Source organism: Solanum verrucosum, unplaced genomic scaffold (assembly GCF_900185275.1).
Source record: "Solanum verrucosum unplaced genomic scaffold, falcon-dt-bn FXZP01000182.1, whole genome shotgun sequence".
NCBI classification, from domain to species: domain Eukaryota; kingdom Viridiplantae; phylum Streptophyta; class Magnoliopsida; order Solanales; family Solanaceae; genus Solanum; species Solanum verrucosum.
The window spans coordinates 1,465,772-1,537,860 of NW_026020378.1; the positions used below are offsets into that span (position 1 = coordinate 1,465,772).

At 35.4% G+C, this 72,089-nt stretch overlaps 3 protein-coding genes across 12 annotated transcripts in view; 1 reads left to right on the forward strand and 2 right to left on the reverse strand.

Moving 5' to 3' along the window:
* Nucleotides 1–3,583, reverse strand: part of LOC125838501 (uncharacterized) — an 11,990-nt gene extending 8,407 nt beyond the window's left edge. For 9 of the 10 annotated variants that reach the window (XM_049517548.1, XM_049517543.1, XM_049517549.1 and 6 more), the window contains exon 1: nucleotides 3,460–3,583. In XM_049517548.1, the coding sequence (XP_049373505.1) occupies nucleotides 3,460–3,512 (53 nt within the window). In that variant the 5' untranslated portion in view covers nucleotides 3,513–3,583. Of the gene's footprint in view, nucleotides 1–3,455 lie in introns of all 10 variants that reach the window. The other variant, XM_049517542.1, reaches the window with a different exon arrangement.
* Nucleotides 3,584–6,269: 2,686 nt separating this feature from the next.
* LOC125838865 (lysine-specific demethylase JMJ25-like) lies at nucleotides 6,270–32,691 on the reverse strand. The gene is made up of 12 exons (XM_049517891.1): nucleotides 32,573–32,691; nucleotides 32,147–32,246; nucleotides 31,909–32,050; nucleotides 31,481–31,544; nucleotides 30,571–31,306; nucleotides 28,703–29,032; nucleotides 28,063–28,240; nucleotides 15,331–15,452; nucleotides 14,453–14,525; nucleotides 14,259–14,344; nucleotides 8,000–8,119; nucleotides 6,270–6,323 (listed from the first exon to the last, which is right to left on the reverse strand). Exons 6-12 carry the CDS (start codon nucleotides 29,003–29,005, stop codon nucleotides 6,270–6,272), a joined length of 936 nt encoding a protein of 311 aa, XP_049373848.1. The 5' UTR covers nucleotides 29,006–29,032; nucleotides 30,571–31,306; nucleotides 31,481–31,544; nucleotides 31,909–32,050; nucleotides 32,147–32,246; nucleotides 32,573–32,691.
* A 32,169-nt stretch (nucleotides 32,692–64,860) lies between these two features.
* On the forward strand, nucleotides 64,861–66,668 carry LOC125838718 (uncharacterized). The gene is made up of 4 exons (XM_049517760.1): nucleotides 64,861–64,926; nucleotides 65,063–65,438; nucleotides 66,113–66,190; nucleotides 66,409–66,668. The coding sequence occupies exons 2-4, from the start codon at nucleotides 65,082–65,084 to the stop codon at nucleotides 66,457–66,459; spliced, it is 486 nt and encodes a 161-aa protein (XP_049373717.1). The 5' UTR covers nucleotides 64,861–64,926; nucleotides 65,063–65,081; the 3' UTR covers nucleotides 66,460–66,668.
* Nucleotides 66,669–72,089: the final 5,421 nt, after the last annotated feature.

The window sequence follows — 72,089 nt, forward strand, 5'->3', positions numbered from 1 at the left end:
CATTTTGTTGAGGAGTATGTGCGCAAGAAGACAAGTGCAATATGCCCTGAGATGACATAAAAGAAGAGAGAGAAATAGAGAAGTATTCTCGGGCATTATCACTGATTAACTTCTTAATGGAAATACCAAATTGATTGTGAATTTCAGCACAAAATTTCTGAAAGATAGAGAATAACTCAGATCTATTCTTCATTAAAAATAACCATGTGTATCGAGAATAGTCATCAATAAAAGTAACAACATAATGAAAGCCTAAGGAAGAACTGACACGACTTGGACACAATATATCAGAATGAACAATTTCAAACATAGAGGTAGCCCTATTATTGGTGCGCTTTGGGAAAGAGGCACAAGTATGTTTCCCAAGCTGACACGACTCACATTCTAACAAAGATAAACTAGATAAACAGGGGACCATCTTCTGCAATTTCAAGAGACTTGGATGACCCAATTGACTATGGAGCGATTCAGAAGAACCAGCGGAAGTGAAAGCAACATGTGGTGTTGGAATAGATAGCAGGTACAATCCTTGTGACTCATGTCCTTTTCCAATCATTTGTCTCGTACTCCGATCCTGCACAATAACAGAATCATCAAGGAAGGTTACAACACATTTCAGGTTTTTTGTCAATTTGCTAATGGAAATAAGATTATACGAGCATTCAGGTGCAAAAAGGACTGATTTTAAAGGTATAGAAGGTAGAGGGTGAGCTACACCTATCCCTTTTACAATAGTCTTTGATCCATTAGCCAAAGTAACAGTAGAGAAGGTAGAAGGGGTAGTAAGAGAGTATTTTTGTTACCAAATATGGTCAGAAGCACCAGAATCAAGAATCCATTGTCCCTGAGATGAAGAATGTGCGACATAAGCAAAGGAGTTACCAGATTGTGTTGTGCAAGCAGCCGATGAGGTTGATAATTGTTGCCTTGATAATTGGTACTGAAGGTAGTCATTATAGTCTGCTCCAGTTTAAGTGACTGATTGAGATGATCCATCCTTGGCGTTAGGTATAGGTAGAATACCATCTCCATTATGAGTCATATTTGTTGTGTGTCGAGGACGATCATTATTGTGTGGAGGCTTACCATGAAAAAGCCGACATTCTTCTCTTATATGCCCTCCCTTATTACAATGAGTACAATGTTAGAGGAGAAGTCAAATTTCCTCTCGTATATGTCCTCCCTTATTACAATGAGTGCAATGTTTATTGTTCCTCCATTTTCCTTTCCTGTATCCACCTTGGAAATTGTTAGTTTGGACAGCCATGATAGATGCATCATAAGAATTTACCTCTGGTGGTGCAGATGTGATGCATAGTAATCTTGCAAATACTTCTTCCAAGGTAGGAATAGATGGGCTAGAAAGGATTTGGTCATGAATTGAGGTTAGGTCTGCTCGCAACCCAATCAAAGCCAAGACCATAAAGAAACTGTCTCTTTGAGTCTCCTGCTCATTTAATTTGTCAGTAAAAGGCATAAGAGAATCAAATTTATCCTTTTAAGGATTCTGCCTGACCCAAATAAGTTGCCATGTCTTGTTGATTCTGTTGTAAATGAACAATATCTGACACAACTTTGAAAATGAGTTGTATATCATTTGTATACAAAGTTTTGGCTTTGTTCCACACTTTGCAACAAGTTTTACAAGATTGAAACAAATTTCACAACTTAGGATCAAGTGAATTCCACAGAAGACTACACAATTGTGCATCAATTTTAACCCAGCAGGTCTATCAGTTGCTCCAATATTACTACTGTTTTAGACCAAGTGATCTTCAAATCCTTGACCTATAAACCACAATTCTACAGAGGCTGCCCAGGAGGTGTAATTACCACTACCATCTAACTTTACCGTAGTAAATTACCAGTGATGGTGTAGAAGAAACAATTGACTTAACAATCTGATTTGGAGTAATCTGATTATCAGTTTGGTTATGAGGCATTTTTATTTGTCACAAAGAGAAGTACTGATGAAGTAAGAAAGTAAGCGTCTTCAACAGATATGGAGAAACAAAGAAGTAGACAACCAAATGTAAGAAAGAAAGAAATTAGACAAACTTTAAATGACCTGAAGAAAGAGAGACGAAAGAGGGAGGTGAGAATGAAGTGAATCTGATATGATTGATTTAACAGCTATTGATCGATCCCTCCCTTTTTTTTCCAGTTTTTTTTTGTTACTGCAGAGAACATTCAGAGAGAGGGCTGGAAAAAAAAAGCCTTGTGGCTCTGATACCATGAGAAATTAGAAGAAGAAAAAGAAGAGATATGGGGAATTGAATTGTTGATCATTCCCTCAAGTTGATGGGATTAAATAGCTGTTACAGATAATGTAAATAAGGAAAGAAACTAATAAAATATTACATAATATCCTAACTACTTAATTAAAGGGATTAGGGATTATTCTCATATCTAGAGCATCTAATCGTACCATATTTAAATATTCTCATATCTATACTATCCAAATATACCATAATTAACATTTGTGATAGGTTAAGACTGGGAATTTACATGGAAAGTGTCAAATGTTTCCTTTTTGGGGTATAACAGCTTAAAAATACCAGTGGCTGTGAAGGGCACAACTGGAGAGTAAGAAATAAAAAGGAAGAGAGCTAACTGCTGGAGAACACTAATTGAGGGTTAACTAAGTTTTTAAAAATCTGGGGGGAGGGAGAGGATAAGAAGCCATCCCTCTAATTTGGAAATTTAAAAGGGTAAAACAATATATTCAGTAAAATAGTGGCCATTGAAGCAACTGTAAGGGTTATGTTGCCAAAAATGCAAGAGTCTATAGGAGTGATGCAATTTTCTCGAAGAGACAAGAATCACAGAAAATTCATGAAACAAATTTGACTACAAACTTTCTGTTAGTGCAACAGTTAAAGAGAAAACATTCAGTCACAAGTACGGAATAACAGTTATAGTTTATAGCAAGATCAACCTCTTGCCTAGAGGACTTCAAGCTAGACAATGACACCTCTACTCTAACCATGTCATTTTCAGTACCACTGTTGATCAAAGCTTAATATGTTCCTAATATAAAAAAAAGCTTAACATGCTAATCCATCTTCCAGGCAACAGAAATATTAAAAACACAATCTTCTAGAGAAGATAGTCACACGTGCGGCACACAACACCAGGACCTACTTAATAAACAAACTGCTATCAATAACACAATTTGTTTACACCAACAGATGAAAAAATGGACTGAAACAAGGAGAGGGAGTACAGAAGATAGCACAGTTTCAGGTGAGACTAATCCATCTTCCAGGCAACAGAAATACTAAAAACACAATCTTGTAGAGAAGATAGTCACACGTGCAGCGCACAACACCAGGACCTACTTAATAAACAAACTACTATCAATAACACAATTTGTTTACACCAACAGATGAATAAAATGGACTGAAACAAGGAGATGGTGTAAAGAGGATAACACAGTTTCAGGTGAGACTAACTCACTGACTTCTCATTCCCAGTTCGCAAACGGCATGCGTCATGGCATGAAAAATCATCTTTTTGACTTGTGGTACAAAGAGCAGATTATCACCTTTACCAAAACTATATTCAAGCAAAAGTAAATAGAGGATTTCATCGAAAAATGTAACTAAAAGATTTAGAAGGCATCATCGAAGCAATATCCACAAAAAAATGTAGAATAATAAGACATCTAATATAAGGGCTTCCAGTGATGAAATTATGTCAACTATTTGCACAAACACTTGATATAAAGTTATTAAATGAGCTGTTATATTGATGCAATGAGAAAGTATTATCTTATGGAAGTAGTATTCTATCCACAAGCAATACTTATGGAAGTAGTATTCTATCCACAAGCAATTATTGAGGAATGTAAAATACAGAGAGAATGGAGCAAGTTTCAATATTGTATTACTCCAAACGGAGAGCTATTTGTAGGTGTACAAATAATCTATCTAAGGAAAACAAAATCAGAAAATCCCTAGATATCTCAATCAATGATTGTGCTGTGATTATGCTATGTATTCTATATGAAAATGTGTCTATGTACATTCTATAACACTCCCCCTCATGTTGGAGCATAGATACTAATCATGCCCAACTTGTTACAAAGATATTCAACCCGAGTTCCATTTAAAGCCTTCTTGAACATATCACCCAATTGGTCTCCTGTTTTCACATATCGAGTAGAAATCATGTTCCCTGGAATCTTCTCACAAACAAAGTGATATCAACCTCAATGTGTTTCGTCCATTCATGGTACGCTGGATTTGAGGAAATGTGTAGAGCAGCCTGATTATCACACCAAAGTTTTGCTGGAGACAAAGGGTTCACAAACCGATCTAAACTAAAAATTGATGAATCCATAGTATTTCACATGCAGATTGAGCCATAGCTCTATACTCATATTCTATACTAGATCGAGATACAACAGTTTGATTCTTACTCCTCCAAGATACCAGATTTTCACCAACAAAAACACAATAGCGAGTAGTAGATCTTTTATCAATTCTTGATCCAGCCCAATCAGCATCAGCAAAACACTCAATACGAGTATGTCTGTGGTCACTATAGAAAATGCCAAGGCCAGGTGCTCCTTTCAAGTAGCACAAGATGTGTTCCAAGGCTGCCCAATGTTTGACTGTAGGTGCAGACATCAATTGGCTGATGATACTAACTACATGTGCAATATTTGGATGGGGCAATATGAGGTAGTTCAATTTCCCAACCAAGTTTCTGTATCTTTCTGGATCATCAAAAGGATCACCATCATCCTTAGTAAGATGAACATTAGGAGCCATTGGTGTGCGACATGGTTTGGCTCCCAATTTTCCAGTTTTTGCAAGTAGATCAACTACATATTTTCTTTGTGACAAGAAAATTCCTTTCTTGCTTCTTGCTACTTCAACACCCAAGAAGTATTTTAGCTGCCCCAAATCTTTGGTATGAAACTTGGCATGTAAAAACTCCTTGAGAGAAGAAATTCCTGCACAATCATCTCCAGTAATAACAATATCGTCAACATAAACAACCAAAAGAATAGTACCAATTGTTGACTGTCTATAGAGAACTGAGTGATCACACTTGCTCTTCTTTAGTCCAAATTTCTGAACTACATCGCTAAATTTTTCAAACCAAGCACGAGGACTTTGGTTTAGACCATATACATATTTTCTCATACGACAAACTTTTCCATACTCCCCTTGAGCAACAAACCCAGATGGTTGCTGCATATACACTTCTTCATTGAGATCACCATGAAGAAATGCATTTTTGATATCCAACTGATGTAAAGGCCAACGCTGAGAAACAACTAAGGAAACAAACAAGTGAACAGAGGTGAGCTTGGCTACCGGGGAGAAGGTGTCAAAATAATCTACCCCATAGGTCTGAGCATAGCCTTTAGCTACAAGTCTGGCCTTGAGTCTTGCAATAGAGCCATCTGGATTTACTTTGACCGCAAAGATCCATTTGCATTCAACTGCTTTCTTTCCTTTGGGTAAATCTACCAAATTCCAATTGTGATTTTCATGCATGTATATCCTCAAGAATTGTGTCATGCCATCTAGGATGGTTCAAGGCATCCTTCCTTGTTTTGAGGATAGAGATAGAGTCTAGAGAGGCAATCATACAACTAGATGCAGCTGATAAGTGGCATTTCAGAGATCATCATTTACATGTCATTTGCCAATTAACGGATTTGTTGTAAGATCACGATACAGACAATGATCGAGAAAGAACGAAATATAACAATTAAGATCTCCGGTAAGTTTACTTATAAATATTAAATTTAAAGCCAATTTTGGTAAACTTAACACGGACGACAAGGTAATAGAGGAGGTTGGTTTAACAATTCCAAATCCAAGACTGTTACAAGTTGATCCATCGGGTAGAGTAACTAGAGATGGTGCTTTGTGTGGTCGAAAGCTTGAAAAGATATTAGGATTACCTATCATGTAATTTGTGGCACCTGAATCAATGACCCATTTATTTGAACCGGCTAGTAACTGAACTGGATTTTTGATATTGAGAGAAGTTAGCAAACTCCTCGACCAAAACCAAAACCATTTTCTCAGATGATGAACTAGAAGTACCAAAACTTCAGACCTTCGAGTTACCAGATTATGATCAATTATTGTTCCAATTAAATACTCAATGTATCAAAAATAATTTTAGAGGTGAAACCATAAAAATTTCACGAAGTAGAAATACCCTAACAGATTTCCAGATGCTTAAGAATTAATAGAGCTCGGTTGATCCAATCAAACTAATTCTTCACTTAGAGTAAACAATCAATCAAGCCAGAGATTCGCCGAGGAAAATTCGACCAAAATTTTAGCAGTAATCTGAAACCAAAATTAGCAAATGCAATGTCAATCAATTTTACCCAAGGAAAACAAAGTTTGAGGAACCTGGAATGCTCGAAAATAACCCAACTGAAGTCTGTTGAACAAGAGACCTCAAAATCTGACCGGAAATATTGAGAGAATGCTGGAATTAAAAAATCTGATCTGATTCAGATGTTACACACGCCCCCACGTGCCTCGTATGGAGAAGCTGCCTGAAATAGTTGCCGGAGCGTGAGCCTCACACTCTTCCCTGTCAGCCCCCGGATACTGGGTTCTTATAGATCAGGTGAGGTGGTCCTCCGTAGGTTGGTTGTGAGGTTGGAATATCAAGTTCCAAGTACCTCCCAGTACCAGACGTGACCAACCAAGTCACTTACGGATAATTTTTTGAACTGGCCGACACCAGTGATTCGAAAAGAAAAAGAAAAGAAACAAAATAAAAACTCTACTCTGATACCATGTAAAATACAGAGAGCATGGAGCAAGTTTCAATATTGTATTAATCCAAAAGGAGTGCTATTGTAGGTGTACAAATAATCTAAGGAAAACAAAATCAAAAAATCCCTAAATATCTCTATCAATGGTTGTGCTGTGTATTCTATATGAAAATGTGTCTATGTACATTCTATAACAAAGAACATAAAGTACAATGTCCAATCCATGATGAAGAAATCCAAGGATTTTATTAATAGGATTCATGCTTAAGACGGAACTCATTTATCCCTCAAACTGTATGGAAAAGTATTAAAACGACGAAGCGCTCACTTCTAACAACACTGATCGTGCTTACGACAGAACTCATTTATCGCTCAAATTGAATGGCAGAGCATTAAACATTACTCGACTATTGAAAGCCACTTCATCTTTTTTTTTCATGGAAGGTATTGTCTTCTCATAATAAGAAATAATGCAAAACTCTTATTTGAACAAAGTGGGAAAATGTGATATTTGTGGTATAATAGGAAAAACACTAATACCTTAACCGAAGGATAGCAGCCTGCTTCTATGGCTATCCCGCTTTGGAAGAACCTTGACTATAGCTAACCTTAAGAGCTCAATTAAGGACAAGGTTGGGTGGGCAGTGAAAGGCTCATTTAGTAGATTTAATAGAGACATTGTTGTTGCCAGGGAAGGGAACTCGTCTGGTCTGCATTACACTCATTCCCCTTACGAGATTCAAAAATGTCCCCAAACAGTTGAAACTTATTAGAAGAAAGATATTCCTCAAGCGTAAATAATTAAACTTCCTTTGTGTTTCAAATATAGCCTTACACACAGATCCATGTCACACTTAACTACATATTTCCAGAACAATTGAAGAGCCTATAAATAATACTCCCTCTGTCCTGAGAATAATAGCGAGGTCCAGAGTAATAGAGTCAAACATCTAATTCTAGGTGTGAACTCAAAAATTAATACGGCAAAACTTTTAAAATAGAATTTACGTACTTGAAACCATATAAAAAGTAGTCCAATTCGAAACTCTTTTACATTTAAAAATAGTTAGACATTTTAGACTGTTTTGACTCTCCAAAATGATAATGGGGTCATATAGAGAGTAATCAACTTAAAAAGGAATGTGAATCTGTGCAAAGAGAAATTCTGGCAAGAACATGGTCATAAAAAACAGAAGCATATAAACAGCTCTGAGAAACATAGAACAAGAGAAGTACCTCCAGTTTGTCTTCTTTAGCAACATGATCTTGGGGAAGTTTGCGGAATTCCTCAGTCAAACGAATGCATTCACCAACATTTTCAGGTGAAACGAAGCAAAGAGCAACATTTATGCACGACTGTGGAAGTGAGAATGTTAGTTTACAGAGAAGGGAGAACATAACAATCTGGTTTCTCTTGTTATTGAACAAGTGGGAACATTAGTTTGATAAACCAGCAAAGAAATATTTATGAAAGCAAAACTACTTACTTCATTATAAAACAGATTAATTTATAGTGTTTACAAGCCAACTGAAATTAAGAAACCAACTCCTAAGGATTAGGGATAAGATTAGAAACTAATTATGGATAAGATAGAAACTAATTAACTTCTATGGAGTAAATTACTACCCTAAAATACAGAGAACTTGGACTGCTGTAGTTCTTGTGCATATTTCTAACAAAGAAACAATTTAGAATAACCAAACTAACAAGACCAATACTACTACTGTTTTATCAAAAAAGATCAATTTAATACATTTTTTTAGTTGTGACCTTACTTTACATCTTCTGATCATTAGATATCTCTGAGGTCTAACCTACACCAACTTTTACAAAATCTACAGTTACTTCTTCATCTCTAGCCACAATGCCACCACTTCTGACATCATCATCGTCTGCCTCGTGCATCAGGCCAGATGATTCACCGAACCCTACAACTATTGCAGACTTGTCTACTCTAATCAACTTATTGCACTTCAAAAACATATACAATCCACTCGTAATACTAACCTTCATAATAACTATTTAAGTTATCGTCTGTCATCACTCCATAAGGCCTTTGTATATTCTTTCTCCTTTGTTTCCATCAGTAAGATTACTTTTAAAGCACTCTCATACAACATGGTGATAGACCATAATTGATGAGATGTTTGCTTTACATGCAAGTGGTACTTGAAAGCTTGTTCCTCTTCCTTAGATTAATATATTGTTGGTTGTCGTTAGATTTATGCAGTCAAAGTTCATCCAAACGACCAAGTTGATAGACTGAAGATTCACCTTATTGCCAAGGTGTATACTTATATATTTGGGCTTGATAACAGTGATACTCTCTTTCCTCTAGCTTAAATACCATTTGTTTGTCTTTTTCTATCCATGGTTGTTGTTTGACATTGGCCTCTTATCAGTTGGACATTCAATTTAAAATGCTTATCTCAATGGTGACCTAGAGGATGAATCTCAATGGTAACCTAGAGGATGAAGTTTATATGAAGCAACCACCTAATTTTGTAGCTAGGAGGAGGGGGTGTCAAGTAGGCATCAGTCGTTCTATAGTCTGAAACAATCTCCTCGAGCTTGGTTGGGAAGTTTGCATAGTAATCCAAGAGTTTGGCATGACTCGTAGTAAAGCACATCGCTTTGTGTTTTATCAACATTTTTCTCCAAAGTTGTGTATTTATTTGGTGATTTATATTGATGATATTGTTGGCATTGGCGATGATCAGGACGGTATCACTAATTTAAAGCAACATCTTGTTTGGCATTTTCAGACTAAAGACCGCGGTAGACGAAAGCATTTCTAGTAATTGCCTATTTAGGTAGCTCAGTCCATATATGGTTTTTTAATTTCACAATGAAAGTATACCTTAGACATATTTTGAGAGATGTGAATGATGGGATGTAGACCTATTGATACTCCTACTAGATCCGAGTGCTAAACTCAAGTCAAGACAAAGGGAGGCACTTAGTGATCCTGGAAGATATTGGTGGCTGATTTGTAAGTTGAATTACCTCATTGTGATTAGACCTGATGTTGCTTTACATGTGAGTGTTGCAAGTTAGTTTACGGATTCTTGGTGTAATAGCCATTGTAACGCAGTTGTCTGAATTCTGTTATATATAAAGTCAGTTCTAGTTAAAGGACTACTCTTTGAGGATTGATGCCACGAGTAGATTGTTAGATATTTGTCATTGATCGACAAAAGCATGAGGTAATTGATACCCTGGAAGAGTAAGAAATAGAATGTGGTTGCTAGATCTAGTGCAAAAGTTGAATAACCAGCAATGGTTGTAGAACCTTATGAGCTAGTATGGAAATATGTTTTGGAAGGCATAAGGTGACAAAAGGCAACAAGGGTCTACCTCACTAAGGCAAGAGGCGAGGCACTCACCTTTTTGAAGTGAGGCGCCAATTAATACACTCTAGCTTTTTCCTTATCACTTCTTTTATAGGCACATTTTACAATGCATACATTACACTCTAGGTGACGTGAGATACTAATACATATATTACTATATTGCACCTGTACATATATCTAGGTCTTAACTCTCTACCTATCTGATACATGAGTCATGACTCTTTTTTTAAGTGAGTATCGGAGTCATGATTTGAAGCAAACCACCTCATTTACAAAGAGGATATCATTACCTTCCAAACAAAAGCATACTGGAAAATAGTAAGTTTTTGATGGAAAGAATTGGAGCCAGCATATGGCATATGCTTAGACTGGGTACCTATTGCGCAGATAACCTTGCAAATATTGAAAGCCTCACAAGACGATCCCCTTGTAGGAAAAACAGAGGTTCTTTACCTACAAAACTTAGAGCTGCACAAAGAAGACGAAGGAAATACTTTGTAGAAGTACACTCTTTATTAACTAGACTCAGGAAGATAATATCTATCCATGACTCCCACTTGACTAGAAACTAGGAAAATGCCAGAAAAATAGCAACCAAATAACAACCTAACAAAGACTCTTTCAACTCTAGTAAAAGACTTACTCAAACTCCCAGTAAATAATTTATCCTACACAGTAACTTAGTGACTTAGACTCTTTTTTGAATCAATTCTCAACACTCCCTCCCACTTGATTCAAAATCACATATGCCAAGGCATAACATAAAGTAATTGTGCTTTGCCTGAGGAAGTGATTTAGTAAGAATATCTGCCACCTGTTCTTCTGTGCTACAACTCTTCAACTCAATCAGCCCTTCTGCAACCAGATCACGGATGAAATGATGCCGAATATCTATGTGCTTTAATCTTCCATGACAAACAGGATTTTTAGCCATTGTAATTACTGATAAATTATCACAGAAAATTTTTGTTGCTCCCTTTTGTTCTTGGTGAAGATCAGCAAGTAATTTCCTAAGCCATAACACTTGACATGTTGAAGATGCTGCTTCAACATATTCAGCCTCGGAAGAAGACAACGTTGTTGTTGATTGTTTCTTTGAGATCCAAGTAATAGGTGCTGAACCAAGAGTGACAAGGTTCCCAGAAACACTCTTTTTGTCGTTCACATTCCCTACCCAATCACTATCTTGTTGCTGCGAATATCCTTTTGCGACCAATCTGACTTAATGTTTCTGCACGCTTCCGTCAGCATGGTACTTTGTCTTGAACACCCATTTTACTCCGATAACATTTTTTCCATCTGGAAGGTCTACCAAGTCCCATGTCCCATTTTTGCTTATCGCCATAAGCTCTTCTACCATTGCACACCTCCATTCCATTTTTGTTGAAGCTTCCTAAAAGCTAGTTGGGTCTACCCAAATAAAGCAAAGGTGCATGTTTCATAAATATCTGAAAGTGATCTAAACTTCCGTGGAGGAGTTTCACTGGAACCTTTTGAGTCAAGCACCATCAATGTTGGGCTGCTACACCTTGGACTTGTGACGCTGGAGTTTCCGGAAGAGTGGCTTGGTGTATTAGTAAGAGACTGACTTACTTCTTTGGTAGGAAAGGCTTGTGAACTTTTATTGTTGCTTTCCCATTTCCAGCAGGTGTTTTCATCAAATACAACGTCTCTCCTGATAATCACCTTGCCATTTGTGGGATTATACAATCTAAAAGCCTTGGATTCAGAGCAATATCCGAAAAAGATGCATTTTCAAATTTTTCATCAAGCTTTTTACGATGTTGAGAATTTATTAGAGCATATGCAATACAACCAAAAATTCTCAAATGACTTACCCACGACTTTCTACCTTTCTAGATTTCAAAAGGTGTTTGACCCATGATTGCTTTGGACAATGCCAAAGTTGGGATCTGACCACAACCCAATTCTACTGACATGTGGGAATCTGAATTTCAAGAAGTCCTACTTCAAATTCGAAAATTGGTGGATGAGAGTGGAAGGATTCAAGGAAGAGGTGAAATTATAGTGGCAATCTTTTGTAATAACTGGAACCCCAGGTTTTGTTTTGGCAGAAAAGCTGAAACTTTTAAAAGGAAAGATGAAGGAATGGAGTAAGAATAATAGAAAAAATTGTAACACACAAAAGGAGGAGATTATGGAGGAGCTGGCCAAATGGGAAGCTGTACAGGAACAAAGAGTGCTCACAGAGGAGGAGATCCAACAAAAAACAAATTTGGCCATCACTTATGAGCAAGTAGCTAAGAATGAAGAAATAAGATGGAGGCAAAGATCAAGAATCCAGTGGCTAAAGCAGAGGGATAAAAATACTAAGTTTTTTCACAGAGTAGCTACTTCTCAGAAGAGGTATAATTCCATTGAGTCTCTACTGGTGGATGGATGCAATACTAATGACCCCTCTGTCATTAAAGAGACCATCAAAAGCTTCTACCAAAATTTGTACACAGAACCAGAGGAGTGGAGGCCTGAGCTACAATTACAAGGGATCACAACCATTAGTGTGGAGGAGCAGATAGAACTAGAGGGTCCTTTTGAGGAGGAAGAGATCTTAGGCTGCTTAAATCTTTGTGCTATGAAGAAAGCACCTGGACCTGATGGTTTCCCCATGTCCTTTTAGTTGTTTTTCTGGGAGATCCTAAAAGAGAATATTATAAAGGCTAGACAAGAATTCCATGCTAGACAGATTACTTAGAAGAGCTTTAATGCTACTTTTGTAGCACTCATCCCCAAGAAAGCCAGTGCTGCTGACTTATACGCTCCAACTTGAGGGAAGTGTTAATTATGGTATAATTGGATAGTGTAGATATGAGAATATTTAGATATGGCATGATTAGATAATGTAGCTATGAGAATATTTGGAGTAATATTTTATTAGTTTCTTTCCTTATTTACACTATTTGTAATAACTATTTAATCCCATCAACTTGAAGGAATAATCAATCAATTCAATTCCCAATATCTCTGCTTCTTCGTCTAATTTCTCATGGTATCAGAGCAGGCAGAGGTCATGAGATCAAATCTCACCACCACCATATCAAAAAGAATTTTCATATGTTTGGCCCATGAAAATAAAAGAATCAAGCTTGCATGTGAGGAGGCGTGTTGAGAATACAATTAAATAATCGAAGTGTGCTCTCTCTAACAGCTTAAGTTTTTAGATGAGATGGTCACACACTCAAGAGAACACAATTCAAAACACCTACCACCAGTTTTAAACTACCCTAGGATGATCATTTAACAACAAAAGATATGCATAACTAAATATGTGGAATAAAGTGGAAAGTTGACTAGGAAGAAAAATTAGTGGTTATATGAGAAAGTTTTGAAGCATAATTTACTAATTAGCACTAAACTTTATTCATTATCTTCAATATAGCAACTTATTGATAATATCCAAGTTCCCTGATCAGAAGTCAAAGATCTATTAGTCATCATTTATGTCAGTACATTTGGAAAAAGAAAGTGTACATTTTTTTATTGCTTATTCATCCCGTCTATCTCAAAAACCAAGATCGGATAGTTTCAGAACTAAGAGAGTGTATTTTTATTCTTCCAACTTCTCAGCCGTTAGCAGTGTTGCTTCTACAACAACAGTCAAACTAAGACCCAAAAAATGAAACTGAGGGAGTATCAATTATCACTATCCAACTTTAAATCAGCCTTACTTTGGATAATTTTCAATGGCATATAAGCAGCTACAGTAACCTACATCCACTTTCAACTTAACCTTAGAATAGGCAGCTTTATTCACAAATTCGCACTTTGAAGGCACCGGGTCTTTAAGTTGTTTAGTCACTTTGGCTGCAGAATATCATATAGTTAAATGATAAATAAAATAGCAAAACATTTTGTTATCCTAAAACTTACCCAAAATATACTGGTACAAGAATTTTTATCTTTCACAACCACTATGGATTGGATAAAAATAAAAGTAGCCTTTTCTTTTGACAAGGCAAAAAATGATAAAACTATAAATTACTATAGCTTCAACTATTAGAATTTTTCCGATAGGTTAAATTAAGTTACCATAGCTTCGACTATTATCTTCAAGTTGAATTGAGGTCCTAAGTTAATTTAAAAAGGAAGAACCTAAAAAATTGACAAGGGGAGAGAGAGACACCTTCAAATTTCTAACTTGATAAGGGCAGCCTGCAGGTATGAAAATTGCATCCCCTAATTTTTGAACAAAGGTCCATGGTTCAATTCCTGCGAAATAGAAAATAATTAAAATAAAAATGTAAGAAGAAAAAAAAGAGAGTTCCACATCGAAATAGGAACGTTTCAAGCTATGAGATTCATACATGAAACACTCACCACATTCTTCCTTAAGATTATTTTTGTGATCCTTAGTCAAGTAAAATGTTTGATCATGTATAGGGTGAATAACCTACAATGCAAGGCAAAAAGGAGTTGGTAATTGGTACATGCAGAATACTTTGTGTTTTAATTAATAAGAGAAAAACAAAGAATGAAATGTCCCACAGTTATCATTCTTGTATTGAATTATAAATATCTGGAAAAGAAAAAAGGAAAATTCTCTAAACATTAGAAGAAATAGAGTGATGTTTATTTTCTTCATAAGTTCAACTCTATGTCTCTACCAAAAACATCTTCATGGTAAATTTGATAATCTACAAACAACAAGCTTCATCATGTGTATGCATTTCAAGTTCAAGCAATATTTTCTTAAATTTCTTGTTTCATCATCTACAATTTCAGAAGATTGTGTTTCGAAACAACCCCCTCCTCTGTACTTGAATAACGAGTTAAAAGACAAATTTGGGAGATTTAAAAATATGTTTTATGTCTAGGTAGGAAATATGTCTCATATTGAAAATTCTTACTCAAGAAAATTTGGCACAAAGTGTAACATTATAGGTCCTGCTCTCAGGCAAAAGTTGAGGGACTGGTGACTTGGGTCACAGGTTCAAGCCTTGCGCCATGTGAACTAAGCTTGGTATTTAAGTAGAACAGGGTAAAGGGGCGGGCACAATATCCCCCAAGTTTCAAAGGTAGCGGTAGGTCTTGCGGGCTGACCCCAGATGGATTTCTTGGTCATCTAAAAACACCTCATTAATGAAAGAAACATCCTACAACCAATTATTCTTAACCCCCAAGCCAAAACCACGAAAGAAAAAATAGGACTCAACACTCATTCCAAAGTATGAATGCTAAGCAAATTTGGTTCATACCTGTGGTATACGACAACAATTAATATGCCTGAATTCCTTGAAGTGCTTCCTAAGATATTCCTCTAACTTTGGAATATCTTGCCTTCTAAAGATATCCCACAATGCACCTCCATCTATATCATCTGTGAGAAAACAAGAGTTTGAGAGAGAATTCAGCTTTATTATTCCCACAAGTTATTGGGGTTCTGTTACAGAATCAATTTACAGTTGTGCAATATTGTATATATGGTAGTCTAGCTGATTTGTAGGGATTTGATTATCTAGTTACCATAGTTAGTTAGTACTCTTCATGTATTTATATCATTGTAATCATTGAGCAATAAACAAGTTATTCTCTCCAAACCTTATCAATAACATCGTATCAGAGTCTTGTGGGATTAGAAAGTGTAGTATGTCGAACTTCACGGCTAGTCGTCGCCAGAATTAGCCACACGTGAAGGTGCATGTGTGGACCAATCTTGATCTGGAGTCCTAATTTGGCATCGCCTTGAAATTCTCAGCCGACTTAAGGTGGTTTTCAAGATATTGGACCAAGTTTTGAAGAATAAGCATCAACAATCAGGTACAATGATTTGTCTGCTGCTTTGATTTGTTTTGAGATGCAATATTGTTTGAATTATGTTGCTGTTGTTTGAATTTACCCTCCACTGTTCAATTGGTTTCACATCTGGATCATTTGGGTATTTCATATTTTAGTTTCTAAACCATCTCCTGAACAACTGGGTGTTTTAGTCTATTTGTTTTGTATCTTGAATTTTGCTGGGCATCTCTTTGAATGGTTTATGTCTATTTGAGTTGAACCCTTTAGCTAGGAATTGACTACTTCACTATTAATACCTTTATATGTGAATGGAGCTCTTTTTGAGTTGAGTCAAACAATCCGACTTGTTGGCGTGGACAGAACTGTTGGGCTAACATTTGGTACAGAGCTTTGGCAATTTCTCTATATTCTGATTTGATATGGTGAGTTTGGCGAAATGACTGCTTCTAGTCCATTATATGATATTTGGTTTTGGTTTCGGCGAAAGAATTTGTTAAAATCTTTCAATATAAAAAATCAATGAAGGAACTCACTTTTTTTTTTTTGATAATAGTAACTGTGTATTCACACCAAAAAGCCCATCAAGTAAAGCTGATGGGGTGGGATTTACAACCCCAAAGGGCTTCATCGAGATTAAAAGACTAGATAGGAGGCTTTACAATTGTCCTTTGAACTCAACTAAACTATCTATTTCCCCCACTATATCATGTTTACACCAAAAATACAAAAAACTTATACTCTTCATCTTGATCTTCTGGAAACAGCTAGCTTTTCCTTCAAAACATCTTTCATTTCTCTCTTTCCATAAAGTCCACCAAACACATGCTGGGATACTTCTCCACCAATCTTCTTGTGATCCCCTTCTTCCAACTCCTTCCCAGCTTTTCAACATATCAAAGGAGGTCCTGGGCATTACTCAACTTATCCCAAGTAAACAGAAGAACATGTTCCACAGATTTACAGCTGTTTTGCAATGAATGAACAAGTGACTATTTATCTCTGCCTCTTGCTCACACATAAAACACCTAGAGCAAATCTGAATACCTCTTCTCTATAGTACTTCGTGTGTTAAACAGGCTCTCCTGACCACCAGCCAGCTGAAACATGAGATTTTGTGTGGTATTTTAACCTTCCAAATCAGTTTCCAAGGCCATTTTGCTGCCATTGTCTGGCTGAAGTTCAAACTCCAATAACATGATTTCACGGTAAAAGACCCTTTGCTATGTAGTTTCCAAATTGGCAAATCAGAACCTACACTTACTCCTGGGAAAGCATTTAGAGTCTGCAGCAAATCAGCTACTCTATTTATTTCCCAATCATTCATGGCCCTCCTAAAAATCAAGTTCCACCCTTGAGGACTCCATACTTGTGCCACCTTATCCATCTGTTGCAAGCTCAAGATGTATAGATCTGGAAAGGTAGTCCTCAGAACCTCTTCCCCAATCCACAATTCATTCCAGAAACTTGTCTTCTCCCCATCCCTAATTCTGTACTTCAGGTTGTTAATGAAAGAGGGCCACAGGCTTCTAATTGTTTTCCACACGGAGCATCCAAAAGTACCAGTCACCTCCTCAGTGGTCCAACTATTCTGGAGCCCGTATTTTTGTGAAATGAATCTCCTCCATAGTGCCACATCTTCACTACAGAATCTCCATAACCATTTCTTCAGTAGACTTTCATTCTGTGCACCTAGCTTCTTTATGCCCAGCCCACCCTGTTTTTTGTTAAGGATCACCTTATCCCATTTTACTAGATTGTACCCCTTCTTCTCCTTGTTGCCCTGCCATAGGAAAGCTCTTCTAGCCTTGTTGATTTTCTTCTCTATGTTACCTGGTAGAGGGAATAGACTTATCATATAGGTAGGTTGGCTGTCCATGACTGATTTTATAAGAGTCAGCCTGCCACCCAAAGATAGATACTTGCTTTTCCATCTTGCTAATTTCCTCTCACTTCTTTCCAGAACCTCACACCACACTTCTAGCTCTTTATTTTTTGCTCCAAGAGTCATTCCTAGGTATTTAGTAGGAAGGGAGGCCACTTGGCATCCTAGATTCTCAGCTAGGGTCTGCATATTAGGGACTTGGTTCACTGGATAGAGGCAGTTTTTGTGTCAGTTGACATGAAGTCCCGAAATGCCCTCAAAGATTGTTAGGATAGCTCTCAGGTGCCTTATTTGTGTAACTTCTGCATCACAAAATACAAGGGAGTCATCTGCATACAGTAGATGAGATACCTCCATAGCATTGTTCATATTTATGTTAGCACAAAAACCTCTAATCCATCCATTCTCCCTTGCTTTCCTAATCATGGAGTTTAGGCCTTCCATAGCTAGAATGAACAGAAAAGGTGACATGGGGTCGCCTTGTCGCAGACCTCTCTGTGATTGAAAGAAACCCTCTGGATTACCATTAATTATAAGTGAAAATTTCACAGTGGATATGCAGAATTTAATCCAGTTGACCCATTTGTCGCCAAATCCCATATCTCTTAATACTTTGAGGAGGAAAGCCCAATTCACATGGTCGTAGGCCTTCTCAATGTCGAGCTTGCAAAGCACTCCTGGTTTATTTTGTTTCACCCTCGAGTCTACCAACTCATTTGCCAGAAGGGTCGCATCCATTATTTGTCTGCCCTTCAAGAATGCCATCTGATGTTCGTCCACTAGAGTTCCCATAACTGTCTTCAATCTCTCAGTGATAAGCTTGGCTATGATTTTGTAGACTCCACCAATTAGACTTATTGGTCTGAAGTCTTTTAGCTCTTCTGCTCCATGCTTCTTGGGAATAAGTGCTACAAAGGTAGCATTGAAAGACTTCTCAAAAAACTCGTTCTGGTGAAAATTATGTATTGTTTGCATCAGGTCTTCTTTCAAGGTCGGCCAACATTCCTTGTAGAAGCGCATTGTAAAGCCATCTGGGCCGGGGGCTTTGTCACCATCACTCTGTTTGAAGATACCCAGTACCTCAGCTTCAGTAAATGGCCTTTGCAGCCACTCTTGATCTTCCTGGGAGATTCTGGGGCAATTTGCAATCGCAAAAGCTGGCCTCCAACCTTCCGGTTCAGTGTATAAGTTCTTATAGAACTCAATCATGTTAATTTTGATTTGTTCTGGATCTTTGATTTCCTCCCCTCTGACTAACAGTTTGTCAATAGCATTGTATCTCGTGTGCTGTTGCCATTCTCTGAAAAAAAATTGTGTTGTTGTTGCCTTGTTTTAGCCATAGAACTCTGGATTTTTGTCTCCACCTAGCTTCCTCATTTTCTGCCAGCTTTTCCAGTTCTACTAGGACAGTTGCCCTTACCATCATTTCGTCTTCATTTAAGTTCCTGGTATCTTGAGCCAAATCAATATCAGCCAATTCAGCTAATAGGTTGTTCTTCTTGGTTCCTAGTTCACCACAGACTCGCTTGCTCCATTCCTTGATTTTTGGCTTGAGCATCTTTAGCTTCATGCTAAGTATATAATCAGGGCATCCCATCACTTCAAATTCATCCCACCATTCCTGTACTTGTTCTCGGAAACCCTCTATCTCAAGCCACCAATTCTCGAACTTGAAGTAGGGTTTCTGTTTTCCCCAGTCACCACATTGTAGCAAAATAGGACAGTGATCAGACGTCACTCTAGGCATGACCATTTGTTTAATGTTCTTGAAAAACTCCTCTCATTCTACTGAATAAAGAAATCTGTCTAATCTAGCGGCACTGTGATGATTTGGCCCTCTGAACCATGTGAAGTTTCCCCCGCATAGATGAGGATCATGTAGCTCCATTTCATCTATCCACTTGGAGAAGTCGGTCATTACATTAGTGATTCTGCTACAGCCTCTCATTTCTGCCATAGTTCTGACTGTGTTAAAATCGCCACATGTCACTCAAGGTCCTTCACATAATTCTTTAACCGCTGCTACTTCTTCCCAGCACTCTAGCTTCTCACTTCTGATGTGAGGAGCATATACACCAGTGAGAAACCAATTAAAAGAATTATGCACTGCTTCGAATTTATAGGTGATTGAAAACTGCCCTGTCTCCACTACGCTACCTTTCCACACCCTGCGATCCCACATAATCAAGATCCCCCCCTTGCTTCCATCAGCTTCCAAATACCCACAACGCATCCACCTGCTGGCCCATAGATGTTTGGCAAAGCTCTCCACATCTTTATTCACCTTTGTTTCCTGGAAGCAGTAAACATCTGCTTTCCACTTGAGCATAGCACTTTTAACAAGATTTCTTGTAGAAATATTGTTAATCCCCCTTACATTCCAAGATAGTAATTTTACCTTCATTTGAAAGTCAAACTCAAGATTCTCCCTTTTGTTCTGGATCCCTCCACTTCTTGGTTCAGACAGGACTGCAGATTTTTGAGCTCGTTTTTTCCAATTCCCCTATTTCTGGGCGTAGCATTTGAACTATCAGAATTCTTGTCTTCCAGTGCTGCCTTTCTCTTATCTAATCTCATCAGTAGGGCATGTGTTTCTTCCCTAAATCCTTCGAAAGCAACCCCATATGCGGCACTCAGTTCCATGATATGGGCATTGATCCATTGTGATGCCTCACCCTCTTGATCTTGCCGAATTTCGGGCATATTGGTAGACACTGGTTCGACATCATGAATCTGTTGTATCTGCATACTGTGTCCAGCTTCAAAATTTTCCGGCGGCTTTAAGCCTTCCCCGACCTCTTGTAATTGCTTTCCCAGATTTTTATCTAATCTGTTTTGGGCCATTACCCCCTGTTGGATGTCGTATGCCTCTCTCTGTTTGGAAATTGGTGTCTCTTCAACCAAGTTTACCACTGACGACAATTCCCAGGAACTAAAAGCTTCGAGGAATTGCGTAGCCAGGGTCTTAAGATTAGTCAGGCCCTCCTTTGCCCTTTCATTAAAAGTCACGTGCCCCTCACATGCTTTCTCCTTTGTCTGAGGGATTATGAACGGCCCACATTTACAATTGAGGCCCAAGTTAATTGTTGGGTCATGACCTACAAGTCGGTCTTGGCCCATTAATTTAAACTTGGAACCCTCCTCACGTGTCTCTGTATTTGCACGTGGTTGTCCAGCTGTGGCTGACATATCACTGTCCAAAGCACGATGCAACTCATGATCCTTTGGTACAAGTATTTTGGACCGCTGGGTAATATCCACTTTCGAAGGGATTTTTTGGCTTTGTTCTTCTCCGGCGAACACCCTTACAGGACTTTCAGTCCAAATTTGCATCGTGACTTGGAGGTTTCCATCGTCTATAGTGACCTCTTTAGGTACTTTGGTGCCATCACCTTCGACCTTGATTCTTGCCCATTTTAGGTGATTTCGTAGTTGTGTTTCCTCCTCTGTTTCGACCCATTCTCCGCAGAAATCACCGATGGCTTTGAACACCCCGTGGGACCAAAACTGAAGGGGCATACCAACGATTTTGATCCATGTTGTTCTAGCTCTCTCTGTCTCCAATGATGTACATATCGTCGGATTCCACCATTGGAAAAGCACTGGAGAGTTCCTCCAACTCCAATTACCTTCAACTACTTGTTCAGCCGTGATCATGGAGGAGAACTCAAATAAGAAGTAGTCGTTTCCCATCTCGTAAATATTCAAGTCATAAGTCTGCTTCCAAAGGTCATTTGTCCACCTTCTGATATCTGCAAGGGTTGGGGCTTCACCTTTACTGTATACAAATTTTCCCACTAAACTCTTCTTTAAAACTTCACTGTATGAGTTTGCATTATCATTAATGCAGATTCTATCTCCCCTCTTGAGTATTCCCTCTTCCCTAGAACCAATATTCCCCTTGTTTGCCCATTTAATGCTCTTTAGAATTTCTGCATACGGTATATTCTTATCCACCAACCTATGTGCTCCTCGGTTCCCCACGTGTTTATAGCTGCTGATAAATCTCTCAATCTTTTCTGCAATTCCTGACCATCCTGAGTTGAGAGTCATCTCAGGGATGATAATAACTGCCCTTCTTCTGCCTTTGATGTTTATCAAGCTAATGTACCTTCCATACTTGTTGTAATTTCTGGCACAATAAATCTCTGAGAAAGCATCCTTTTTCTTCCATCTTCGCACCGTATTCCCCTTTGTTTTTGAGGCCTCCCGTAGAGTCTGAGAGATCCATTCCAATGCTTTGGCGTTGAAGGTTGTTCTTGTGACGAAGTTCCTGCTTCTTTCTGTCCAATCATACCAATCACCTACTGTTCCGGGTGTTCGTGTGACATCGTAGGATTTAAATCCGACTGCGAAGTATATAGTGTCGTCCATCTAGGGTTAATTCTAGAAAAGTTTTAGGAGGGAAAAGAGAAGGAAAGGAGAAGGTAGCTTCCGGTGATCAGAGGGATCATCGGAGAAGAAAGAAGGAAATATCAATCTAGACAATCATCTCGATATTAGTGCCTGAGAGAAAAGTTACATGCATGTTGCGATTTTGCTCCGACCATGTTAAAGGAACTCACTTCAGTTAATGCTTTTACAGAGTCATGTCTTATACATCTACAAATAAATGGGTGATAAATCCAGTTGCAACAAATCACATGACAGGTAATCTTAATGTATTTTCAAGCTTTCAATCACACAAAGCACCCTCTCTAAATTGTTAAACCAATCTCATCTATTACCTTGTCATTTGTATTAAGTCTTACCAAAGTTGGCCTTCAATTTGATTTTCGTTAGCAAAGTAACCTGAGACCTTGATTGCTACATATCTTTTGTTTCTGATCATTGTTTGTTTCGTGATTTTACAACAAATCAGATAATTGGTAAAGGATATGTATCTTGGTAAAGGATATGTATCTGATGATCTCTATATCCTTGATGAATGGGAGTCTACAGACTGCTCAAGTGTCGTGTCTCCGTTTGAAGCAAATTGTTGATTGGGACATCCCTCTCTACCTTTGTTAAAGAAGCTTTGTCTTCAATTTCAGAATATTTCTTCACTAAAATGCAAGTCATAACGATTTTCAAAACATCGTCGCAACTCAATAGGTCCAAGGGTTAATAAGTGCGCTGAGCCTGTTTTTGAGTTAGTTCATTTTGACGTTAGGGGACCATGTCTAGTCACTTCCAAAACTGGACATAGGTATTTTGTCACTTTTGTGGATAATTTCTCTCAGATGACTTGGATTTATTTTATGAAGAGTCGCTCTGAAGTGTCTACTCATTTTTGTGCCTTCTACGCTGAAGATAAAACTCAATTCAATGCTTCGGTCGTACTCTAAGAAGTGACTACGCTACAGAATATATGTCAGAGTTGTTTCAATCATATTTGAGGCAACATAGTATTCTCTACCAGTCTTCATGTGTTCATATGCCCTTTCAAAATGGAGTTGCTGAGAGGAAGAATAGACATCAACTTGAGACGGATAGGGCACTTTTATTCCATATGAAGGTTCCTAAACAATTTTGGGCAAATGCAGTCTCTACAGCTTGCTTTCTTATTAATCGCATGTCATTTATTGTGCGTGTTGGTAATACGCCTTATAATGTTCTTTTTCCTACTAAGTCACTACTTCAATGCAACCAAAGGTGTTTCAAAGCACATGTTATGTTTGAGATGTACGACCATCTATTACCAATCTAGATCCTAAGGCATTGAAATGTGTTTTTCTAGGCTATTTTAGCCTTCAAAAAGGGTATCGGTGTTATTCTACAGAACTTGGCAAATATCTTATGTCAATTAATGTGGTATTTTCAGAGACTACACCATTCTTCTATGCACCTCCTAATTCTACAAGTCCGGGGGGGCAAGATGATGGTTAGTCGATCAAGTCACTCGCGTTTTGACAAAACAATTTGATGTTGTTCCTTTCATCTCTCAATTCTCTTGTTGATCACTCCCCAATTGTTGTACCTTCACTACCTTCTCCATATGTGATAGCAAGACTGTCAATTGTTCAAGTCTACTCAAGGAAGCGAGAGATTGATGATACTTGTCATGAACCCATTCGGTCACTTGATCCTTTAGAAAATCTTGACCTCCCTATTGCTCTTTTCAAAGGTACGCGTACTTGCAAATCTACATATTTAATTATTAATTTTTTTTCCTATGATCATTTATCCTTTATGTCTAGATCTTTGATTACTTCTCTAGACTCCATCTCTGTACCCAAAACAGTGAAGGAGGCTTTGAATAATCCTGGATGGTCTAATCCAATGATTGATAAAATACATGCCTTAGAGGAAAATCACACGTGGGATTTGGTGGATTTATCGAAGGGAAAGAAGCCAGTGGGATGTAAGTGGGTCTTCACCGTTAAAGTTACTCCAGATGGTTCTGTAGCAAGGCTTAAGGCCAGGCTTATGGCTAAAGGGTATGCCCAGACATATGGGTAGATTATTCAAACACCTTCTCCCCAATTGCCAAACTCAATTTTGTTTGCTTTTTCATTTCTCTAGCTCTTTTTGAGAATTGGCCTTTGCATCAGTTAGATATCAAGAATGCATTCCTTCATGGTGATCTTCAAGAGAAAGTGTATATGGAGCAACCACCCAATTTTGTTGCTCAGGGGGAGTATGAGAAAGTTTGTCATTTGAAGAAGCTTATGTATGGTTTGAAGCAAAGTCCATGAGCTTGGCTTGGCATATTCAGTGAGGTAGTTCAAGATTTTGGGTTGAAAATGAGCAAATGTGATCACTCAATCTTCTCGGCAATAAACATTTGGCTCTATTCTCCTTGTTGTATATGTCGATGACATCATCACAGAAAGTGATTATGCGAGTGTTTCTTCCCTTAGGTCTTTCTTGCATACTAGATTTCAAATGAAGGATTCGAGCCCATTGAGATACTTTTTGGAGTAGAAGTAAATAGAAGCAAGAAGGGAATTTTCTATCTCTAAGAAGGTATATTCTTGACTTGCTTGCAGAAACTAGAAAGTTGGGAGCAAAACCTTGTAGTACTCCAATGGTTCCTAATGTACTCTTATGACAGATGATGATGATCCTTTTGATGATCTATTTAATGCTTTGTGAAACAAATAAGCGAGTTGATTACTTTTGTAACAAGCTTGGCATGATCAATATCCATGCTCCAACTTGAGGGAGAGTGTTACAGAATCAATTTACAGTTGTACAATCTTGTATATATGGTAGTCAAGCTGATTTGTAGGGATTTGATTATCTAGTTACCATAGTTAGTCAGTACTCTTCATGTATTTATATCACTGTAATCATTAAGCAATAAACAAGTTATTCTCTCCAAACCTTATCAATAACATAATAACTAAGTTTACATGTCCTAAAAAGGAAAGGAAATTATACAAATCAATACACTCATTCTAGAACCGGTAGGAACTTGGTTTGGTGAATATGTCTGCACACTAATCACTTGATCTTACGAACCTTGTAATGATGTCTCCTAAGAGCACATTTTCCCTGACAAAATGACAATCAATCTCTATGTGTATGGACCTCTCGTGAAACAATGCATTCGATGCAATGTGATGTGCAGATTCATTGTCGCACACAAGTTTATTCCCTTAGTATCTCTAAATTTCAACTCCTTGAATAGTTGTTTGATCCATATGAGTTCACATGTTGCCACCGGTATTCTGCTTCTTCACTAGATCTAGCAGCCACATTTTATTTCATACTTTTTAAAGAAACCAAATTTCCCCCAACTAGAACACAATATCCAAAAGTCGACTATCTGTCAAAGAGTGACCCTGCCCAATCAGTGAATATCCAACAATTTTCTCATGTCCTCGGTCTTCATGAAGTAGTCCATTCCCTGAAGGCTGAAGCAGATTTTGTGTAATAAAGAATGTGAATAACTGCATTTCAATGACAGTCACAAGGAGAATTCAAGAATTGACTTACAACACTAATCTGGAAAGTAATGTCAAGTCGGGTCACTACGTGATAATTCAACTTTCCTACCAGCCTTCTATATCTTCCATAATCTCTAAGAGGCTCCCCTTGACCAAGTAAGAGCTTAATATTTGAATCCATTTGAGAATCAATAGACTACAATCTGGTAATTCCCTCATCAGCATTACATGTGATAACTATGTCATCAACGTACACCACTAAATACATTCACAAATCTGGAGCAGTGTGACAATAGAGCACAAAATGATCACCTTCATTTCATATCATGCCAAACTTCTAAATAACCATGCTCGAGGAGACTGCTTTAGGCCATCAAGTGTTTTTCGTAGTCTACACACCATGTTACTAGACTCCCGTTGAGCAACAAAACCATGTTGTTGCTCTATATATACCTCATCTTCGAGATCTCCATGAAGAAAAGACATTTTTAATATCCAATTGGCAGAGAGGCCAATGACGAACAACAACCATGGATAAAACGAGACGGACAGAAGCAATCTTGGCCACTGGAGAGAAGATATCACCATAGTCAAGACCAAAATTTTTGTGTATAACCCTTGTCCACTAGGTGAGCTTTTAGGCAATCAATTTGTCCATCAAGACCAACATTCAATGTATATACCCAAAGACAACCAACTGTAGATTTATCTAGAGATAGTCCAGGAAGATGGAGTTAATGGAGTTACAGGATATGACATGGAAGGATAGACTGGTGGGATCCCAAAAGATAGGAACTAGTAAAACCTCAAAAATGCCTAATTATCAGCAGAAAAGGATGTAAAATACCATTTATAAAAGTAACATCAACAGGCATAAGGTATCGTTGAAGGACGGGTGAGAAGCATTGATATGCATTTTATACCTTCAATAACCAAGAAAAACACATTTAAGAGCACGTGGAACTAATTTGTCTTTTTCTGTTGTGAGCAAATAGACAAAGCATATGCTCCCAAAGACACATAGTGGAAGAGGTGGCTTAGCGTATGTTATTTGCAGATGACTTAGTACTGACTGATGAGACGCGCAATGGAGTTAATGTTAAGTTAGAAGTGTGGAGATAAATTTTGGAGACTAAGGATTCAGGTTGCGCAGGACCAAAACAAAGTATGCGGAGTGCAAATTCAATGATGCAATGCATGAGGTAGGCGTGGAAGTGAGGCTTGACACATGAAATATCTCTAAGAGACAAATTCAAGTATCTTGGGTTTATAATCAGGGGAGTGGGGATAGATGATATCACACATTGTATTGACAGTGTTGATGGAGTGAAGGCTTGCATCTAGATTCTTGTGTGATAAAAAGCTACCATCGAAACTCATAGGTAAGTTCTATAGAGTGGTGGTTAGACCGATATTGTTGTATGAGGCAGAGTGTTAGCCAGTCGTCCAGAAAATGCATGTTGCGTAAATGAGGATGTTGAGGTGGATGTGTGGTCATATTAGGAGCGATAAAGTTATAAATGAGGATATCCGAAGGAGGTGGGAATGGTCTTTGTGGTAGACAAGTTGAGGGAAGCGAGACTGAGATGATTTGGACATGTGAATAGGAGATGCATAGATGCACTTGTGACGAGGTGCAAGAGACTGGTTATAAAGGGTACGAGGAGAGGCAGAGGTAGGCCAAAGAAGTATTGAGGAGAGGTGATAAGACAGGATATGATGCAGCTACTGAGGACATGACCATAGAAAGAAAGGTGTAGAGGACGCGTATTAGGGTAGAAGGTTAGTAGGTAGTTTTAGTGTTGGCTTGTTTAGGGTGGTTGGTATTTATCATTGTTTATTATTCTTTTCAATAATCTATCCTAGTATGTTGTTTATTGTGTTTCAATTATCGCACTATTTTGTTGTTGTGTTTGCTCTCTTCCGGTAGACTTTGCATTGTTTCCTTGCTATTCGCTTTATTTTCTTCATTGTGTCCTTTATACCTGGATTTGTTGCACTTGAGTTGAGAGTCTTTCGGGAACATCCTCTCTACTTCCACGAAGTAGTAATAAGGTTTGCGTACATTTTACCATCCCCATACCCCACTTGTGGGATTTCACCGGGTATTTTCTTGTTGTTTTTCTTACAGAATATTCCCAGGATTCTAACATCCTCAATCATTTCACATTTTTTGCAAAAAACAGGATATCTTTGCACTCATCAATTTTAACATCATTCTTAATCCCTCCACTTGCTTCAAAAGCGCTAGTTAAATTGATTCCCCCACCATCTGTTACCACTTCCGCAACAGTGTGTCTCTCTGGTTCCACACAGGAAGCAGATGCAACAATGATTGATTACCACAATTTAGTTCACTAATATTGCTTTCTTTTTCTTGTTTGGATAAGTAGTTCATGAAGTCTTGAACTTCAATTAGATCAGGTATATCTCACCTAGTAAAGGCTGGTCCTCGTTGAACTTAGATGATGTTTTGATTTCATATTTGTGCTCCTCCTCAGTCGTTTGCAATTCCCAATTATCCTGGGCAACATGCTTTCTTTTCAATTTTTCAATCCTCGAAAGTTGTTCAGGTGTCAGGTTTATTCCTTGTGTATGTGTCAGCACATTTACCTGGAATATAGGTAGAAAATAGATAAATACATAGATGCAGCCTAACAATATAATAAGGACACACATAGTTCACCATGTAATATCCTCTGTCGAGAATACCACAGAGGAGGATATGAAAGCACTCTTCAAACTGAGAACAAACATTTCTTTTGGGGAGTGCAACAGAATTTACGACTGTCGATTCTCCAAGTCTCTAGCATATATCCAACCAAATTAGAGAACATAAAGTCACTTCAGTTCATGGGAGACATTTTCAGGATGTTCATTTTCTTTTTTGATGTGAGCAGTTTTTCCAACTTGACTTGTTTTTGCATTAGCTTGCATAAGTCTAAAGTTAAAGAGCGCTTGCAATAACCAAAAGCACGAATTGTCCATGTGTTCAAGAAAAAACTTAGTTGGGCATAATCCAGAGTCAACAGAGAAGAAAATATGCCCAAAGAAAAATAAAACAATTAAGTATACCGAATCAGACATATCAAAATGCAGCTTAGTCACAGAGTCCCCACGCCCCAGCTCCTCGGGAACTCCATAAGCAATATATGTTTTTGGTCTCGTGCCAGGCATCAAATACCCTGATGGCAGTTTGACAGCAAGATTCAGATAGCCATTTTGAGGATTTGTGTACTCCTTAAAGGGCAAGCTTCTAACAAACTCAGCACAGTGACGAGGTGACCGCTCATCGAAAAAATCAGATGAAGGCCAGTCTTTCAACTGCAAAATCTGGGGCCAGCCAGCACTATCAAACCGACCTTCCATGTATCCCATAAAAAATTGGCGGATGTTAACTTCAACCTGCAGTAATCAAAGGAAAAACAAAACGTTAAAATGGGTTAAGCTTAACAGCAAATAAATTATACTTAAGAAGGCTAAAAGGGCCAAAAGCTTTTGTGAAACACTGCACTTCACAGGCCAATTACAGGTCAAGTATACATTGCTACTTGGTCTGAAATTGCACATGTTGCTTAGTTGTCGCTAGTTGTGTACTTCATTAGCAAAAAGTATTTTTGAAGTGTATGTCCATCTCATCTAAAAACTTAAGTTGTTAAGAGAGAACACACTTATATTAACTTAATTATATTCTCAACACGCCCCTTCACATGCAGACCTGATTTTTTTCATGGGCCATGCATGAGGAACTCTTTTTTGATGATGTGTTGGTGAAATTCGATATCAGGACCTCTGTCTGCTTTTATATCATGTTGAATTGTGTGACCATCTCATCAAAAAGTTTAAGCCATTGCCCCCAAGGCCTAGCTCGAGTGGCAAAAGGTGGAGGATTTGTGACTTAGGTCGCAGGTTCTAGCCCCACACAGCGAAGCCCAGTATTTTAGTGGAGAAGGGTAAAGAGGCGGGCCCATTATCCACCGAGTTTAGAAGATTGGTCCAAAGGGTGGGTCACAAACGGATTTCTCGGTTATCAAAAAAAAAAGTTCAAGCCGTTAGAGAGAGCACACTTATATTTTCTCAATTATATTCTCAATAAATACTAACGCAACTAGATGTTTCCCTTCATACTACCTCAAATCCCATTGAGTTGATCTAGTTAATATTCACAAAGTCATCAACTTCATGCTTCATACCGCGAGCAACATGAATTATTTTTTAAGCACATTTTAAGTAAAGAATTGAGTGGTTAGTGGTGCTTCTCATGAAGTTTCAAAATGAAAATAAAGTTAATCAAGTCATGCTTACTGTACTAGCCCATAATAATGGGATAAAAGTAGTCTATCAATTTAATGGACTTGGAAAAACCTATAGTTGATGAAAGAGTAAGATGGTCATGCAGAATAAATAGAACTACCTACTCCATTAAACGCTGAACTAAATAGTAATTCATTAGTTCAAAAGATTAACAAAAAACAAAACAAATTATCCATCATAAAAAGAAGCACCAAGAGTACATATCTTGCGGTATGACGACATCAAAATGGATGTTTTAAAATCCCATCTGGCACTATAAAGTAGAACAATTAAGTTCCTTTGAGCTAAGCCATAGCGTTAAGGTTATAATCATCGCAATAAACTGTGAATCATGCATTAAGTGCTTAGATATTGATCTGAGCTATTAATTGATATGTATTTCGGTTTGCATCCAATTATACTGTCATCCAACCAGAGCTGACACAACAGTGATGGAGAGATTCCTCATAACTAAGATATTTATTGTCTAGCTAAACTTAAAGCAAGGAAAACCATGAATTGATGCCTCAGAAAGTACACTGCAACAGTAAATAGAGATAGGGATTACCAAGATGCATAAAATTACACCCTCTTTACCCCGGTATTTTCCTCCATGTATCATTGGGACAACTGGCAAGTATTAAACTTACCTCACACCAATCCAAGCAATTGATAGCGCTGACATTCAAATGAAGGGGATGGTTTGTGCTCTTTATCTGGCGACATGCTCACCACATAACCATGGGCTCCCAGCTTAACCCTGACATAGTCTCAAGCACATTACCGACAATTGAAGGCTCACCTTTCAGCCAATGACATTGGAAATGCTTCATATCCTCCTGTTGAAGATCCTTAGCTGCTGGACACTATAAATAATTGCCATCAGAATCTTCACGAAATGCTGCTTTACGCAATTTGCTTTTCTGCATATCATTTTCATCCATTGATTTCATACATAAGCATGACTCCTGAGGCATTTCATGCATGTATTCCAATTCAAGTTGTTGGAAATATCATCAGCCTCTTCCAACAACTCAGAGATAAGAGATTTTGACTTTGATGTCAGGCACTTCAGCTCTAAAACTCCCTTAACACAGCCACCAAAATTCTCTGGTGGACAAGGGATGCTACCATCTTCATTGCATTTCCATTCACCAGCAGGGTAACCAGAGTTCTCTGGGAGAAGCCCTCCATCATCCCCAGGTTCCATACCAAACGCAAACTTGGCATCTCCCACAGAATCATTGTCAACTATCTTCTTGGAAAATCTAGGCCTTCTGGAAATGGTAGTTCTGGCATCCAATCTCACATCACCATGCAAATAAGCAACCCCGTTGTCAGTGAGTTTCATGATGACTTCTTCTTCACCTCATTTATAAATACCATCTCTAAGATCTCGGCAACAAGTAAGGCAAAGAACATAGGAACAGCTGGAACAATTTCTGCGAAGATCAAAAATTGATGTTTTGCAGTTGTTGCTGCACCAAGCGTAGCTCATTTCAGTTTATTTGAACATTATCCAAAAAATTGACATGGAAAGAGGAGGTCTTTCATGCTTACCAGTGTATACGCTCACTCCTCCGGCACTTTGCCTTGGGAAGCATCAACTCTGACACGGGTACTCCTGCCCAAAATAAACAATGGAAATTCTAGTTACAATAGGAAGCAGCTGAAGATGTATTACACATTCGGTTTTTCTTGGAGGAAGTTGGTATCTCTCTACCTACTACAGGAAACTATTTTTTCTTATCTAGGAATATGTTATAACATTCTCCATTTAACATTTCAGATCCTTTTAAACTCGACCCCGACCATATATATGGCAGAGAAGAGCTATTTTACTATGTTCTCTAGCTGTGAAAATAGATATCACATAACAGAATCTTAAATGCATATTTATGGTTGCCCAAATGAAAAGAAAATGGCATATCAAATGAAAAATACATAGAACTGTTATGGTATCAAATTTTTATGCAAGATAATAGAACCTTGAATCTTAGCTTCAATCTCCATCTCCATCACTTGCTCTGTGTTGAATCTTCTCAAGAAAGGCAAAAGCTTTTGCACGATAAATTTAGAATATTGAATCTTTTCTTCTTTGCTAATCTCACAGTATAAGTTATTCAAAGCCTGCAAGAAAATTTCGATAAGAGTGTATTACATATATTGTTAACCTGCAAAATTGGACTGTAACTTAATATAAGTGGAATAACAAAAGAAACCAACCCTTATTGGCCCATCCAACCGCAAGCAAGCTTTGCAATTACAGTTTTGACGACAAGCAGGACAAGACTCTTCAAAAGCCACCTCAGGCATCCCAGGGTACCTATTATTAATCATAAAGGGAAAAAGGCACTCATGAGAATAAACAAAAAAAAACAACATGAAATGAATAATAATTGGTGTTGGAGTTGACAATATTAAGCAAAATAGATTGGATATATAAGCTTCAAGCAGTTAAAATGCTCATCATGTTTAGTATCTTATCAGTTGTCAAAATAAACAATATCTCATTAAGAGACAGACTTCTCAAATAAAGGCACAAGGAGAATAGTATTGTTTCTTGACAAGTTAATTTACAATTCAAAGATCAGAAAGTTACTCACATAAGAAAATACAACCAATAATATAGTTGGTAAAAGTTTTCAGTACCACGTGGTCATGCAAGGAACACAATATCGCTTTGTTTTACAACTGGTGCACCTAACAACCCTTCATTTGTCATTCCTCTGGCATTGATGACACATATTGGATGCAATCTCATTCCCCTGCCATATTTTAATTCAAAACAAGGATAATACTCGAGACAAATAAATTAAATGATCATTTTTTTTAATAAAATCATTCAGAATGTGAAAGATTTTTTTACCTTCCTGTTTCTGTTTCGAGGCTTTGATTCATTATCTTGCAGAGAATTGTCTTCCACTATCTCTTTTTCCTTTTCCTCCTGACCTCTACCCCCTTCCTCTGCAGATTCTCCACCATTCTCTACTCTGTAGCTTTCACTTACAGTTTTCTCTTGGTTTCCTTTCTTACTTTCAACATTTTCTCTTTTGTTCTTGCTACACTTCCGAGCTTGACCCCACTTTTTTGTACCTATATTGAGTTGTTCTTCTTCAGCCAAGACAGCAATTTCCTGCGGGTCGTCTTTCTTACTTTCAATATTTTCTCTCGTGTTCTTGTTACGCTTCTGAGCTTGACCCTTCTTTTTTAAAGCTGTATTGAGTTCTTTTTCGTTATAACAAGGAACAATTTCTTGCAGGTCATATTAAACATTTTCTTTTGTATTGTTGCGACGCTTCCGATCTTGCCCCTTCTTTTTCATACCTGTATTGAGTTCTTCTTCTTCATTATTTTTTCTTCTATGCTTCCTTCTTGAATTGTGGTCTTCTTCATCCAAGACAGCCATATATTTTGCAAATTCCTCAATATATCTGTTCGACTTCAGAGCTGATTTTTGCACTACTTTTTGGCGATCAGTCTTATAGGTTTCTCTACTCTGTTTTTCTGCAGCATTTTGCTTCACATTCTTTCTACAACGACCGCTCATTTTCACCGCCTAATCTTCTTTCGCTTTCACAATTGATTCACTACTCTTTCTGTTTTGCCAATCGACAAGTTAAGGTTTTGACGAAAAGGAGAGGGAAGAAGAAAGTTCAGAAATTGTACGAACCAAACAAGTAGGATTCATGAGTGAAGTTTCGGAGCACTGTGTTAAAGACAATTAAATTAAAGGTGTCAATTAAGTCTTGCTTTTATTTTTTGTGACACTTTCATTAAGAAAGGATCAAATTCATTTTAAAATGTAATTAAGTAAATTTGGGACCAAATTAATATTTTCAAAATTTTCTAATCTTTTATAAAATACAAAAAAACACTTTATTTTTCAACTTTTATAATTCTATCCAAACCATTTTTTTTAAAAAAGTAAAAGAAAATAGAATTTTCTCTTCTTCTTCTCCCATCGTTCTCTCTTCTCTTCTTCTTCTTTCTTAGAAAATTCGAAAATCCAACTATCAAAACAAGTATTCTCCCCCCATTATCTTATCTTCCTCCTCATCTCCGGCCGTGACTCTCTCCTCTTTGTGAACTGAAGATTGTGTTCGACTTACAATGGATAAGTCATTTTTTTGAAAGATTTTACAATTTTCGAACAATACTAAGTTTTTTTCTTGGGTTAATGAACAATAAAACGTTCTATAGATGTGAAAATTGAATAATGATGTAATGATACCTATTATTTATTGTTTTTGAAAGAAAATTAACAAACCCAAAAAGCCCTAATGTTGAGGAAATGTATATGTATTGTTAACATTCAGTGAAAATTCATTTTTTGTTCCTTTTGTTGTTCTTTTTGTGATCATTTTGTTCATATGATTTTAGAAATATAGTCTTGTTCAGTTGTCCAACATATATTTCATTTGTTGAAAGATGTGTCGTATGTTACTACATTTTAGTGATATGTTGGTATATATTCCAACAGAGTTGTCATATGTTGGAAAATATCACCAATGTGTTAGGGTAACAAAATGGTCATCTGTAGTAACATAAGATTAATCTGTGGCACATGACGATTCATCTGTGGCAACAGAATATCCATATGTGTTAACATAAGTATAAATTGCTACCCATTATTATTTTGTAACCAATTGTAAACTCTCAACTTTTTTTCATTTCCCTTGTAGATGAAACGATACAAGAAGCTTCATCCATGACAACAGTTCAATCTTTCATTGGTGTTGCTTCCTCTTCTAACATCAAATGCTCTTTTTGTCTATGCGAAGAATGTGAGCAGCAACATGATTATTTTACTAGTCGTGTTAAAGAACTCACTGATATTTTTAAGGAAATGACTTATAATATTGATGTCCATACATCCAAGAAGATTTCACAGCCTTTGATGTGTAGGAGGTTGAAAAAATCTACTTCCCAATCACTATCTATAATTAGTGAAAGAAAAAATCAATGACTACTGCTCCAGTATCACACTCAAACCCAAAAGGCAAGGAGAAGGAGAAGGAGGATGAGGAGAATGAGAAGAAGCAAGAGAGGAGAAGGAGAAAGTGAAAAAGACAGCGAAAGAGAAAGAGAAAAAAAAGGAGAAGGAGAAAGTGAAAAAGAAAGCGAAGGAGAAAGTGAAAAAGAAAGCGAAAGAGAAAGAGAAAAAGAAAGAGAAGAAAGTCAAAGTCGTCAGTTGTGATGTGAAGCAACAATATCCATTTGAAGGTTTTAACATTGACGGCGAGGGTCCAAGTGAACTAATTTCATCATTCTCGCAATAGATAAACGAGGGTCTTTACAAGCATCATGCAAAAAAGTAAAGTCGTTAAACTATTATTAGTATTTCTTCTTGTTGTCCACTAAATAATTATTTATAATGATTACACAATTGTAGAAGAGACAAGAACGATCACTACTTAGCCAATTGCTCGAATCTTGAGTTCAAACAACTTAATTTTGTAGTTGTATTTCCAAAGAACAAGGACTGGTTCTACGTAATGTCTCAACCCAATAAGTGTTGGATTGATGAGGTAAATTGATGCCCACTTTTATCTTTTCATTAAGACATGAATACATACAAATAAATTGATACATAAATACACTTGTTGATGCATCTGTGCAATATGTGGATGTCATTTTATACTATTTGCGGAAGAAGTCGAAGCAACAAAGTCATTCTAAATATTGATATACCACTACTAATTATTTTTTTCAAAACATACATTGACAATGCCAGTGATGTTCCTGAATATGAAAATAAAATCGTTGACATTATCAAAGGGTTTGGTATACCTGCTGGACTGCCTTGGCACCTCACAGATGAGGTTTATGTCCCTATAAATTGTAATGGGGAGTTTCATTGGGTCTTGGCAGTCGTTGTATTGAAGAAACGACGCATAAAGGTGTATGATTCGATGTCCTCATCTAGGACTAACAGAAAATTGTGCGCCGAGATTCAAAAGTTGTCTACAATGTTGCCAAAGTACCTTGAATCCAGCGGATTTTTTTAGCAAAAAGACCGAACCAACTCGTCAGTTCTTGAATCTTGCCAGGACAAGAACAAATCTCACCTATTCAAAGTCATACATGTTACTGTATTGCCCAACAAGAAAGCAATAGTCTGTAAATAGTATCACATTATTTTTTTAGTCTTACCACTATCGAAATGTGATGTTAATATTAGGTTTATTATATTTTCTAATTGATGATATATCATGCAGTGATTATGGAGTTTTTGTTGTTGCATACGCTGAGTTTTGATCGAAATGTGATGTTAATATTAGGTTTATTATATTTTCTAATTGATGATATATCATGCAGTGATTATGGAGTTTTTGTTGTTGCATACGCTGAGTTTTGAGTGATGGACTACAAATACCATATGATGGAATTATTTCTCAATCCCTTCGCTTGAGATATGCTTCACTCCTATGGAATTATGGGATTTTAAAGGCTCAGAGTAACATGTTAGTAACAATGAAGACCCACAGAGGCCTAGACCTAAAAAAGCAAAGTTCATAGATGAAAATGTTGTGGTTACCACCATTGATTAGATTGATGGTTATGTATACCATTGTGAATTACCTTTTTGTTGATAAGTTGTATAAAACAATTGGTGAAGAGTTCATTTTTGTTGATAATAATAATATTAACGATTATTTTATTTTTTTATTTTGTTGGAAGAAATGTCAATTATGATGGAAAGGAAGAAATGTGGTGTCTGTGGCAACATATATAACCTCTGTTGTAAAAAATACCACAGAATTATCTGCATGTTCCCCAACAGAAAGGATATATGTGGCAACATCTGTCACAGAAAGAAGATATGTGGTAACATATGTCACAGAAAGAAGATATGTGGCAATATTATATTGTCATCAATTGTTCATTTTTTATGATAATATTAATATTAATGATAATTAATATTATTTTTATTTTGTTGGAACAAATGTCAATTATGATGGAAAGGAAGAAATGTGGCGTATGTGGCAACATATATAACCTATGTTGTTAAAAACACCACAGAATGATCTGCATGTGCCCCAACAGAAAGGGTATATATGGCAACATATGTCACACTTTAATTTGAATTGTCAAAATTCCAAACAAAAAATTAAAAAGGTTTAAAACAATCGTCCCTTCATTTTTACCTCTATCCTCTCCTCTATAAAAGGTCGTTTCATATTTCAAATTTAATTTATTTTTACTAATTTCCATTTTCTTTTCTCTTCTTTCCTTCCTTTCTCTCGTTCCATTATTCCTTCACAGATCAATGTTGTAGTTGTGATATTTTCTATAACATCAGTGGTAATTTGTTGTGATCCTCTTCTACAACAAGGCGTCGTTGCCCTCATCATTTCTAGTTTATCGTTGATATCTTCTCAGATAAAATTTAATAAGGATTTTGAGAAATAATTACTGGTATTAAATCAGGACGTTTTTAGTGGTTTTATCACTTATTTGTTTGTAGGATGGTCGGATAGTTATTCCTTTTGAAATATTATCTGATTTCAAAAAGATTAATTTGTAGTTCGTTGGTTAGGGTTTAGGGAGGGTTTTGTGGTTTATTGATTGGTTCATGTGTGGTATTGAATCGTATTTGTTGTTTGTGTGGTTGTGTTTGGTTGTTGTTATTTTTGTTAAGAAATATTTAATTTTTGTGGTTGCAGATACAAATATAATGGCTCCTGTGAAAAGAAAAATTGTATTAACAAAAGAAACAACTAACACAAAGATCCAGAAGAGGCCTAGGACTAAAATTGTAGGAAGAAGAATGAAAATTTGACTACCACTCTTTTAGAAGAACTTGCATCTGAAGCAGTTTCTTCTTCTCAAGTAGAAGCAAAATTTTCTCAAAAAGAAAATGAAGAAAGAGAAAAAGAAAAAATGAAGTAGATGATGATGGAGAAAGAGCAGAAGAAGCTGAGGAAGAAGAGGGAAATAAAAAAGAAAGTTGAGGAAGATAAAGGAAAACAAAAAGAAGTTGAGGAAGAAGAAGGGAAAAAATAAAGAAGTGGTTGAGGAGGAAGGAGAAAAAATAAATGAAGTTGATGAAGACAAAGGAAAACAAAAAGAAGTTGAGGAAGAAGAACAAGAAAAAATGAAGTTGACGATGATGGGATCAAAACTATCAATGCACACACTTTTTTCGTGTATTTACAGCCTAATGCTACTGGTGATAGCATTATGAGGTCAGCCATGGGAAAACCTTTCAACACCTTCAGGGTCACCCTCAAGCAGAATGGTTTGGAAGATTTTTTTAGGAATAGTTGTTTTGGTCATTTTCTTGATTTGTCAGAGAATAATAATGCACGTTTTCAAATGACCATGGTCTATGAACTTTTGAAAAGAAGGTTCATTTTTCAGAATCCTGAAAAGAAGGATAAGGTTTTGATTAATTATTGTGGCATGCCACTCTTCTTTGGCAGAAGAGAGTTTGACATAGTTTCAGGGTTAAAATGACATCCTCCTTCTGAACCAGTCCCTGAATTCATAGTCAAAAAAAACCACGGAGAAGAAAGAAAGGAGAAAAAGAAGAAACAAGACAGTCAACTGAGGAACAGGACTTGGTGTCCCTTGTTGGCACAAGCTTCAAAAATCTCGATCTAATATATTTGTTAAATGTCGAGGATACATCAAGGAAGCGCAATGAGTCATTGTGTTTACTTTGGTTTGTACATAATGTACTTTTGGCCAAAGATCTCAACAACAACATATCCCTTAAATGGGTGAATTTATCTCAGGATATTGAGGCTTTCAATAACTATCATTGGGGTCATGAGAGCTTTAAATTAAATGTCAAATACTTGTTGAAACCTTTAGGACCAAATACCATTAACTTATTTGGCTTTCCATGGGCTTTCATGGTAAACATAAATGTTCTTAATCTTTTTATATTATATTGAATAATTCAACATTTTATTTGTGACATGTTTTCCTTATTTATAGGCTTGGGCATTTGAAGTCATTCCTCATTTGACCTATCAAGTAAATGCAGAAGAAGAGATCTCATCTCCAAGGACATTGAGATGGTTGAGATCAAAAACAAAACCTGCCAAAAATATTTCAGATCTTTATAACCCTTCTCATGATGCAGTAAGTTATTATTATATTACAGCCATATATGTTGCAACATATCACTAATCTGTAGCAACATGTGACCCAAATGTTGTTACAGATGACTCATATGTTGCTGCAGATGATCCATTTTTCACAATATATGACACAAATATTGCTACAATGACTCATATATTGCTACAGATGATCCATCTATCGCAACATGTGACATAAGTTTTGTTACAGATGCCCATATGTGTCAACATATCACCCATCTGTAGCGACATATGACACATCTGTGGCGACATCTGACCCAAATATTCCTACAGTTGACTCATTTTTATAATTTTAGGTTGTGCATCCATGGCTTGTCCCAACAGAAAAGGAATTGCAAATGCTATATCTAATTACTTTAGGGTTAGTTGAAACCTTATTTGATCCTGCTGTGGATAGAGTTTAAATGAAATTGGCTGGAGCAAGAACCATCAAAAGAGACAGAGTTGTTAATGAATTAGTTGTTTTAAATGGGGTTGATGGTCGTGGTGTTGATGCTGATGCTGGTGCTGGTGTTGGACAAGACTAAGGGGCTACCTCTTGTAGAAGATGCTCTGGCTTTCTCTATGAGAAGTGCAAGAAACAATATGAAGATTATATCATGTATCTTCAAACATTGAGTCAGACTGTCAATGAATTTAAAAACAAGAGGGGGGTCAAGGTCATTCCATCAAAGAATGTTCGACATCCATATACTCCACAGGCCAAGAGGAGGAAAAAATCATTTATCAAGGCAATACAAAATTTGAAGAAGAAGATCTTTGAAGAATTGCCAATGGCCGTAGGAGAGGAAGTGCTGGAGTTCAAGCATGTGAATGTTTATAAGTGTGTGACTATAACTGAAAAGAACAAATTGGTGGACCTGACAAGAGCAAAGGAACTGCGTGCACAATACGTCATACATTTTTTTAGTGGAAAAGATTTCAGGATCATGACAAGCATGGACATTTGGTGGGAAGACTGTGTAATTTTTCTCTACTAGTACCTTCAATTTATAATGTTCGTTTGTTTTATCTTTTCAATGATTACTCTTCTTTACTCTTTAATATTATTTTTTATTTCAGTATGTTGATGAAATCCTTAGCCTCATGCGGGAGAGGCATGTGAGATACCCTGAGTACTATGATTCCACAGATAGAATCCTGGATCTCAACTTCTATTCCAAATTCAAACTAAAATATGACAACATGAACGAGGAGCCAACAACAGTTAGTGGTAGAAGCTTTACGCAATTAATTAATGAGTTTGAATGGGATGAAGATATGATTAACTATGTCAGGGGCATTAGACCATATCCTAGAGGCATGGATTGGATTGGTGCAAAAAGGCTTTTGGCAGTCATGAACATTAACAAAACTCATTTTGTGACTCTTGAGATCCTCTTGCATGAGGGTCGCATGAATGTTTATGACTGTCTGCTGATGGGTATGGAACATGCCAAGTTTTTACATTCATACAACCTATCTTCGAATTGCTGCCAAAACTGTTGAAGCAAAGTGGAATAATGAAGCACTTTCCAGATAAGTTCCTTAATGAACCATAGGAATTTAAAGGTCGATTGGAACCCATGGTAACAAATGATTTCGAAGCCGCGTGCGCGTCATATTCGCTTGTATTTATTGAGCATTTGATTACCAGGACAACAATTCAACCTCCCCAAACCATGTTGTGTGACAATGCAGTTCGTCGAATGCAATGGGTTTGGACTGTTGGGGTAGTATCTAGGACATTGGAGCCTTGATAATGTATTTGTAATTAAAGACAATGTTTTATTTTATCACTTATGTTATTTTATCTTATATTGAGAGCAAGTACATAGTATATGATGTTATATTGAAAGCAAGTACTTGATCTTGTTACATATGTCTCATATGTAGCAACATATGGATCATCTATAGCAACATATGTCTCATATGTACCAATATATAGGTCATCTATAGCAACATGTGTCTCATTTATAGCAACATATGCCTCAAATGTTGCTACATAAGGGTGATATGTTGCAATATTTTAGGCATATGTAGCAACAGTTAAGTCATCTGTAGCAACATATGTCTCATATAAAGCAACATCTGACCTATATGTTACGTTAAGAACAAGTAAAAATGTTGGAACAGGAGTGCAAAATTACGTTTATTTATTTTATTTCCACAACTATGATAATTTTAATGGTTGTACACAACTACATAAGAATTTTCCATCCTCCACAGTGTTCTTCTTGGTAATGCTTAAAAATAGAAAAAAAACCACAACAAACAATACGAAGATTAGCTTCCGATTGTTACAACATTTGGTCTTCTTCTCCTTCATCACCCATTTGTTACTTCTTTTAATATGATTTTCATCATCAATTTCTAACTCCTTAATTATGTTCGCCAATCTCAGAATAACGAACTTGGATCAAATATCAACATCTTCACGATCCCTCCATCTAAAGAAGTTGCATACATTCTCCTAAAATACACACCACAAAGAAATTTAAATTTAAAAAAAAAACAAAATAAAGAGAAGTCTCCAGACTAAGATGTAGAAATGTACATATACGATAGTGTGGACAAGACCAAAATCTTCTACCTGGATTGTCCTTCGACCATGAAGTTTGCATTGAAAGTAAGTCTCCATATTTGCAACAGATTTTCACACACAACATGGGATCATTTTCATCATTACAAATTTGATTCAGTATTGCATTTGACATTATATCAAAAGTAACAAAAACAAACAAAACTCATTCGTTAGATCTAGATCTAAAGTACTGATCTATATTTAAAGAACTCATTCTAACCCAATCACTATAGTGCAAAATTAATGATTTTATTAATTTGACAATACATGACAGTGCTGAGATTTTGTTTAACCAAAGGCCAATCAAATTAGTTGTGTGTTAAAAAACAAAGAACAGAAAAGACTGACAGAAAAAAGACTGATGAAATAAAAAACATCATTATATCCCATGCATTCCAGAGATTCGAGATCCATGCGAAGAGAGAGAGAGAAAGAGCGCGAAGAGGAGAGAAACCGAAGTGGCGAAGAAGAATATGAAAACCCTATTCTTGAAATGAAAATGAAAACCCTAATTTATATATATATATATATATATATGTATATATATATATATATATATATATATATATATATCACTTCAAGAAATGAAATAATGGGGCTATTGGGACAGTTTTAGAGGTAGGACTTGCCTATGACTTTATAAAGTACTTACATTTTCTAAGTTGTTGCAACATATGCCAATTATGTGTACATGCAAGTAATATCACCATTAATAGAGAGGAATTCAAGCACATAAACATGTGAAACATTAAACATAAGCATGTCATTGATAGTTGATAGTTGAACTAGTGACATGCAAGGCTAGGCTAGATTACATATCCCATATTTACAAGGCATTAACGCCAACAAAAAATAACAAAATTTACATCTGAAACGCTCTAGCCCATTGATAGTTGATATAGTGACATACAAGGGTAGGCTAGGCTACATATCCATATTTACAAGGCATTAACGCCAACAAAAACAACAAAATTTACATCTGAAACACCCTAGTCCTAAATACTACTACTTTAGCCAGCAAAAAAGGACTTGACTGGAGGCTCTGGAGTCAACATTGAGCGATTAAACCTGGAGGGGCATCACTATTCTTTCTTGAAGGGTGGTGGATCAGAGCAACCCATGCACTCTGTCACAAGACCACCTACAGAAAAACAAACAACCATAGTTAGCTACCACATACACGCCATTACAATAGATAGGATCATATATATAAAGTAAGAAGACTTACCAAATGATGAAGCTACCCTCCATTAGACAAGATCCGACAAAAACAAACAATGAACATCGCCTATGCACTGAGAACACACTTGAAAAAGATATCATATTAACTGAGAACAACATAATTAAGTTGATCACCCACAACAAAAGCATGCGGAGACTTAAATTTGTCCAAGGTGGTAACATCTTCTCAGGAAAATTTGAGTGTGATGAGAGAAAGAGAAGAGAAAGAATAAAGGAAAGAAAATATAAAACGAGAGCTTATTTTTGTGAATTAAGGGAACCCTAATTAACCCTTTTATAATGAGTGAGAGTGAGTAAAGTGTGTGTTAGTGGAGTGTTCTAGAATGATCTGTTACATTACATGTTGAATTAGGTGACAATTTAATTGAATTAACCCAAAAAAGACCATTTTATGATATACATATGCTGCCACATATGACATGTCTATTTCGATTTATCAAACAGAACGTGTATATGTTGCCACATACGACACTTCAAAGATCGGTTAATCGATAAATTGAGCGATTTAGGAATGGAAAAATGTCAAATTGGACCAAACTTTAGTACTTTGAACCATAATTAAACAATAAAAATATGCTATAACACTTTAAACAACGATTTACAAGGGTGTTATATAACTATCATATGGAGTTACTTGGTCATTGTATGATGAACTAGTGGGATGACAGTCTTTGTAAAAATAATTGATAGAATTGAATGAAGGTTGTTGTATTAGACCATAATTATGTACTTAGACATGTTGTAGGACTATATATTAGTGTTACATGTTGAATTAGGTGACAATTTAATTGAATTAATCCCAAAAAGACCATTTTATGATATATACATGTTGCCACGTATGACATGTCTATTTCGATTTATCAAATAGAACGTGCATATGTTGCCACAAATAACACTTCAAGGATCGGTTAATCGATAAATTGAGCGATTTAGGAATGAGAAAAAATGTCAAATTGGATCAATTTTTAGTACTTTGAATCATAATTAAGTAATAAAAATATGTTATAACACTTGGAACAACGATTTGCAAGGGTGTTATATAACTATCATATGAAGTTACTTGGTAATTGGATGATGAACTAGTGGATGATAGTCTTTGTAAAAATAATTGATAGAATTGAATGAAGGTTGTTGTATTAGACCATAATTTTGTACTTAGACATGTTATAGGACTATATATTAGTGTTATATGTTGAATTAGGTGACAATTTAATTGAATTAACCCCAAAAAGACCATTTTATGATATACATATGTTGCCACATATGGCATGTCTGTTGTGATGTATCAAATAGAACGAGCATATGTTGCCACAGATGACACTTCAAGGATTGGTAAATTGATAAATTGAGCGATTTAGGAATGGAAAAATGTCAAATTTTTTTAGATTAAACATTTTATAAAGAACAAATTCAAAACAGAACATGCATATGTTGCCACACATGAAAATTTAATTAATACAAAAATTTAACTACTTCATCTATTTCTAAATCACACCTACATAATTCACAACGAAAGTGAGGGCTTTGAACAGTGTAACAAATTGGTCTTTCTCCTAACAAATGAGGATGTGGCACCCTTCCAAATAAAGTATATCGCAACTTCTCTCGACATCTTCTGAGTTTTAGTGGAGTCCTGTTGGCAATGAACATTAAGCCTTCTCTCATGGATTCACCGCAATTGAAGATTGAAATTATGGAAAGCACATAGGATGCACCAATGTGGCCACCGTTTGCTGCTTGACTAAGCATTCTCAATCCATTTGAATCGCTACGGTTGAAAAAATCATACAAATAACACATTTAAAATGCAAAATACATTGATAAAAACATGAATACATTCGAAAAACATTAAAAATTACCACACTTTTTTTGTATAAGGCTTTTAAATTCCCGATGCTCTGCACATTTTCAGGAAAGAAATGCATCTTCGAACAACTGAACACGGCCATATAAATACAGGAATGCTGAGCAATATTACCTTCTGATATACAGAAGGTTCATTAGCGACTTGATTGAGGACCCTGGAACTGAGAAATCAAATCAAATGGTTAGAAAATCAAATTAAAGAGCAAAAATTGATTAATACATGCATAGCTTAATTATTAAATCTTTTTGGGCGTAGGAAGCAATCATTTCAACGATATCAATTAGTAGTTTCCTCGGAAGGGATTCAATGTAGTTTTTTTTACTCATAGTCATTTTTGAAGATTTCTTATTCTTCCTTCCCATCTTGGAGAAAATTAAATGAAAGGACCTTTTGTTATTGTGTTCTTATATAATGCCAGGAAATGTGTGAAAAGTTGCAACTTCTGAAGACGAAGAGAAGAGAAGAGAAGAGAAGAGACACAACTTTTGACTTTTCAAATGAAAGTATTTTTTTTTTAAAAGGGAAAAATATGAAGAATTGTAATTAATGTTTTTCTTGAAAGTTGTTCCAATGACAGTAATGATTGATTGATAGTTCACACACCTTACACGTAATTATTTATTAGAAATATGTTGGAACAAATGCATTTTCTGTGGTATTTATTGTAACGACCCTAAAAACAAACTAGTGAAACTAGAGCCTCACATGTGAGTTTGGAGTTGAGAACTTGATGAAATGATGAGAAATTACTGTGACGTCCGGAAACTAGTCATTTGAACTAGTGAGTTGTAAGAGTCAACTTTAAATGGTCATATCTTTTAGCTCAAAATGAATTAGGTGGACCTTTACATCCAATTAAAGGTCTCTGCGTCCTTTTTCCAACTCCACCGAGTTTGCCCAATTCCGACCTTGGAGTAAAAAGTTATGCCCGAAATAGTGAAGCACTGTCCAAAAGAACGAGTTTAGACGGGTTTAGTGAACACTTTTAAGTTTAACTTTGTGGGTCCTTAATTCTTTTCCTAAGTTGAGTTCCTATTATTCTTTGCCTTTCCTAGCAATTATAAATCCCCTTTTTGACCAAAATTCTTTCATTTAAGTCACTCCAATTAGAATAAAGAAAGAAATTCACCTCCTCTCAAATATCTTTCTCTACAATCCTCCATTGAAGAAGGTCAAGAACTAGGAGCTAGGATTTGATGATTTTAAGGTGGTTCTTTCTCCAATTGCTTGGGGATTCTTAGTTAAGGTATGGTGACTCTTTATCTTTGATTCCTTTTTCAATCAAAGAGCTAATTCAAAGTATTTTCAAAGTTCTTCAAAAATCCTAAAGTCCTAATTTCGATTCTAGCATGGGTTCTTGCATAAAAAAAGTTTTAAATGATGATTTATATTGTTATTAATGATTATTAATGGTTTTTAGAAAGAAATCTCCATGAACCCATGTTTTTGTCAAATTCTTTAAATTTCACCATAAAGTGGGTGTATTGATTTTGAGTAGATGATTATAGAATTGTGTTTAGTATGGTATGGGTTGTTCATAAATGGTATTATATATGTTGAATTGTGAAGAATTGATGTTGAATTGAAGGATATGAGATTTGAGCCTTAAATGGGCAAATAGTGAAGGCATGATGTGAATGAGTTTATGTGATCTTATGATGATCCTATGTAAAATGTATAGCATTGTGATTTAAAGTATGATTTCTCATGATGTATATATGAAATGATGTTGGATTATGAAGTATCCTTAGATGATAATGTTGTGACTTGGTTGGTAGACTAAAGTGTCTCTCCTTGTTACTTAAAGTCTTGAATGCATGAATGTGTGAAGTGGGCAAGAACTAAGAAATGGTGCCCTTTCTATAAATGCTAAAAGAGGAATTCTAGGCCAAGACTTGAATCAGCAGAACTAAGAAATGGTGCCCTTTCATAAGTCTAGCTTTCCTAAGTAAATGTATAACCTTGAAGGTGGGCCTTAGGGTGAAGTTCCATTCTTGAGTGAGATGATAGACTTAGAGATGGATGGAGCCGGAACGGCGTGATAATCCTTATCTAAGAAAGTCAAATGAGCTATTCTTATGAACCTTGATTGGCCATAACTAAGAAATGGGGCCTTTCTTGGGAAGAGATACTATGAGTTGGTTGAACTAGAAAAGGAACTCTCTCTAGTACATATGTGAATGAAAATACTCTATGGGAAACAAGGCTAGCACCGAGTGGATGTGGTTAGGATGGTGGCCCTACTTGAGTATGAGACTAGGGCACAATGAACTTCCTTGGACATTCCCTAAACCATGTGCCTACATGGGTTGCTTACTAGTTCTACCTTTGGCAAGTAGAACAACCTCCACGGAGTAGGATAGACTCCGGATTCCATACCTAGCTAGTATGGTCTATGTCGGTTATGTTTATTCCCATCATGTGGGATGTGCACTATAGTCATTGGATTGGTTCTACAACGTGTAGGTAGTAGTATGAGATGCTGTCTACACATGGCACGACTAGGCTTTGAAGATACTAAAGTGAGTTTCCTAAGTCTAACGACTATTATGTGAAAGTCCCATTATGTGCTTGAATGTCTCCAAAATGGTTTCTTAAAGAATGTAGGTCTATTGATGTTATGTTGTAAAGGAAATGTCCTTATCTAAGGTAATCTTGGGGAACACTTAAGTGTGCTTGAAGAGGTTGTATGGGCGGTCACTTCTTGTCTCACTCAAGTGTGTCTTAAGGTTATGTTAGGTAGAGGTCCTATGGTAATGAAATGACATGTGTTCTTTTAAAGTTAAGCATGGGTTGTATATGGACATATGTTGAATATATGTATGGTTGGCTATGGTCTTATATGTTAATGTTGACTTGTATTATGTCTCTCATACTTGTAAATGAAAGGTTTTATCAAATGATATGAAAGCATTTACTTCCTTGAAAATGTCTTTTTTGGCATGTTTTTGCATGGTTTCCATACTTAGTATTTAATTGTGCTAACCTCTTTCTTTCCCTTTTTGGACTAAAGTGTAGGGATTTGGAGATGATGACATGTCATGGTTATTTGATAGGTTTCTAAGTGTTGAAGATGAAGACTTGGTGAGTCCTTATAGATTCGAGGACAATACCTAATATGTTATGTTATGTCTTTTTAGTATTGTTTAAGTTGTGTATGGGATTAGTCCCGAATTTTGTACTCTAAAGTATTAGATGGTTTTGAGACATCAAGTATAAAGTCTAAAAAGTCTTCTGCTTGCTATATTTTTTTTATGAAATATTTTCTTGGTAAAGAAAGTTTTTAATTCCTTATGGTTTTAGTGTCTATGCGATGAATGAATGCTAAGAGGCTTGTATTAGACCTCTTCGAGGTCGAGTACGCCGGTTACGACTAGGGGGTGCTCCCAGGTCGTGACATTTGTATTTTGTCCAAGTCAAAAATTCTACAAGTACAAGTTCTTCTTTGTAGATCCACTGTATCAACATCACCACAACCAGTGACACTGAACTTGTAGTTAGCAATTTGATGCGCTAACAACTTGTTGCCCGTGTTGACATACTTTGATATGTCTTTTTCAATTGAAGGAACAAAATCTATTTGCAGAGTTCACCCATATACATTTGGTGAAATAAAAGTGCAAATCTCCTATTTATTTCATCAAATAGAGCGACAATGGGAAATTCTCTTTCAACATCAAACATAGAACTCACCGACTCAGCGATGTTTGACGTAATAATGTTATATCTACACAACAAAAAATAAATATCAATCAAAACACATAAAATTACAATAAACTCAAACGAGATGGTATAGACAATAATATACCTATTTCCAGGGAAAATGACATGCTCCATGTGTGGAATCCAATACGTTCAAGAGTTTCAGCCGCCTTTGGTACCAAATCTCTTATTTGATTGAAATGGTCATTGAACTCACATCTATCGTACGCCTTTGCTGCTTTATAAAAATGGGTCACTACCTTTGAATTGTGAAAGTTATTTCGAATATTTTTCCCAAGATGTCTCATGCAACAACCATAGTGAGATGCAGGGTAGATAGTCGAAACCATCTTTCGAATACTTGGATGTCTATCAGAAATAATGCACAACACATCCGTATCATCTACAAAGCTTCTCATATTTTGAAAAAAATATTCATATGAGGCATCGCATTCCTTGTCCACAACACAGAAAGCCACTGGAAATACATGATTCTCAGCATCTTGTGCCACCGCCGATAGCAAAACTCATTCATACTTATTCCTCAGGAATGTCCCATCAACGGCTATTACTTTTCTCATTTCTTGAAAATCAGTTATCCAAGCGGCATATGATACAAAGAAGTACTTGAACCTCCCATTTTCATCAAGCGACAATGTTGTCTTGCTTCCTCGATTTGCAACTTCAAGTATATAATGGTACGCATTAAGCAATGCATATCAGTGGTCATGTGTTCCCCTAACATTAGACTTAGCATGCTTCATGCCCTTATATATCTTTCAATAACTTACCTTACAACCCAATTCTATGCGGAGTTGATTTGACATGTCTCTTGTGGATGGGCCTTTACCATTAGGAAAGCTATTTTCAAAGTACTTACATATGACTTTTGTCGTGGCATGGGATTATGGCTTGTAAGATGCTCTGAACCACAAGTATGGTACTTTTCATAGATTCTAATGACAAACATGTTGCTACTTGTAAATTTCATTGCCCTCAGCCACTAATTGCACTCCGGATATGAACATTTAAAAGAAAACGCATTACGAGAATTGATCACTTGTTTTAGTCTAAAATCTTTTTTCAAGCAAGCAATTTTCAATGAATTTGCCTGTTCTTCCTTGTTCTTGAATGTCATTACCTTATAAAAATCGTTTTCATCATCTTGAACATTATTTACACATGATGATTGAGAAGAACATGGAATGTTGCTGCCAACAATAGGTGTATGAGGATTGTAGCTCTCAAAGTCCGGCATTTCATCTTTTCCAATTTCAGCATCATGATTATTCATGTCCACATCATTAAATTCATCATTTAACATATCTTGTTGGTCTTCTTCTAGATTATGATCCTCCTCGATAGGACGTTCATTCACGTAGATTCTTAATATGGGCGGTCTCTCTGCTCCTCCCAAATAAACAAGCAAACTAGGCTGATCAGTTATTTTAAAAGGTAAGACTTTCTCATTATGAAAAAAATGGGGAATGTAACTCATGACAAGATCTTTCAGTTGACAATTGTATCCACATTTTTGCATGACTAAATTCACAAAATCATCATTCAATTTTTTTATTTTGACAGCCATCCCTACCGACCCTCCCCGTTTCTTACCATCCTTCCAACGCCAAATGTATCGATTTGTCTTCTCAACCCATTCGTCACGACAATCAATCCCTACAAATAATCCCTCCATTTATTGTACCTGAAGAAATTAATTAAAAAAATAATTAGTACTAATGAAGAAATGTGTAAGTCATATGTTGCAACATATGACTATTCTGTGGCGACATGTAAGTCATACATTGCTACATATAACTGATATGTTGTGACAGATAAATCACATGTGGCAACATGTGAAAGTTATATGTCGCAACATATGGCAATTCTGTTGCAAAATATAAGTCATATGTTGCTACATATAACTATTCTGTCGCGAAACATAAATCACATGTTGTGACAAAATGTAGAAATCATTTGTTACAACATATGACTATTCTATGGCGACATGTAAGTCATATGTTGCTACATATAACTGATATCTTGTGACAAATAAATCACATGTGACAACATGTGTAAGTTATATGTAGCAACATATGGCTATCATGCTGCGAAATGTAAGTCATATGTTGCTACATATAACTATTATGTTGCGAAATATAAATCACATGTTGTGACAAAATGTACAAGTCATATGTTGCAACATATATATCCATTTGTTGGAAACACGAATGCAAATTATTGAAAAAATTGCGGCAACCCAGATGATGATGAATGATTTCAAAGAACTGTTAATTTTACTTACCAAAATAATGGTGTGTGAACTCAATCACTTATGAAGTAATTCCAATTGATATAGAATGAAATCTGGTCCACTGATTAGATTAGCTGAATCTGATTCAAGAAGATGAAAAGAAGAAGAAAAAAGTTCAAGGACTAGTAACCAAAACCAACAAAGTACGAAAAGAAGAAGAAGATGATTAAGAGAACGGGAAGAAGAAAGGCAAGCAACCAAGCAAGAAGAGACCAAGAACAAAGCAAAAGAAGAATAAGAAGAGGAATACGGGGGTAGGCGGGGGGGGGGGGGGGATGATTTATTTCCCCCCTTTTGGTACAACTCGCTGGTGGGGGCTTCCCTCCAATTTCGGTTCCAACCAAAATTGGTTAAATTAGGTTTTAGTCGTTTACCCTTTTACCCCTCATTTAATTCAATGGACCAAACTGCCAACTTATAAACTTGAGGGCAACTCCACAATCCTTAATCATTAATCACATAATTATCACCTACACTCAATAATTAAGACTTATGTCACCGCCCCTTTATTTTGACACCTTAATGTCACTTTTAATTCAAAGCCCACATTGTGTTTTCTGGGTAACAATTTCCTCCCACAAAAAGCTTGAAATAGTCTTTTATTTTTGGGTATTACCCACAAATTATTTTGTTTATTTTCTTGATTTTATGTTTTATATTTATATTAATAAATTTATTTAAATAAATTAGCTTACAAATTATTTAGAGAGAGTTATTTGTTATAAAATAAATTTAATACAAATCAATATAATATTTGAAATGTGAGTTGTTTAACATTTACTAATTATAAAGGTAAATATGTCACCGAATGACATTTCGTTTGTGTGTATATATATTTGTGTGATTTTCTAATTATTTGTATTTTGAATGATTTATCAAATTGCATACATATTAAAACTATAACTTGCAATTTTTATGTGTAAATGTAGATGGTTCATTCAATTTTACTATTGTTTACCGTCTTTTCGGTTTTAAAAGTAGATAGATTATCTTATTTAAATTAAAAATTGACATTTTGTAAGTGATCAATTTATTAAAATGACAATTATTTATCATAAATAATTCAAGTGAAAAAATAGCAAACACGACAACAAGCATGTTCTTCTCCTAGCTAGTTAGAAGGTCATAAGAAATAATATTGTTCGGCAATTATCTACCTTGACTCAATTACATAATAATACAAATGTAAAATTGGAGAGAAGTTTTTTATAAAGTTTTAATCCAAACACAAAATGAGGTAGGAAACAATAAATCAAACACTTGATAAAAATAAATCATGCATTATTAATTCATTCGTTATTAATCTTTGTACCAAACGACCCCTAAATAGTTTATTATCTTTATTAAACATGCGATTTCATATCATCATAAGATAAAATCAGTGTTGAGAAATGTGATTTCACGCTGATTTCATCTCATGATATGAATGAAATTTCAAATACTCCAAAAATCATGATTTAAAATTTCAAATCATGATTTGGGATTTCTCAAATATAAAAGAAAATGTACATTTATATCGACTAGTCATTTAATGCATATGTAAATAAAATTTATAATTCATATCATTACTTTTTAAATTATTTATATCTTAGTAACGATTATTCTTACCAACATAAAAAAAATCTTCAAATCACTTATTACTTACCATCTATATTCACCAGGTTCATTATTTTTTTATCAAATTTATTACTACTTCACACAAAGCAACTTTAACTAAAAAATAATTTTTCATCATTATATAAAGTGCACAATACTAACCACTATGACATTCGTTTGAAAAATAAAACAACTTTCTTAGATGATAACAACTTGAACACTACAACTTATATTCAATCTTATTTTTTTATTGAATTAATTAAGGTTTAATCAATAGTTGTATTTTTTTTAGAATAGTTTTGTGAAAGTGTATTATGCGATCTTAATAATGTTTGCTTATTTGGTAATATTGTACAAAGAATTGGGACAATTTTAATAATTTTACAACTTGTGCTGTTTTATGCAATAGAAAAAATACAAATTGCATGTCCAAAAACTTCATCTCATGATTTCATATCATTTCAAATCATGATTTCATATCACATAGTCACACAGGCCCTTAAAGTCTATTTTAATTGACTTATTTTAAGATAAAATACTTCTAAGTATTTTTGGAATATTTAGATAGATTAAAAAAATTCTTATTACACTTGATTTTCAGCTAAAACGATAAAAATAAGAAAAAAAAATTACAAGTAAAAAATCAAAAGTCAATTCAATTAGACTTTTATTGCCCGTCTAAATTGACTTATTTTAAGTATATTTAAGCTAAAATAACTTTATGTAACATCCCAAAAGTGTCTAGACCGTATCAAACCAGGAAGAGTGCAAAAAGAATTGAAGTATACAGAAAAGTGAACTTTACGGACAATATTTACGGCTCGTAAAGGAAACTACAAATTGAGATGTCACCCATGGTTTAAGCTTCAAAACCAAGAGAATTGGGTATGTGATATATCATGAGTTTACGGTATTTCTAATACATTTCACTTACAAGTTGTGTGTGTCTAAGGCCTTTTTATATTGGTTTTCATGTGTTTTTATCATGTTTTGCAGGAAAGGTGTTCAGGCGCGGAAGTATAGAGACAGCTGAAAGAAATGCAGAAACAAGACATTCACGGAGGTGATCTACGGATCGTAGGTCCATTCACTAAGTGTGGTATTGAGGACAAATCAGGGAAATCTGACTAAGTGTGGAACCACGATGCCCATTGACGGTCCGTAGATTGATCTACGGACCGTACTGTTGATCTGTAGAGCGATACTGCGAGGGTTCCAGTACCTGATTTTTGAAGATCCTAAGTATGGAGCTACGGAGGGGATTGACGGACCGTAGGTCGATCTACGGTCCGTACTGCTGGTCCGTCGTTTGCTTCAGATAAGCTGATTTTTGGAAGCTGAAATATTTTCTAAGTCCCGATTGACGGAAGGGACTTACGGACCGTAGATCCATCGACGGTCCGTAAGTCGGTCTCGTGGATTGAAGACGCATACCAGAACAAAACTTTCCTTAATTTGTTTCCCCTTTTATTTAGGATTTGTTTTCTATAAATAGGACATGAAAACCTCGTTTTTGGGGGTTAGACACTATTATTCTAGTTTTACTTTGTAACTTTGGAGATTAATTTGCAACTCTAGCAATTATTGATTTCCCAAGTTCGTTTTGAAGATTTTAGCTTTGCAATTCAAGTTAAATTTCTGGGTTTATTATTCTCTTTACGTAAGTTCATGATTTCTTCATCTACAATTATGAATTGTGTTCTTGCCAATATGAGTAACTAAATCCACAACTAGGGTTGTGGGAACCATGATCGATTAACAAAGTATAAATAGTAAATAAGCAATCCTTGAATAGTGTGTTGCATGTATTGATAATTCTTTCGTTTAGAAGTCTTTTTAACGGTGGCCAACGTTAGAACTCGCCTTGTTACTACTTGCCGGACCAATGAGGTAATTAACAAGAAAAGAATTATCAACATAGATTTAGTGTGATACTATCTAATAGGCTAGTGTCAATTGGTGCGAAGTAATAACTAAGTCAAACATCGATTATGATGTCTAATATGAGGTAAAGGTAAGGGTTAGTAAATTATACACACGTAGCCGGACCAAGGTGCGGGGTAAAATTCTCTAGATGTCGGACCAAAGATTTAGAGATACCTAACTTATCACTTTGCATGTAATACACTAGAAAAGGATTGTTATTACTAGGATTATTGCGTTATGAGATTATGGAGAACACGTATACCCTAGTTATTTCTCTTATCTTGATAACAACCAAAGTTGAGTTTGATTATTGATTACTTATTAAGTTCTTACTATTTGTTTCACACAAGCACAACCCCCTTTTTATTACCTGTTTTTGGAGATAATTTGACTAATTGAATATAATTGTTAGTTAAAGTAAAGTCTAAACCATTTTCCTCGTGGGATCGATCCCAACCTACAAGTTGGGTTCTTTACTTGATAACGATCGCTTATACTTCTGTAAGAAGGTGTAATTTGAGCGTATCAGTATGATCCGTTTAACTAGCCTAGTTATGAACGGTAAACCTTTTTACGACAGACTTGATCGTAGACCAGACTTTAGAAAGTTGGATTTTGGACTTGAACAGGACGAATGGGTTTCATCGATCGAAGAATGTTTTTACAGATCGTAGACCTCGTAAATCAAAGTCCTAAAACCTCATAAACTTAGATTTTTTCCTGACTTTTATGGATGACCAGGACGGATGGTAAAACCTTTCACGGGACATAGATTGGTCCGTACAATGAGACTTCAGAAACTCAAAAAAAATTCTCTATTTACGGTGGATCCTTTCACGATCCATAAATGGTGTCAGTACATGGCCTCTAATAGTTTAAATTCAGGGTGTTTTAGTCCTTTTTTACTTTTTAACTCATATACTACGTCATTTTGACGTATTTTAAATGATATTAAAGGATTCTTGTTCAGTCTAACCCCTCTCTTACACTCATAACTTCCCTAAAATCATTTCTTCTTTCTCAAGCAAGAACAAGGAATACAAGCTTCAAGCTTCCCCTTCAAGATTCAAGCTAGGGTTTCTACTTCAGGTATATGAGATTTCATCAATGGGTATCCCTTCACCCATTGAGTCCCAAGAAAATCTTAATTCATCAAATTTATGATTTCTACAAACCTAGGGTTTTTATGATCTTCTCTCATTGGCCTCTCTTTAGACTTTGAACTAGAGATAATTTTGTAGGATTCTGAATTTGTTATTTACACATTTATTTGAGTTTTCCCTTTTAATCTTAAATAAAAATCTTATATTTTCATGTACAATTTTACCAAACTGCAATGAATTTTACAAATTTCTGAATTTGAAAATTTTTATCCAAATTTTAGATGTGATTATTCTGTATTTATGATCATGAATTTACTTTCTACCAAATTTAAAAAAAATTGTTTCATTGGTTCTATAATTAGTACTAAATTAACTATGGTTAAAGTTGATCGTAGTTAATTAATTTGTATGTATTGATTGGATAATACAGGTTATTGAATTATGTAAAACATACCAATGATGAAGAAATTGAGATCTGGTCATCATCAAAAGGAGACAAAGTCATCTAGTATGACGTCGTCTGATTTCATGTTACAGCGGGGGAACAAAAAGAGACTTCGGTGGAATAAGGTACAAAATATTAACAATAATAATAATGACTCGATCGATTCGATGGAGATTCAGAAAAAATTGGTTCAAGTTGATGGACAAGTTGGAAGATCTGATCTAAAAACTCAACCTGCTAACACCAACACAGTAGTAACGCTTATTTGAATCTCTGGCAGCGAGCGACTTCCCCTTCTTATCGAATTCTCAAGTGCATTTTTTTTCTCTATTTCCCTTCTAAAAATGCTTGTTTGGTGTGTGATTATACAACATTTGACGTACTTAATGGTGGATCTAGATACTGCAAGGAGGTTAGGGTTCATAAAAAAATTATTTTAATCCTCCTTACAGTGATTAAGAAAAGATTATTGTGTGAAAAATTTACACTAATATAACTAGAGTTAAGTTATAATAGATGACCTTTAATTGTATCATGATTTGTAAGTGGTCATGTGGTAAAGTCATGAACTCTTAATCAACACATTTATACTTGATAATACCTATTTTTATATACTCTAAAAGAGGAAGAATTTTGAACGAAATGATTGAACACAAGTGACTAAGTGCTTACCATATTGAATGATTGAGGTGGATTACTATTAAATGTCTCATCTTACTTTTTTTTTTGGTTAAGAGGATAATATTATATATATATATATATATATATAAGAGTTACAAATACGCTAGTTAGAATGTTTTTTCCTATAAGTGTTAGTAGTAACAATAGGGTTATCAAAACGGGCTAACTTATTACACATGGATGCCCTAATTAATCTTGTATAAGTAGCTACATCCTTGTCTTTATCAACTTGTTCTTTAACAAAGTTCGGTGGAGATTGCAACATGATAGTCTTATTATAATATGTTAACCTTGAGCCTTGCTTAGCTAATTTATTTGTTACATAGTTTCTTTGCTTAAAGTTATGGTGGACCACTGGATTTTGCAACTTCTTCAACAACGACATACATTCAAAGAACATAAGGTGATTGGGTGTGATCTAGCAATTGGAAGATGTCAATAAAGTATGTTTCAATCTTTAGGGGGGCCAATTTGAGAGATCATGATAAACTTAGGCCAGTATGAAAGCCTTAATTTCAACCAATGTATGATTTTGGGCCATACTCTTATTTAAGAAGTTGGTAACCCAATCACTTGCGTGTTTCCGAATAGCATAACCTATACAAACTATTTTTCTCACTTGGCCAAAAGCTCCATCAACATTAAGTTTTAATATGTCACGAGGTGGGTGAAACCATTTGATCAAAATAGTTATGCTGACATTGTTATCTTGGTTATTTGTGCATAATTTAAACTCAAGAGTGATATTTTTGATAACCTGAATGGGGACAAAATTAAATTTGTTTTTTAAGATGTTATTGTTTCGATTCAGCCAAATTTCTCAAAGAGCAAAAGGGAAGAAATCCCCAAGAGTAACGATTGTTGTGACAAGGGAAGTTAAGATTTTTAAGGGTATAAAGTCAGTTACTACTAGTTATCGGGAGGGAAGAGATATTTAGACTAGAGTCAAGCTAACAATTTTTAGCAATGTAACAATGCAAGAATATATGCTCAATACTTTCTTTGTCAATTCTATATATGGGCTAAAAAAGGTTGGGGAAATACCAATATGATGATATTCCTTGATAGGGAGACTATCATAAGAGTAAAGCTAAAGAAAGAATTTGATCTTGTTAAGAGTATTGATTTTCCAGATCCAACATGAGGAGAAGTTGTTAGAAGGAGCGGCATTATCATGTAAACAGACTTAGTGGAAAAGATTCCATTGGAGTTAATAGATCAGTCGAGTTTATTAATACCTATGACGGGAGTGATTCGAATGATGAAAACTTTATCCGTGATATTATTGTTGATATTGAAGAAAGGCTTGGAACAATCTCATTCGAAGCCATTCCAAAGATTCGCTAAGACAAGATTTTCTTCATTTTTATTAAGGGGTCCATGGATAATTTGTCTAAGAAGGGGGGAGGGAGATGATCCACCGAGAATGCCAAAAATTAATGGAGTTACATGTGGAAGGGGTCGAGGCTATGGCCTTGGAACAAATACTATTTTTGTAGATAATGTTATTCCAAATAAAGAAAGTGGAAGGAGTACTTTTAGAGGGGTTATGGTTATTTGTGAGAGCCTGATCCCATAAGGAAGAGTTGTTAGCGAGGAGTCTTCAAGTGAGACTAGCAAAGAGAGTTGTTTTTTTCTCGTGAGCTTTTTTAAGGCCCAAGCCTCCAGATGAGATATAATAAATCTTTCTTTTATGGTCAGGGTATCTCCATAGAAAGTTTCTCTGAATTTGGTCAATACGAAAGAAGATTTTCATAGACAAGGAAAGGTATTGCATGAAATAGGCAGGGATAACATTAAGCGTACTTTGAGCTAAAATCGTTCTTCCTATCGGGGAAAGAAAATTAGTTTTCCAAGACAAAAGTTTGTTCATTATATTATGTAAGATGTATTGAAAATCAACAACTTTGAGCTTTCGTTTAAAATTAAGAAAGCCAAGGTACTTACCAAAGTGTCTTTAGGGGTTGATTTTGAATAGATTTTGAACCAAGATAAGGATTGAGAGGGTACAATTGCTTAAATAAATGGCCTTAGATTTTAAGGAGTTAATTTTTTGGCCAAAGAGTTGGCAGAAGTAATCCATACAAATGTGTATGTTTGTTAAAGATTTGGTATTAGCTCTGTTTATGAGGGTAAGGTCATCCACAGAGAATAGATAGGATAAAGGAGAGGGGGTCTAAAAGTGCAAGAGGAGGGTGAATTGTTTTTTTTTGTTTTTCTTCGTTAGTAGTTGACTTGAGGAGTTCCTTAGTCGACTGCCGTTTGCAGATAAGTGTAATGAAAACTGAAAAAATGTGTGAAGTAAACTTGACAAAAATATTTTATACTAGTTAGGATTCAAATTGGATCTTACGTCCAGTCCCCTTGGGTTGCAAGGGTGTTCTCTTCTAGCTTTTGTAACTTGTGCTATGAGTACAAAGTTGAGTGTGACTTCACAGTTTACACTCAGTTTCTTTTCACTCTTTTGTTTTGATGCAGGGCCTTACCAACAATATTTCTCTTTTCTCTCTTTTTTGTTTACACAATAGAACTAGGTAATAAAATGTTTATCAAAAGTAAAGTAGAGAGTAGTGAGATGATTCAGACTCGTTGTACAATCTTTCCACTGGCATCAGTGTTTATTTTTATAGGGTCGAGACATGAATCTTTCCTAAGAACATATGGCAATCCAAGATATTTTATCCTTGGAAAAGAAGGCAATGAATCCTTATTTTCCAAGAATAAAGATTAAGACAAATCTTCATTTTCTTTTTAGATTCAGCCTTAATTTATTTATTACCTTCAACTTCCTTGATTGTATGTACCCGATGAGATCCTTTCCCTTTAGCCTTGATTCATTTGTGATCTTCAGCTTCCTTGATTAAGATGTAGCCGTTTGATATCTTCCTTGATTCATGCATTTCGAGAATCTCCATTGAGCTTCAACTTACTTGAATTAAGAGCTTTGATTGATGATCCTCAATTATTCTGATTGATGATCTTCAATTTGACTGCTGATATCTTTCTTGATTTATGTATTCTGAGAATCTTCATTGACCCCTCGGCTTCTTTCCTTGATGTCTTTATATCATGATTCCTTTTGGGTTCTTCCTTTTTTATGATCAGTTTGTCCTGAAAGAATTGAGTTGTTTATCATTAAAACTACAAGCTAACAATCTCCCCATTTTTTATGATGACAATATATAGTATTGATACTTTCCTGTCTGTGTAGTCGACTTATGGATTTAATGTCTGGTTTGCTCCCTGAATGTGGTAGGGTGTGGTTGACTTGTGGGACTGAGTTTCTAGTTTCTCCCCTGAAGAAATGCGTAAAGTTTCTTTGCTCATGTGAAAGCTTCGCCTTATATTATTTGGGCGAATACAAAACCAGCTCACTTTTAGGCGCAATATTACTTAAGAAGTGAAGAAATAACATAAACAACAGAAGAAAACTATAAGAAGCAAGCAACAACAGTAGATAATAAGCAACAACAACAGTAGAGCAACAACAATAGATAATAAGAAGGCATCAATAGATAATAGTTCTCCCCCTTTGGCATCAGCAAAAATGAAAGAACATAGAGTACAACAAAAACAACAGTAGAACTACACATAATTAAGATGAGCAACACAACACATATCACAGTAGCAAAATAAAAACAAGAGAGACAGAGGATCAACGAGGACGCAAGAAATAGGTTAGAGTGTTGACTTTAGCAGTGGACATTTCCTCAAATCTGGAGGATAGAGAAGTGGAGATAGCTTTTGAGCCGGCTTGAACTTTGGTAGCAATCTTGATGGCTTCCTTCACTATTTGGTCAAGTCTTAAGCGAATTCGAGCCACATCAACGCCTGATTCTTTAGAGACATCCTTCACATTGTCAATTTTGAAGTGAGCAGCAAGCAGAAGGTCCTTCAAAGAGTCTACATGTTCGTCCATGACAGTCAGCTTGGTCATGACATTGCTTACCTGAGTGACAGAGATGGACATAGTGTATAGCTTGGCATTCATCTCAGCAAGATTCTCCAGAGCAACATTAAGTTTAACATACGAAACAAAGGTTGAGGAAGAAGGTTTAGACTTCACATTCTTAGCACCCAAATCTTCGGAGTCATTCTTGTGAGTCCAGGAAGAGACAGAATGAGTGAAACCCATGCTCAGAAAAGCGCGAGAGTTATACCTTTGTTTGATTAACACAAGAGAGAAATCTCCAAGGCACATGAAGTGGGATTCAAAGATACGTGTAAAAAGCATGCCAAAAGGAAGACTGGTAGGGTCAGATATGACATCAGTCATAGCAAAGATGATGAAGGACGAAAGATGCACTTTAACGCCAGAGACAAGGTAGTAAGCAAACAGGGTGTCTGAGAGAGCATAGAGTGAGATCCAGCCCTAGGGAGAAGAGTGGTAGCAATGATATATGCAATCACACGAGATTCAAAAGGGAGATCTTTGGGGACTAGATGAGAAGGAATGGGTTTGGATGGGTCAATGACAAGTTCTCGCTTAGCTAGATCAAAAGAGACATCATAATCAAAGGGCCAACATTTCTTAGGATGAGCCATAATCCCAGAGCAAGATATAGCAAACATAAAGTCAATTTGTTTTACAGTCAATAACGATACGCTTCCCTAGAACTAATGATTCAATTTCTCCAGCTTTTGGAGAGCGAAGATTAGCATAAAACAAGCGAATAAGGGGTTCATAAACAACCATGGGCACATAGAAGATATCAGCCCAACCCTGAAACTCAAAAAGATTTTTGATGTGGTAATCAAGAGATGAGAGAATATCAAGGTCAACAACTCTATATGCACTAAGGTTTTGTCTTTCAGAGAATGAAAAAGAGATTCATGAGACGCATTCCAAAAATCCACTTTTTTATCGAAGGAACTGTCAAAGTCGAACATGAATTTCTTTTTAGAAGAGCCACAATCATCGGCGTCATCATGAAGCTTACCTAGAGATGAAGCAACAGAGACAGGAGGAATCAGATCATCAGAATACTCAGAATCGATAAAGATGGCAGACGAAGCCTTGCCTTTGTTCTTGTTGCGAGAGCTTTTACGAGTAACGGTGGAGGAGGGAAGAGAGGATTTCGCCATTTTAGAGAAAGAAATAATGATGGAAATTGAGAGAAGAAGAATAATCAAGAAGGAGATATAAAGGCAAATAGAGAGAGGACTGAGAAAGATGAAAGGACTTTGACATGACTAAAGAGAGAATTAGAAGAATGACAGTTTATAATGAGAAGACGAAGCATAAAGAAGCGTAAATAAAGAGACGAAAATACATGAATAAAAGGAAACACAATATACGAGGCATAAAAAAATATATGAAAAGAGAAGAAACCAATAAATGCAGGCAATAAATGTAGAGTCACCATGCTAATAATCCAAAGCAAGACGATACCCCCGATCTACCTTAGGTTGGAACCTCTTAGTAGTCATCAAAGCCAAATTTATTATTAAGATCCAAGTGATTTTCTACCTTAGTTTCCAACAAGGATAGGGTTTTGATTCCTAATTAATTCCCTAAAGCTTCTCTTGAAATTATATGTAGCGGCACAGTTCATTAGTGATATTGTATGCTTTAGGCCTAGGCTCGCACAACTTTAAAATGTGTCCCTAGTTGATAAAGTATGATTACTTATATATCCAACATCTCTCATGTATTTTGCCGATGTGGGACTTCTAATCTTAAGTTAGGGTGTCATATACACCCTTTCATGGACTCAGTGTTTTTTGTTGAGGTTTACCCTACCGTATGAGATTTCCCTATACTTAAACACCAAGGTTTTCCCCCACTTTACTGGGATTTGCCTAAAATCAGTTGAACTCTGGTCCATATCGACTAGGATGACACGGTACTGGCTTTGATACCATTTGTAATGGTCCAGCATGCTAGTGATATTGTCCACTCTATGCTTAGGCCTGCACGACTTTAAAATGTGTCACTCGTTGGTAAGACATACTTACTTATATACCCAACATCTCTTATGTATATTGTCGATGTGGAACTTCTAATCTTAAGTTGAGTCTTGTTTGTACCCCTAGTATTTCAAACAACAAAGCTAGTTGGTTTATTCATGAGAGAAAGGTTTGTTGGTGGGGTTAGAGACTCCTAATTTTCCATGGTTGGGAATTAACTCGGACTCATAGTTGGAGTCATCACTATTTGCCAGAGATGTGTTCAGAGGAGGTTTGAGATCAAAGGGACACTTTTTAGTGCTAGTGGACAATTGAGGATGTATTTCTTGTCCTCCCATTCTGAAAATGTCATATATAAGGGATGATTTTTGAAGGCGAGCCCCTTGTGAGTGTGATCTCGCCTTCCTCATTTAGATTTTGAGTTGAGTGTTGGGGAACATCCACAGGTGTTGGGTTTGGGATCCAAATGGTTTTCCCCTGCAGAACTGACAATGGCTGCTATAGAAAGAAGAGATGACTTTGGTTCAGTATATCTAGATGAGTGTTGTCCATGTTTAGAAAGAGGTTGAGACGTAGAGGTAAGTTCCATCGGGCTTGCATGGTGCTGAAGAAGACTGGTGAGAGGGGGTCCATCACGTTGGTCATCCACATTTGGTTGACAAAGTTCTCCATATATAGCTAACTTCATCCCTTTAGTGACTAGTTATATACTTGGAAGTTCGAATTTTGAAGTATTGTCATGGTTTCCACTCCATTGATGGACTGGTTGTGTAGCAAAGATGAGGAGATTTTAGACTGGTTGGTGTTGAATGAGTGGGGTGTTGAAGTTGCATTCATCGTTGAATTGAGGATCCTTGATGAGTGTGATATTGTAATTAAGGAGCGTGAGATTTGAATTTATGTTCTTTCTATGTTCCTCCTTTTCATTTGGAATTTTTTGCCCTCACTCAATTATGTGGTATTCTATGATAATTTTGTTTGGGTTGAATAGTCAAAGTCTTGAATTGCATATAAGGCACGATTCTTAAAATATTATTGGTGTGTTTAGATATAAAAATTGTAAATTTAAAAAGAGAATTGTATTTATTTTTAGTTTAAAATGGTATTCGAAAAATAAGCTTTTTGGGATATAAATTTAAATTGTTTTTTGAATTTTTGTGGTTGATTTATAATGATTATTGTGCAAAACATATTTTTCGAATTTCTAAAAATTTCAAAATATCTAAAAAATTATAACAACTTTATATCAAAATGTTTATAAAATATTTCTTTTTAGAAAAAAGTGAGAATTATCCAGAGCCAAAACGTATATTAAAATCCTACCACCTCTGACTACTTTGTCTGCAAGCTCTTAGAATTAGCTATATCGCCCGGCGGGGGGGGGGGGGGTGGAATATTTGTTCTTTATCCTCTTTGTAGTTTTAGTGGATGTATTTTGAGCATGTTTGGATTTGGCGTCTAACTTTCACAAGTAAGAAATTTTATTTTATAAATTTTGGTTTAATTATTATTTAGTTTTAAATTACGTATTTATAAATGTTATTTAATTTACTTAAATACTAAAAACGCTAAAAATTAAATATTTATAATTTAAAAACACTTAAAATAAAATTAATTATATAAAGAGCTCTTTCTTGTTGTGGTAGTAGGAGATGTGGCGTACTTTTTATAATTATTAATTAAGGTGCATACCAACTCATTCAACTTTCTACATCATTGTTATAGAAAAAATAGGAAATGCACAAAGTTATAGATTCAGGCAAATATATTTGACCATGGCGGTGGATTGATAAATATTTTTTCATTCTTAATAAATAATTTTTGAGTTTAAATTTCTTTGAGTCCGAAGTCGCCTTTATTATGAGCTGCTGTGAAATTGCTATAGAAAAAATCGGAAACACACAAAGTTATAGATTCAAGTGAATATATTTGACCAACAAGAAGTGTTGTGCTGGAATGATAAATATTTTTAATCAAGAAGTTTTGAGTTTGAATTTCTTTGAGTCCGAAGTCGCCTTTGTTATGAGGTGGTGTAAAATTGTTAAAGGGTACCATACTCCAATGTCATTTCACTGCGAATTCAAATTTAGTCAGATTTTAATGTCGAATAAAAGAATAAAACGCTTCCTAATGAAGTGGCTTGGAGAGTAAAACACTTTCTAACAAAGTTGATTCCATGCCCAAGAGAATTGAACCCAAAACCTTTTGATTAAAAATGAAAAAATACTTATTACTCCATCACAATCTTCGCTGGTATTAAATCGTCATACTCAATAAGGTAGGTGGGTCCACAATAGATAGCTTGCCACAACAATTACAAATTCGAATCTTGTAATCAGGACACGTAACCTTCTCTATAATTCCGATCAGACGGCTCATACTCTGCCACTTGCACCCTACTTTTTTCCTTTTTTATTCACTTTTTTTTCCTTCTCAAATCTAGGACAAATAATCCATTGTTTCTCTCTCCTTCTTTCTGCACATTGGTTTCACTTTATTCCAAAAAGCCCCTTCCCCAAATCTCAGATCTGTACAAACACAAAGGTTATTTTAGTAATTAAAACTCTTTACCCATAGTTTTTTCTTTATTTATTTTGGCAATTAGATAAAAAGGAAGAAACAAATTTGTTTGTTTTTATATGTGAGTGATTTTACATACGACGAATTTTGTTATTTTCAGGTCACAAAAATCAATTCTGATGAGAGAAAAGAGTAACGGGTTAAGATCAATGGCTTCCCCGGAGAAAGTGGGTGGTGGTGCGCACGATAAGCGAGGCAGTGCGCACGATAAACACAACCACCAGAAAACCACCAAAAATGATTATGCTAACAACAACCACCACCACCACCACGGTGGCGCTGGAGGTTCTGGATCATCGGAAACTGCGCAGGATAACAAGGAAGAAGGAAATGAAGCGATTCCGATGGTGTGGCCATCTAAGTTTGTGATAGGCTTAACAAACAAGGAGAAAGAAGAGGATTTCATGGCTATCAAAGGCTCAAAGTTGCCTCAAAGACCCAAAAAAAGAGCCAAAACTGTTCAACGTACCCTCAATGTAAGCTTTTACTTTTCTTTTCCATTATTTTATTATTTTTCTAATCATTTTTCTCGTAAAATTTATTACTAAATTAGACTTGAATTAAGTAGTACTCCTTTAATTACATAGTGTTACCTTAATTATTAAAAAATATTAAAAGAATAGTATTTAGTGGGACTACAATATTTATGGATGCGGAACTTTGGCTTTTTTGTGGTGGGCACAAAGGACTAGGAGAAAAAAAATGTGTCAGGGCCACAAGGACGTCAAGTGGGTGTTTTGAGTGGACACTTGGCTTTTTTGAAGTATACCATTAAATTTAATATATCGAATTATTGTCAACTTTAAAAATAACTACTAACTTGAGACTAAGTGAATTTAAATGTATTTTGATTTTACAATACGAGTGAAATATATTTCTACACTTCAACACTTTTCTCGATTTTTTATGTCATGTGACAGATTTGAGGGTGTATATAAATTTAGTGGGGGAATGATTAGGTAGATGTGTCATTTATGTTAGGCCCCATAAACTTTTTAGAAGATAAAAAGGGAAATAAGCAATTAAGATAGAGACGTAGACATAATGGTTTCATTTTTATTTCTTAAAATATGTAATAATTACCTAATTGAGCCAAATTTGTAGTATTACTATTGTTGTAATAAGGTTGTTGATTTTGCAATTTGTGTAGCTGATAAGTCCTGGAGATTGGCTATGTGATTTATCGTTGGAGCGATATGAAGTTAGAGAGAAAAAAGTATCCAAGAAGGTACAATTCTCTCTCGAAATTACTTTTTAATACTCTCTCCTCTCCGTCTCATTTTATGCGACACTTTTCGATTTCGAGATCCAAATAAGTTTTCATAGATCTTTCAAAAAAATTGAATTATCAATTATTGTGACTTATAATACTTTACAAATAGATACCGAAATTACTTTTTAATACTAATTTTCAGTTGTGAAATTTATTTTACGTTGTTTTTTCAGAGACCAAGAGGACTCAAAGCTATGGGAAACATGGAATCTGACTCTGAGTAAACTATTACTGGTTTCATTGAGTGAAAAAAACTAAAAAACTTCACGACTGAAAATATGAGCAGTTTGGTATTGCTCAAGATCAAATGTACTTTTTCGTCCTTTTGATACCCTATAATTTCGGGATAACTTTATCCGTGAACCAAACGATCTAAGGGCTCAAGGTTGAATGTACTTCTTCGTTGGCATCAATTAAAAGATTAAAAACGTTACATTTCTTGTCTTTTACTTTTAGTTATTTCCTAACCAATTTTGCTTTTGAATTTTTTTTAAATAAAAATATGAGAAATAGAATAGTAGGGATGGCAATAGAGCTAATTGAGTATAGAGGCCTTCATACTTTTATTTCTTCTTATGCAAAAAGGTTCAAGGTTCCCCCCACTCCCCCGTCCAACTATTTCAGGTAGAGGAAAATTGAGACCCTGCGATAGGGCTTTAGGTAGGCATCGGGAACCTGCGGGTTCGCCCCTTGTCTCCTGTTCAAAGTTTCTTGTAAACTTGTCACTACTTCGAATAGCTCATTCATTTTGTATATCAACCACCAACAAGGAGTCGTTTTGGTTACGCAGTTTGGTCAGTAGACATGCCGTCTTCCTACATCTATGGATCGGTAGGCCATACCCTAGGGGGGTCGAGGACTGCTATTTGTACTTTTTTTGGGAGAATTTCGATTGAAAGAATCTCCATCTGCTCCACTATAATCGTCACAAAAAGACTCTACAAGAAAAGTGTGAATTACATGGAGATTTTTCTGGGGATTAGTATGAAATTTTGCAGGAAAATAAGTTTCCTATGAATTTTCATACTAATCTCTAGGAAAATCCTCATGTAATTTACACTTTTATAGTGAGACAGTCTCTAAATAGGTGCGGAGTAGGGTGGGATGGGATGGAAAGCTTTAGTTTCTAGTTTTTAAAAAGTAAAAATTAGGCAGATGACATAGTATAAGAAAGAAATTACTTCATTTCCCTACTCTTTCATTAATTACCAAAAATCCCTTTTTTTAGTGTTTTTCGAATACATAATATAGCAGTGTGGATACTTAATATAGCAGCGCGGATACTTTAATTAATAACGGGCGGATACTTAAATTATTAAGTTGTTAGCAACACGGATACTTAATTAACGGGCGGATGCATAATATAGCAGCGCAAATACTTTAATTAATAACAGGCGGATACTTAAATTATTAAGTTGTTAGCCGCACAGATACTTAATTAACGGGCGGATGCATAATATAACAGCACGGATACTTTAATTAATAACGGGCGGATACTTAAACTAATAAAGTATCCGGTTAAGTTGAATTGGGGAAAAATAAGGGATTTTTGTATTTTAGTAAAAGAGTAGGGAAATATTGAGAATAAGTAAAAAAGTGTTGTGTATTTAAGTAATTTTTCCTTTTAAAAATTATGCGGTTGCGGGGGCAGGTGCGGATTTCCTCCTTCATGTTTTCTACTGCTTCTTGTTTGATAAAAATCTCAAATATTTTCCTATATCATTTTATATTTTACTTGCCAAAAAATTAGGAAAAGATTTATATGCATCTAGCTATTGAAATTTTTACAAATTGGTGTTGTGGTGAAAAGTTTCAAACTTCTGGAGAAAAAGTTTTTTTTAAAAAAATAATTTAAACCCAGTAGTGAGCAAAAACGTGTTTGATAAGGCCTAACTAGTAGATTTATAATTTGAGGAGGAAAAAGTCATGTCTTTAGAGTCGTAGTATGAAAACCGGACGTCACATAAAAAGACAATCAACTTTGCTTTCAACATTAACGTGCAAAATTCACTCCCTTTAATTTGTTCAAGTAAAATCATTAATATCTCTCACAGCTTTGGGCGACCCCCTCCTCTTCCTTTTTTGGTCGTTTCAAGCATGGACCTTAACTTACCGAACTGGCTTTAGTTTGACAAATTTTGTGGTATTCTAACAAGTTAGTTTAGGCTTCAAATTCGATATTTCACATTGATCTATAACATTGGTCAAGAATTTAACTACAATAACTTACTCTATGTATGTGGCAGTAATAACTTAAGTGAGATGGGACAGAGCGAGACAGAATTAAAAAGTGACGCGGGATGAGATGGAACGGATTGGAAATTTTGTGGGTTTGATTAAGCCCGCCCCGCACCATCTCATTGTCAGAGCAAATTAAAGAGATAAAAAAAAAAAAAAACTACTGCAAATCTCTTTGTTTTGATGATCATTTAAACTAATGTGAATTAGAAATGCTAAATTTAGGTCCACTTATCACTTATTGGCTGCTTATATGTAAGGATGACAATGGGGCGGGGAGGGGTGGGTTTAATGCTATGCGGAGTGGAGGCGGGTTTAAGATTGTGTGGAGCGGGTGGGATGCGAGGCGGGTTGAAGTGGGTTTTTTTAAAACTAATGCAGGGCAGATTGCGGGTATACATGTGATTTTATGTGGGTTCTAACTTAATTTTAACTTTTTACATGTTATAAGAGTGATGAATCATTATTTATTATGATAATTTCTTTAAAGGTACTAAAATATTAATTAAAAATGGTTCAATAAAAAATACTATTGTGGGGCGGGGATGAGGCGAGTTGAAAATGAAAAAAACTGTTATGCAAAGCAGGGTGAAGCGGATTAAAAATTTTGTGGGTTAAGCTTCGCACCTCCTCACTACCATCCCTACTTATATGACAAGGGAAATTAACAAACAAACAAGTATCATTTGATGAATCACATTTTTATATTCTCCTTAATTTGAAATAGCAAAATGTAAGTTAATATTTTAAGAACTCGTGCTTTGTTTGTGGAAGTGATTTCGTGAAAATATTTGTTGCTTGCTCATTTGTATCACAAGACTTCAAAGTACTTTCTCCAATAAAAACAAGACTTTGAATACAGTGATGGTAATTTCTCCAATAAAAACAAATGTATTGTCATAAAAAATCTCTACTACACTAATTAATATCTGATTAAAATCTACAAGAAGTTTTCCTAATTAATCAAACTGCTTAATAAACTTAAAATCTGCATTAAGTCTGCTTAATCAAACTACTTGTTAAGCTACAAAATTGTTGCATTATATTCAACCTCTGAAGTTGATAAGGCTATCATTTCCGGCTTTTTTGAATTTCAAAAATCAAACGAGAAATTATATACTATGTTTTTCTGCCACATGCATAGTCATTATCAGTAAAATAAGTAAATGTAAAATTTGTTACTTAAGAATTTCAAATTTCATGCTTTGTTGCCCAATGATATATTTCAATATTTTCTTTGCATTTTAAAGGTGAATCTTGTTTAAATTATGCATAAAATTTAAAGATGATGCCTATAGAAAGCAATGTTGCCATATACTACAAAACAAGACTAGACTTTCAAAATGAGTTTGCTAGAGCTAGAACTGATTATATTGAAGATTAGTAGATAATTATCTTGACATAACATGCAACTGTTGATGTCTAAATATGAGACTCATATTAATTTTTAGGTGATGGTTTTAGTGTTCAGACCCAAAATAATCATTTTTTTGTAAAACAAACATGCAAAAAGTGACAATCTTTTTAGAGCCTGTTTGGAAAGTCACCCAGTAATTGGATTTGGTGTAATTAGATGTAATTACATTGTTTGTCCTATTTGGTTGACCATGTAATTACCTGGTCAGCAGGTAAGTGAGTGTAATTGGCATGGTTAATTACACTCTCCAATTCACAGGGGATTGTGAATTGATGGTTAATTACATGGTATAGTTACAAGTTGATTACTTTTAAATTTCTTCATTTTATTTCTATTTATATTTTTTTTGTTTTAATTTATTTTTTATTTTTATTATTTTAAATTCTTTTTTATTTTATTATTCTAATATTTTCTTTAAATATTTTTTTATATTTTTTGTATTTCATTTCCTTTTTATTCTCAACCTTTATTTCATGTGATTCCATGCAATTTTTCGCATTATCTAAAAATATCATTAGTATAATTTTGTTAGTATTCTAATTTTTAAATTAAAGCAGAATTCATTGTTGAATAAAGTTATGGACTTACGTTTTCCTTTTCTTTTAAATCATATTTATGTATGTTATGTTGAAATTTGACAAAAGAGTACTATGCTAAATTTTTTGTTTTGAATTTAGAACTTATGTTACATTTTCAATTTCATTTGTTTTAGGAGTATTGACTCGATATTTTTCATTACAAGCTTCTTTTTTTTAAGTTAGACTTGATAGATTATCTTTTTGTCAAATGTTTTATATTTATAATATTAATCTTTTTGTCAACCATGCATTTCATGATGTTCATACAGATTCTGTACTTTTTAGTTTTTATGGTTAATTTGATTAAAATATACTAAATTGAAAAATATAAATCAATTATTTTTTATAATATTAGTTAAGAACATATGTTTATTATTTAATATATTTTCAAAAGACAATATATATCTTAAATATTCAATTTAATATCATTTATAAAGGCCCTTATTTGTCTAATATAATTTTTAAATTTTTAAATTTAATATAACCTTATGATTACACTTGTAATTACACTGTGGATAACAAATAGGTCAGCATAATTACTAGGTTGGTAATTACTACCTTAATAATTACACTAATTTCAATTACCTGATGGCTTTCCAAATAGACTCTTAGATAAATATAAGAACAAATTAAATAAATCATTGAATTTTGAGTGAAAAAACAATTTTATTTGACGGCTATCCAATAGGTTGTTATGCCATTATACTTATGCCTTCTTGATTAACTATTTAGCTCCTTAAGCTCATGTGATCATGGATTAGACCAAAGGATCATATTCAGAACATTCAAGAACCATAGTTCATAAACTTCATTGATATCATCACACCATGAGGTTATAATTCTTGTATTATAGCTTTACATTCATGAGAGACATACCATATCATAATATTTAGTCAAGAAAATATATGATAACATCATAAAATTCATATTTGGTGAAAATCATAGTTCAAATTATAGAGTGTATAAAATAATAATTTTCAAGCAAAACGTCAAGATATAGTCAAAGAGTTGTCAACATGTCATAAAGAAAATCATTGAAGTAGTTCTCAAAATAAGAATTTCTTCATTCAATAATCATTCGTAATTTCATTTAGAAAATCTTAGAAAACTCATGGATAAAAAGATTATCAAGAAATTGAAATACTTTTATGGAGAGTTATTGAGGTTTCATGAAGATTCAAGAACAATTCAAAAATATGGGGTTTCTTCCTAACCCCAATTCATTCATGAAAGATTCTTTAAAATCATGAAAACGTAGTTTGTGGGGAAGAATAAGATGTTTCCACACGTGGAGATAGTCTTACATACCTTAATGACGAATCTTGAAAAATGAGCCCTACCCTTGGTGTTTTCTTGAAGTTCTTGAGCGTAGAAATTTTTGAGAATGAAAGGATGTTGAAGTAATGAAAACTGATTGACTTTGGATTTTGAAAAAAGTTAAAAATCGTGAGTTGGAATTGTGGGATGAGGAAAGGACGAAAACACCCCTCCTAATACATAAAAAGAATAGAAAACTATTCTTTTCCAAAGAAGCGTACACGGTCACGCAGTTGTAGACTAGGTTGCGCGACTATTCACTCAACCTTAACAGGAGCACTGACCTTACCGCGCGATCGTGCAA

Coding starts and splice junctions, on each gene's coding strand:
- LOC125838865 (XM_049517891.1), bottom strand. CDS start 29,005: ATGGGATACATGGAAGGTCGGTTTGATAGTGCTGGCTGGCCCCAGATT. Junction 14,526..15,330: donor ATTGTTGTCGTATACCACAG/GTATGAACCAAA, acceptor CTTGCATTGTAG/GTTATTCACCCTATACATGA. Junction 8,120..14,258: donor ATCAAGTTAGAAATTTGAAG/GTGTCTCTCTCT, acceptor TCACTTCCACAG/TCGTGCATAAATGTTGCTCT.
- LOC125838718 (XM_049517760.1), top strand. CDS start 65,082: ATGAGAGAAAAGAGTAACGGGTTAAGATCAATGGCTTCCCCGGAGAAA. Junction 65,439..66,112: donor CTGTTCAACGTACCCTCAAT/GTAAGCTTTTAC, acceptor CAATTTGTGTAG/CTGATAAGTCCTGGAGATTG. Junction 66,191..66,408: donor AGAAAAAAGTATCCAAGAAG/GTACAATTCTCT, acceptor TTGTTTTTTCAG/AGACCAAGAGGACTCAAAGC.